Source organism: Salmo trutta, chromosome 9, assembly GCF_901001165.1.
Source record: "Salmo trutta chromosome 9, fSalTru1.1, whole genome shotgun sequence".
In the NCBI taxonomy this organism is placed as follows: Eukaryota; Metazoa; Chordata; class Actinopteri; order Salmoniformes; family Salmonidae; genus Salmo; species Salmo trutta.
The window spans coordinates 18512929-18585017 of NC_042965.1; the positions used below are offsets into that span (position 1 = coordinate 18512929).

Below are 72089 nucleotides of genomic sequence, written 5' to 3' on the forward strand. Positions count from 1 at the left end.
CCTAGGGAGTTTTTCCCAGCCACCGTGCTTCTTTCACATGCATTGCTTGCTGTTTGGGGTTTTAGGCTGGGTTTCTGTACAGCACTTTGAGATTTCAGCTGATGTACGAAGGGCTATATAAATAAATTTGATTTGATTTGATTTGATTTGAAAGAAGTTGTAAACAGACATGATCTGGGCACCATGAGACTATTCAAGATGTTTTGAGAGGAACAAACAGGGGTTGTTACTGTAAATATTGCTTACATACATAAAAATACTTACATTCAAAATACTTACATTCTGATACAAAATGCAATGATGTGTACTGAACCTATCGCCCGTAATAAAGTGCAATGCGATTTTCCTATATAAAAAATAACTAGCCTAGTTCAAGTGATCTCTGAGCAGTAGAGTAAAAGACAAACATTGTTACAATTGCCCCTAGTCTCCACTACACGTTTATATTGTGTAAAAACATTTGATGACTAATTCTTTCCACAAATGAGTGATTATGACTGTGAAAGAGGAGGACTGGAGTGGACACTGTGGCAAGAAGCAACTTGATTCAAGCATTGATGGAGTCTGTCTGGTAGTGTGGGTGTGGTTGGGGAAGAGGAGATGGAGGACAGTGGTTTTGTGTAGGTAGGTGTAAAGCTACCAGTGGATGGATGTGTCTGGTTGACAAGGTGTGTTGCCCTTCCTCCTCACAAAAGTGTTGCTTGCAGGCATGGCCCCTCCTCGTTCCCACCGGATCAACTTTCTTCTGCGTTGGATTGAGAGTCAGACACTTCCTCCAGGCTGAGACACATAACCTGGTCTTGCCAGGGCCTTTATCAAACAGGATCAACTTGTGTGCCAAGCCATTGCTCCCCTGTCCCCACGGGCAGGAGGATACCTGCACATGCATTCCTCCAACACATCCCACTCCCAAGAGGCATATCACCTATCTTTTATGACTGCTCCGCTCAAATGGGGAGATGGTTGCTCTGCGTAGTACTGCATGATAGCAAGCTATGATAAAGATATGCTTGGTTGTTGGAGATTTCTGAGCTCTCATGGTAATTCTCAAAATATCAACATCGAAATGCTGCTCAACAGACATCCCAGGTGGGAATTGATATTTGGACCGTCAAGAGGCTTATCAAGGTTGTCTGCTTAGAACAGTGGTATATGAAAATAGTCATCTGTTTTCCCAGTAATGTATAAAGGATGAAGACACCAGTTATTAATGGTGTGACAGATTGGTGTGGCTAGTGTCACGTGTTCCCCGGAGGATACTCTAGCCTACCCCAGAGCTTTTCTCAACTTGGTTCTATTTCCCGGCTGGCTGCAGCGAGCATTCTGAGTGTTCCCTCTGCTAGTCAAAGTGAGTGACGAGATAGGGGAGGGAATGAATCACAGCAGGGTCATTCTCCTCAGGACTACCTGACTGACATACCATCCTGTGTGTAATTCTGAGCCCCAGCATGACAACATGGGGAACACATACAACATATTATACTTGTGCTTTTTATGGTTGTTTTGTATTTTAGATGATGTCTTGTCACAAAACAAACAGTAACATATCATATCGCCTTTGTGCAGAGCAGCAGATAACATTTCAGCCCACCTGCTACACCCTTAAAATGTAATCTGCTCTGCAGCAAGTAGCCTAGGTAAAAAGGTTTTATCCTCCGTTTTTTATTGACTAATATGAAATAATCAGAAGCTTTATTGGTATGTTTGTGACATTTGGATTGTCTGTAAAAGACAGAGTCATCAAACGTGACAGAATTGTGTTGGTTGGGACCTGTTGTGACAAACACCTTATTGGATTTTGGTCAAATGGTTTATGAATGTAGTTGGATGTGTTTGAGCCTGGATCACTGGGCATACTGCTGGCTCCTCCAGGACTTTGATGTCACCATATCCCTTTGAGCTCTTTTGGCTCTTAGTGACGTCTAAGGTTGCTGAGTGTTCAAGTTGCGTCGGGGGTAACTTTAGCATTTTAGCTAACCCTTCCCCTTATTCTAAACTTAACTCAATTCACCTACCTTTGTAGTTTTAGTTCCCCTAACCTTTCACATAAATTATCCCAACCTTTGTCGTTAGTTCACCTAACCAACAACGTAAATTCTCCCCGAAATTATCCTTTGTTGTTGCAACAAGCAACCTGGTCTCAGAGAAAGAGGTATAATGAAATTCGTCCACAAGATACATTTTAAATTAATTCTTCCAATTCGTATGCTATTGTATGACGAGTTAAAACAAATTATACTATAGTCCTCTAATTCCTATGATATTGTATGACTGCTATTTCATTCATAATATAAACTAACGTAATGTAACATATCATACTAACTGAGTGTCACAGATATACTGACAGAATAATATTAATATTAAACTAACCCTTGTCATTAGTTCACCTAAAAACCAACATAAATTCACCCAATAATTCTCCTTTGTTGTTATGAAGCAACAAGCAAACTGGTCTCAGAAAGAAGCATAATACTATAAGTCCTCCAAGACTTATGATAACTTACATTCAAAAACTCAATCATGGACACTCTTACTGACAGTTGTGACTGCTTTGCGTGATGTATTGTTGTCTCTACCTTCTTGCCCTTTGTGCTGTTGTCTGTGCCCAATAATGTTTGTACCCTGTTTTGTGCTGTTACCATGTTGTGCTGCTGCCATGTTGTGTTACTATCATGTTGTGTTGCTACCATGCTGTGTTGTCATGTGTTGCTGCCATGCTATGTTGTTGTCTTAGGTCTCTCGTTATGTAGTGTTGTGTTGTCTCGCTTGTCGTGATGTGTGTTTTGTCCTATAATTTTATTGAATGTATTTTTATTTTTAACCCCATCCCCCGCCTCCGCAGGCCGCCTTTTGCCTTTTGGTAGGCCATCAGGGTACATAAGAATTTGTCCTTAACTGACTTGCCTAGTTAAATAAAGGTTAAATAATTAAATAAATAAAAATACATATTCCAATTCGTATGCTGTTCTACTACCAGTTAAGACGTATAATACTATACATCCTCTAATTTGTATGATTTTGTACAAATGCTATTCCATTCATATAATATTATAACTCATCCAAGACTTATGATAACTTACATTATCCAATTCATCCAATTCGTAATGTAACGTAACATATCATACGTTACATGGAGTGTCACAGATTTACCTACAGAATAATATGAATATTATCCTGACCTTTGTCGTTAGTTCGCCTAACCATCAATGTACAGTTGAAGTCGGAAGTTTACATACACTTAGGTTGGAGTCATTAAAACTCATTTTTCAACCATTCCACAAATTTGCTGGTGTTGCTTTTGTCCAGGTGACAAAGGGCAGTGTGGAGTGCGATTGAGATTGAGATTGCGTCATCTGTGGATCTGTTGGGCCGGTATGCGAATTGGAGTGGGTCTAGGGTGTCCGGGAGGATGCTGTTGATGTGAGCCATGACCAGCATTTCAAAGTACTTCATGGCTACCGACATGAGTGCCATGGGGCGGTAATAATTTAGGCAGGTAACCTTCGCTTCCTTGGGCACAGGGACTATGGTGGTCTGCTTGAAACATGTAGGTATTACAGACTCGGTCAGGGAGAAGTTGAAAATGTCAGTGAAGACACTTAACAGTTGGTCCGCGCATGCTTTGAGTACATGTCCTGGTAATCCGTCTTGCCCAGCGGCTTTGTGAATGTTGACCTGTTTAGGTTTTGTTCACATCGGCTACCGAGAGCGTTATCACACAGTCATCCAGAACAGCTGGTGCTCTCGTGCATGCTTCAGTGTTGCTTACCTCAATCGAGCATAAAAGTACTTCATCCAGTTAGTATGCTATTGTATGACCAGGTAAGATGTATGATACCGTATGTCCTCTAATTTGTATGAATTTGTACGACCTCTATTTCATTCATAATGTAACCTAACATAACGTAACATATCATACTAAATGGAGTGTAATAGATTTACGTAAAGAATAATACGAATTGCCCTGAGAACACATAGGCCAAACAGAGAGCTCCCTTTTCAGGCTGCTTGACCCTGGCTCAGGATATGGGATGTGGGTTAGAATCAGAATTTAAAAAGTAAATGTTGTGAACACTGTAAGAGTCATGCCAGTGACGCACAGTAGCAGTTATCCAAACATGTCGGATCGCCACAGGTAACAGGCCGGGGCAATGAGGAAACTGAAAAGGCTCCAATATAGAGGTGACTAGCTTTAATTCAGAATACACATGTGACACACAGGAGAGGGAATAGTGGGTGGAGGAGCACAGGCTGGTAGAGGAGAAAAGAGGGCTTTACACAGTCAACTGCTTCTAATCCAAAGTTTTTCAAATGGGTGGAGGGGGTTGCTACTTTTTGGCTTGGATCTCATTTGCAGGAAAGCTGAAATGTTGAAATGAATCAAGTCCATTCCAAAAGCACAGCTGTTTATGCTATACCTGTGGGAGACATGCTGACTGGACAGAGGAAGCTGCTGTGCTAATCTCCAAGTTTTCTCCTCACTTCTGTTGCTGTGCTCTACAGCAGGCAGCCCCTTGTTTTGTCTAAAGTATTGCACTATTTACACTCAAATGAGTAGAGCACATCCTCTTTGGTTGAAAAGTAATAGCTGCTTATAGAGTAAGACTCCAACAAAATGTTATTAGAAAGTTCTCAAAGAGTTCATTCTTTTAAGTCTTGTTTATACCTGGAATTAACATGGATCCTTTGTCCTGATCTTGTCCACATTCTTATTGTGCCCATTTTTTTCAGACATGCGTCTGAAACATGTATTAAAGTATGATATTCTTTCAAAATAATATGATTTATTTATTTTAACACATATTGATGCCATAAGTCCATAGTGCCAGCTGTCAATGATTTTAGAAGGTGGGATAGTTATGATTGAAATAGTTTCACTATCCAGATCTGCATACAGTGCGTACCTGACTACCTCCTGAGGTGGTCAGGAAGATCTGATCACAATCAGATCATTTTTTTATCGTCCTGTCTAAAAATGTGTGCACAGTCAGAATGTGGACAAGATCAGGACAAAGGATGCATGTTAACGTCAGGTATAAACGGGACTTTAGACAACATAAACTGTGTTATAAATGAAAGTATGAGGTATAGGGCAAGGGAGGCAGTAGTGAATGAAAACCCTGACAGAGAATGCCATTTTGTCAACTCTAAGGTATATGAATCTTCCAGGTAGACTTTAAAAGGGTAAAAAACGGTATTATTATTTTTTTTGTAATGCTATAATTGAGAACACACGTACAAACAATACCATTGAAAGCTAAGGTAGTATACTATCTTATGTACTGTATATAGATCAGTTGTTAATAATGGTTGCCGTTTTAGCTGCAGTTGTAGCTAGTTGACATGGTTGTGGTTCTCGTCTTTTTTTCTACCAATGTAAATGTTCCCTGATATGTACTCTGAATATTGATGCCCTTTAGTTATATTGTCCCTGGAGTGGGAAGGGGATAGAATGGAGCACTGTTGAGCACCACATGGAGTACCTCCCTCTATTATTGCCTGGAATTAATTGTCTGATAAATTACAGGAAAGAAATGTAGCTTGGGCTAAGGCTAGACTGACTGATTCTGTCTGATTGGCAGTCCTTCAGACATTCTAGAAATAGATGTCTATCCCTGGTTATAAAAGCAAAATCAACATACTGTATTTCTTGAAGTGTGTGGTCATCCAACCAATTTCTGGAAAGTGGTCAAATCTTTGAAACAAAACTCCACCCCCAGGTTGACCTCGCAGGTTTTCACAGCCTCTGGTTACATAGTAGACAAAATTGATGAGGGCACAAGGTGAGACCCAGACCCGAACCAGGTGGTAGGCATTCCGAAGGTCCAGCTTGGAAAAAATGGTGGCCCCCTGGAGAAGTTCAAAACCCGAGGAGAGGAGTGGTAGGGGGTAACGATTCTTAATCGTAATATCATTAAGACCTCGGTAGTCAATGCACGGATGCAGGGTCTTGTCCTTCTTCTCCACAAAGAAAAACATTGCGCCGGCAGGAGAAGCAGACGGCCAGAGACTCCTCTATGTACTCCTCCAAGGCCTTGGTCTCGGGCCCAGACAGAGAATATAACCTACCACGAGGTGGTGGGGTGCCTGGTAGGAGATCAATGGCACAATCATAAGGACGATGCGGGGGAAGAGAAGTAGCCCGTGCCTTGCTGAAAACCTCCAGGAGGTCGTGGTACTCTGTGGGGAAGGTAGAGAAATCCGAGACTTGACTTGAGCCCTGAGCAGGCTGTCTCGGGGAAGGCTGCGCTGCTTTGAGGCAATGGGAATGACAAAACAGACTCCAACCCAGGGAGTGCTCTAGCGTCCATGGGAACAGAGAGAAGTTGAGTGGGAATACCTAACTCAGAAACTAGAGTTGCATCCATAAAACTCTCACCTGCCCCAGAGTCAATGAGTACCCGAAGAGATTTAGACTTGTGCCTACTATAGAGATAGGTCTCTTAACTGGACAGGTGGCTATATAATGTCCTGCAGCCCCACAGTACAGACAGCTGTTGGAACTCAGTCTATGTGAACTTTCCTTAGGCGATAATCTAGCTCTGCCCAGTTGCATAGGTTCCGGAGTATCTGACTCACCTGTCGCTGATGATTCTCAATGGAGCTCAGGTGGCTTCGGATTCTCTCGGTAAAATAGCCATCGGGGACTTCCGGATTCCTTCGAAGGTGAGCGAGCCACTGCAGATGAACGAGTGTGACCCAGGCCAGACCTCCTCTCACTCTTGCGTTCCCATAGCCGCCCATCAATTTGAATGGTGAGGGCGATGAGGGAATCGAGGTCCACCAGCAGTTCCAGGTAGGCTACCTCATCCTTTATCACCTCAGATAGTCCGTGAAGGAAGGTATCAAAAAGGGACTTCGGATTCCAGGCACTCTCGGCGGCCAGCATGCGAAAGTCAACAGCGTAGTCTGCCACACTATGAGAATTTTGACGTAAATCCAGCAGTTAATGGGCCGCTTCTCTCCTGGATACCGGAGAATCGAAAACCTTTCTCACCTCGGCCATAAAATCCTCCAGATGACGACAAATGGTGGTTTCTCCCAAACAGCCATCGCCCAGGAGAGCGCCCTTCCCGACATTAGCGTAATAATATATGCTATCTTAGATCGGTCCGAAGGAAACGAAGATGGTTGTAGCTCAAAAATAAGGGAGCATTGAGAAAGAAAACCCCGGCATGTACCAGGATCCCCAGAGTATCGCTCCGGAGGAGGTAAGCAGGGTTCTTAGGGAGCCGGGGTAGGCTGTACAACCTCACCACTCACAGGAAAAAGTTTCTGAGTGGTTGGGGGTTCTCAGAGGTGGTAGGCTGCCTATGAGCTAACTTCCTGATTTACTCCATAATAGCCTTAAACCCCTGGTCGTGGCGTTCCATCAGGGAACAAAGCCCTTCCAGAAGGTCCTGAAGTAGCTCCTCATGCTCCCTGCAGGGAGACAGCGTGGCAGAGCTGGTCCAGGTCTGCTGGGTCTGTCATGGCCAATTCGTACTATAAGGGCACAAGGCGAGACCCAGATGCAGACACAGGAGGCAAATGGTTAGAGTCCAAGATGTTTATTAACAATCCAAAAGGGGTAGGCAAGAGAATGGTCGTGGACAGGCAAAAGGTCAAAACCAGTTCAGAGTTCCAGAGGTACAGAATGGCAGGCAGGCTCAAGGTCAGGGCAGGCAGAATGGTCAGGCAGGCGGGAATGGAGTACAGAAAAACAGGCAAAGGTCAAAACCGGGAGAACTAGTAAAAGAGAATAGAAAAGCAGAAGCACGGGAAAACATGCTGGTTGACTTGAACATACAAGACGAACTAGCACAGAGAGACAGGACACACAGGGATAAATACACCAGGGATAATAAGCGACACCTGGATGGGGTGGAGACAATCACAAGGACAGGTGAAACAGTTCAGGGCGTGACAAAATTAACATTTGTAGTGCTTTTAAATAACCATTTTGCTTCAGGTGGCCACCTGTTCGAAAGGATAGTCTCTGAAAATTAATCTCATTCCACTAGAGGGAGTCCTTTAGTCACCTCCGAACAGATTGTAGAGAATGATGCACTAGCAGACTCACATACTTTATTTTCATTTCAACCATTTGATGTCTATGATGTACCAAGTGCTTTGCTAAAGAATAATGTAAACAAATCCATAGGGGCTGATTCATTTGATCCCTTCTTATTGCAGCTCTCTGCCCCACTTATTGTAGAACCATATACCTATATGTTTTACTTGACAATCGTTTCTGGTGTTATCCCTAATATCTGGAAAGTGGCATGCCTTCCCCCTACATAAAGTAGGAGATCCCTCTGATTTAGATAACTACTGTTCAATTTCCAAATGATCTTGCCTTTCCAAAGTTTTAGAATCTCTGACCAACTTTCAGAAAATAATATTGCTCACTCTGTTCTTAATGTGCTTCACTCCAGTTTTAGACCTGGACATAGGACTGTTTCAGCTGCTATACTTGTTTTAGATGATTTGTTAAATTGTTAGATCATAAAATCATTGTGCTGTCTTATTTATAGACCTTTCCAAGGCCTTCGATACTGTTGACCATCACATTCAAAGGTTGACTGAAATAGGCCTGGATCAGGCTTCTTGCAAGTAGTTTGAGAATTATTTGTCAGACAGGACGCAATGTGTGATTTCTCATGGTTAAGCCTTGTTTCCTGGATATTACAAAAGGTGTACCGCAGTGGTCAGTATTGGGACCTGTTCTCTTTGCTATTTATATAAATAATATTAGTCTATCTGTTAAAACTTGTCTCCCAGGAGGGCTATGGCATGTCCCATTGCTCTACTCCAATCAATGTAGTCTAATTTGTACTTAATGTTAATCTGCATGCAGACGACACTGTTATGTATGCCCTTGCCCAACTGTTGACCAAGCTATCTTAGAGCTGCAATCTGACCTTGTTGCCTTACTTGGTTTAAAACTTGTACTTAATGTAGGCAAGACTAAATACTTGTCGTTCTCTAATTATTGCAAGTCCATTCAGATGGACTACATATTTATTCATTGGATCATTCTCCCAATCTATCGGGTTCCCGCCTATAAATATTTGGGCATTTTGATTCAATGTAAAAAAATATATATATGGATGAGCTAGTTAAAAAGCTAAGATTTACAGTGGGCTTCTTTTTTAGAAATAGATCTTGTCTCTCCCTAAATAGCAGGAAGCAGATTGTATAGTCAACTTTCTTACCAGTTCTTGACTATTGTGACACCATTGACCAGATTGCAGCAGCCACTAGTCATACATCTTTGGATGCCGTCTACCATAGCACCATTCGTTTTATCACAGGTGACAGTTTTAAAACTCACCACTGCATTCTGTATCAAAAGGTTGGCTGGTCCTCATTAAAGTCATTACTCCCTTTTTGTTTACAAAACTTTACTACACAAGCTTCCAGGTATAAAAACATGATACAAACCCTTTCACAGGGTTGGCGAACTCTTGAGGTTCCTCGGGTCTACACTGAACTAGGTAAATCCGCTTTTAGTTTTAATGCACCTCATTGCTGGAACCAACTACAAAATACATTTGAGTTGGATTTTCTGGTGCTGCTCTGGCAATTTCAAATATTGATTGGGGACCTTCGTACTGAGGAATGTAACTGTTTTTCTTGAATATTTGTGTTGTGCTGTATTTTAGTTAGTTTCACAATTGTTCTGATTTTGATTCGATTTTGTCTCATGAATTGTATATGCAAGGCTCTCTTGTGAAAGAGACCCTGCACTCAATGGTGACTCCTTGTTTAAATAAAGGTAAACTATAATTTTTTAGTAAAACAGTGTTGGGACCTAGGCTACATGATAATGGTAGACAGTAGGCAGCAGACTGAAAGTGCTTGCTATCTGCTCATGACAACATTGTTGTTGTGTGGGAAAGCTGTCTGTGCCTGGCACTGCAGCTCTACTCTTGTCATGTCCCCTCCTCTGGCTGCCATCAGACTACTGTCTTCTGGATCCTCACAGCTCCACTATATGGCCAACAGCTCCTCCTTGTGGGGATTCGACTCAGTCTTCCATATTTTTATTTCCATATCCTATAGATTACAGTGCCTTCGGAAATAGGTTTTACTATTCTAAAATGTATGAAATAGTTTTTCCCCTCATCAATCTACACACAATACCCCATAATGACAAAGCAAAAACAGGTTTATAGAAATGTTATATGAAATGAAATATCCCATTTACATAAGTATTCAGACCCTTACTCAGTACTTCGTTGAAGCACCTTTGGCAGCAATTGCAGCCTCGAGTCTTCTTGGGTATGACGCTACAAAATTGTCACACCTGTATTTGGGGAGTTTATCCCATTCTTCTCTGCAGATCCTCTCAAGCTCTGTCAGGTTGAGTGGGGAGCGTTGCTGCACAGATATTTTCAGGTCTCTCCAGAGATGTTCGAATCAGGTTCAAGTCCGGGCTCTGGCTGGACCACTCAAGGACATTCAGAGACTTGTCCCGAAGCCACTCCTGCATTGTCTTGACTGTGTGCTTAGGGTCATTGTCCTGTAGGAAGGTGAACCTTTGCCCCCAGTCTGAGGTCCTGAGCGCTCTGGAGTAGGTTTTCATCAAGAATCTCTTTGTACTTTGCTCTGTTCATCTTTCCCTCGATCCTGACTAATCTCCCAGGCCCTGCCGCTGAAAAACATCCCACAGCATGATGCTGCCACCACCATGCTTCACCGTAGGGATGGTGCCAGGTTTCCTCCAGACGTGACTCTTGGAATTCAGGCCAAAGAGTTCAATCTTGGTTTCATCAGACCAGAAAATCTTGTTTCTCATGGTCTCAGAGTCTTTAGGTGCCTTTTGGCAAACTCCAAGCGGGCTGTCATGTGCCTTTTACTGAGGAGTGGCTTCCGTCTGGCCACTTTAAAATCTAAGGCCTGATTGGTGGAGTGCTGCAGAGATGGTTGTCCTTCTGGAAGGTTTTCCCATCTTCTCCCCTGATTGCTCAGCGGCCAGCTCTAGGAAGACTCTTGGTGGTTCCAAACTTCTTCCATTTAAGAATGATGGAAGCCACTGTGTTCTTGGGGACCTTCAATGTTGCAGACATTTTTTGATACCTTTCCCCAGATCTGTGCCTCGACACAATCATGTCTCGGAGCTCTACTGACAATTCCTTCGAACTCATGGTTTGGTTTTTGCTCTGACATGTACTGTCAACTGTGGGAACTTATATAGACAGTTTTGTGCCTTTCCAAATCATTTACTTTCAATTGAATTTACCACAGGTGGACTCCAATCAAGTTGTAGAAACATATTGAGGATGATCAATAGAAACAGGATGCACCTGAGCTCAATTTCGATTATCATAGCAAAGGGTCTGAATACTTATGTAAATAAGTATTTTTTTATTTTTCATAATTTAGCAAACATTTCTGAATACCTGTTCTCACTTTGTCATTATGGGGTATTGTGTGTAGATTGCTGAGGATAAAAAATATATATATTTTAGAATAAGACTGTAACGTAACAAAATGTGGAAAAAGTCAAGGGGTCTGAATACTTTATGAAGGCACTGTATATAGGATTCAATGGAATTCTATAGGTTCTAATATGGGTTGTTCATGTTCTGAATCAGCCTCCAGATCTGTCTATGTGTACACCATTGACCTACATGTAAATAAAAAAGAAGAGGTAATATATGTTGTTACTGGCAATTACTGATTCATGGGATATGTAGTACATTACTTATACAAATGCAATGTTTAATATAAAAATCCAACTTGGTATATTATTGTTTCAAAAAGGGTATTACTATTACTAGTTGAGTACCAGAACATATTGATACATTGGTGTCTGTATACTGTAAAGTTTGAAATGAGGCCAGCAGCTTAGCTCTGATATGCGGTAGCTACTGCAGTGATTCTCAGTACGCTTCCATCCTTGTGGATGTTATCTAAGAGATTGTTCTCTTCTCTTCTCTCCTATCCTAATATCTATTATCCTTTCCTATGCCTCCTCTTTCCTTTATTATTTTGTGAGGCTTTCTTCCTTGCCTATCTCCTCTCATTTAAATGTTAAAAGTGGTATTTCTCTCATTGTCTCCATAACTCCACTCCCGATAACAGGATGATAACAGGCTCAGAGAGAGAGAGAGAGAGAGAGAGAGAGAGAGAGAGAGAGAGAGAGAGAGAGAGAGAGAGAGAGAGGGAGAATTAAGACAATATCCACTAATAATAAAAACTCAAAAAAGAGCAATTAAGTTTTGGAAACATCTAAAATACAGTGACCCCCTCTCATATCATTACCAAGCCCTGCAATGCCAAGAGCTGAGCAAAGAAAAGAGTCCCCTCATCCAGCTGGTCCTGGGGCTGAGTTCACAAAGCTGTTCTACTAACACACTGAAGCCTCAGGACCAGAACATCCAATCAATCAGAATAAAACAAATTACAACACAGTCAAAACAAAACTACATTGCTTATTGGGAAACACAAACACAAAGCAAAATGCAGTGCTATCTGGCCCTAAATCGACAGTACACCGTGGCTAAATATTTGACCATGGTTACATATCAAAACCTTAGAAAAACCTTGACAAAGTACAGGCTCAGTCAGCACAGCCTTGCCATTGAGAAGGGTAGACACAGGAAAACCTGTCTCCCTGTAGAGGAAAGGCTGTGCAACCACTGCACAACAGAACCTGAGACGGAGCTGCATTATCTGACAAAATGTCAAAAATATAAAAAAATTAGAGAGTGTCATTTTCCCAAATTTGAAACCCTTATTCAAGGTTTCAAAGACCTCTCTGATGAGGATAGGCTACCCGTCCTGTTGGGGGAGAACGCAGAGAGCTGTGGGTTGGCAGCACACTACATTGCTGTCTGCCATAAGTTGAGGGACAGTGTCTGACAGACCAATCAACCTGCACATGTACTCTACTGTATGCTTATTGTTATTGTTGAATGTATGATTATTTTGACCCTTGGTTATTGTTGTTACTGTTGTCCCGTTGACAATTTTGATTCTCATTTTTATTTATTTTTATATTGTAAATATCCCAAATAAGCTTTGGCAATATGTACATTGTTACGTCATGCCAATAAAGCGAATTGAATTGAGAGAGAGAGAGAGAGAGAGAGAGAGAGAGAGAGAGAGAGTCTGAGGCAGTGTGAAGACCCCAGAACCCCCTCACCCTTCCATTCCCTCCCAGCCTGCCAGGCCTGACACTGCCTTGTTCCTCCTCTCCCCTCCCCCTGCCTGGCTGCCTCCCTGGTCATATTTAAGTATATTTATAAGTCTTCTGTGTACGATAGTAAATAATTCTGTGTACGATAGTAAATAATTCAGAGTCAGTGGCCCTGCGTACAGGTCCTAGTGCGGGGAATTGCAGCCTCGCTCCCGCAGTCTGCACTCTGACAGCAGCTCTAGGGAGAACACACACATCCAGGGCAGCTGCAGAGCACACACACACATTCAGTGAAGATACCATCCGACTGCGCTCTCTCTCTCTCTCTCTCTCGCTCTCGCTCTCGCTCTCTCTCTCTCTCTCTCTCTCTCTCTCTCTCTCTCTCACTCTCTCTCCCCAACTCTTCACAGTCTTTCGATAGCTCAGCAACATCATTTCTACTGCTGCGGCTGCTGCTGCTACAAGGTAAACAGAGATTTTGTCTTGTTCTTCTTTGAAGGGAAAATAACAACTACTTGAGGCTCAGCAGTCTTTGTCACCAGTCCCTTTGCCTCTGTCCATCCGTAGAAATATGCTGAATGCCGGATCGAGAAGGGTCCCGGGATGGCTAAAGCTGTTGTCCGGCCTATGTCTGCTTCTCTGCCTGGTGGGGGAGACAGGGGCCAAGAGGGTCCCCAAAATCCCCCGCTGTCCTACCACCTGCTCCTGCACCAAAGACAGTGCCTTCTGTGTAGATACCAAGACTATTCCCAAGAGCTTTCCCCCTGGGATCATCTCCCTGTGAGTACAACACGGATCACTCTGTGTGTGTCTGTTCATGTATACTCTTTCTGATTTTTGGTCTATTCCTTACATTTCATTCCAAAATGATAAAACCAGCTGTTGATAATGTACATGAAGACTGTGATGTCATGCATGGTTTTTACGGATGACATTACATCACTCAAACATGGGATATACTTTTACAATATATTCTGCAGTGTCTACTCTGGTTACCAAAGCTTATACTTCATGTCTACAACATTTTTAAATCGGTTTCAGATTATTTTATATTATACTAAGTTTCTCAAGAGAGAAAGACAGTGTTTGTGCTCCTCAAGAACATGTGTCTGATAGATTTTAAAGAGACATTATGAGAAAGAAAATATGATGTTCACAAATGCTAATAAAAGATAACAAATGGGCACTGTGCCTCAGTCTCTCCTCATTCTTGGACAGAAGCCAGGGGGAGCTGGCAGAAAGGAGACTACATTGATTGGAGTAGAGCAATGGGATGTGCCATAGCCCTCCTGGGAGAGACACTTACAATAGATTCACATCTCACAGCAAAAGACCTGCGTGTCCTCCAAGGAATAGTAACCTTACGAAGGTTAGATAGATAGTGCGCACTTAGTAAATGGAAAGCCAATAATGTAGTAGATAGCATACTCTATCTGCATACATTTTACTTATACAGGAATGTTGGGTTTACTTAGATTTTTGTCTATATTGACTCTGACTGTATTATCTTTCTGTAATTGAGCATTATGTTCTTGTATTTAAAGAGTTTGGGGAATTGAAGAGCACAGGCACTGCAAGGTGGAGGTGGCCTCATTTTAAAGTGATGAAGACATGAACCTGTGAATAAGGAAACTGTGTCCTAGTTTTAAAAGATTTTGCCCTTCTTGAAATTCAAATAGTAAGACAGATTGAGCCACAGGAGCTCTTGGTAGAACATCCCATGCTGCATGTTCAGTTCTGTCAATAGATTGACATGCCTGGGGACTGAGGAGAACATTCCCATGCAGGCCCAATCCCCTTATATTGATTATGTGTGATGCAGTACCACCATCCATCAGGGCCTAACAATTCCTATTTTTCCCTTTCAACTTTTAACCAACAGTTATGCTAATAAACATTCAGAATTCACGAACCTCTGTGGCTGACTGGCAACATACGTCCACTTTAAGCATGGAGCAACAAGCCCTTTCGCACAACAGGGGTTGGATTAGGATTATGAAATTGACTCACTGTTAATTGATGGAGCCTGAATGATGATAAGTTGATTGTCTGTACTCCTCAGGACGATGGTGAATGCAGCCTTCACTACAATCCCAGAGGGAGCCTTCTCTCACCTGCACCTTCTGCAGTTTCTGTGAGTATTCATGCATATCCCATCATCCTATTCTCTCCCTTCCTGGAATTAGAGCAAACAGTCTCAACTTTACTTCTGTGGTTTGGGTTAAAATGAAAATGCTAAACATGTTCTCTCCAAGACACCATCTTCTATACAACAACAAAAAATCATCTAGACCAATCTGGCCTGTTGTTTTGGAGACCAAAATCAAGATAATACATGTAGTAAGTTTGAGGGCTAAACATACACATACAGATAACTAGATAAAAATCACAAGTCGTGAAGTAACGTTTGTTAGACAATACAAGCACTATAAATCTCTTGAAATAAACTGTTATTGAAAACAGTGGTGACATGGCAGTAGTGAAAGTAAAGTGGCTCTGTATCAGTGTCATCGCCAATGACTGACTCCCTTCAGTTCTCTTCTATTTAAACAATGGCTTATCTGTCTACGCAGATTCAATGGAGTGTGTGTGTTTGTGTGTTTGTGTGTGTGTGTTTTCACATTTTGTGGTTTTGAGCTCATATTAAAAGGCCCAATGCAGCTGTTTTTATCTCAATATCAAATCATTTCTGGGTAACAATAAAGTACCTTACTGTGATTGTTTTCAATTAAAATGGTAAATAAGGAAACAAAAATAGCTTCTTAGTAATGAGCAATTTTCTCAAGCAAGAATTTCACTAGGACTGTCTGGGAATGGTCTGAGTGGGGAGGGCAGAGAGGTTTGTAACTCTCTTTCTTATTGGTCTATTAACTAATTAATCACCTGGTGATGTCACCAGGCATGACAAAACTCCATCCCACCAAAACAGGCTGAAATTTCAGGAGGTATTTTCAAATAGCTCTTACTGTAAAATGGCATTATCATCATTTTAAAAATGTCACAGTATTATTCCAACCACATAGCGTTTAAATATATATAAAACACAGGAAAATGACATTTTTGACTGCACTGGGCCTTAAAGCTGACCTATACTATATTGAATATTGAATAGTTGAATAGTTGTTCCTTGAAATTGAATAGCTCTTCCTATTTCCACTCCACAACCATTCAGGTGATTTATTTGTTACTGGAGGAGATGTTTCATACACTACTTGTGTCCATGTGTAATCCTGTGTAAATAAATACACATTTACAGTACCGGTATTGATTAGCATGTTCTTTACCTCTCCAGCAGTATTTTTCTGGAGATCAAACATTTGAAATGGAAAGTGAAACAGATTTCCTTCCAGTGTGTTATAAACCTTCTCTCTCTTTCTCTCCCTCTCTGCAGTCTGCTGAACTCCAACACCTTCACTGTTGTGGCTGATGATGCCTTTGCAGGTCTGTCACACCTGCAGTACTTGTAAGTGTTATACTTTGTGCCCTTATTCAACCACAGATACACCTGAGAGGATGAGGTAGTGGTGTTACAATGAAAGATCCAGTTCTCAGCCAGACAAGGATCGCTTAAATAACATTGGATATTGATTCTCCTCCTACCGTAGAGCCTTACTGCCTTTGTGGGGCCTGATGAAGCTGAGCATACCATTTTGTTAATTGATGGGAAGTTGGGCCCCAGGAAATATGAGGTTGCTGATACAATCACATTTGCTGCATTCCACGGAAACAATGCATTAGGCTCCATAAAATGATTGTGTGGATCTGGCTGCAGCTTAGCCCCAGTGCTTTGCATCGCCCTGCCAGCTCTACCCAAGGTGGCTCCTCACTGTGAATGCTAATGAACTCATATCTTCATATTCAGTGGTGCTCAATATAGGAGACAGAATGCAGGCTGGCTGAGCTCACACTGTGTAGCCCTGGGATGCTTCACAGATCAAGAATGAATACAGAGAATGCACTTGTAGTCAATTGTCACCTGAACTTTGATACAGGGCTCAGGCAATATTTATATTCATTACTGAACCCATGTAGAGGCACCCTACTAAGTATCTGATGACGGGGCTCTTTTGCCAACTGTCAATTCTCAATTCTAAGTATATCCAAAACATACACCTGCTACGATAACTTCATTTGAAAAATGTGAGTGGGGGATGATGACTTGCTTGTTTTGAACACTTTTCACCGCAGCCAGTAAGTGGCTGTTCCTAGATCCCCTCCCCCCTCTTCTTCAACACTTGGCTTATCCTCAAGGTCAGTGCTGCTCTTACTGCAGACATTCCAGCCAACAGCCAGGCCCAGGTCCATTCCTATTATTGCTGCTTAAGATTCAGGAAGCAGGACATGGTCCCCTTGGTAACAAGCCTTTTAATTAAATAAATAAATGAGGGACAGACAGAGACACAATTATGATAAAAGGTTCAGTAAGACCAATGTTACACTCTGAATATGGGAAAGAAGGCTGTGTACTATTGACATGGATTGACATGGCAATGTATTCAAATTACCTTGATTGTATTATATTGGCAAATGACCCCGAGTTCTACCAGAAAGCATGTTTTTATCATAAGAATACACATTCATTGAGATGCCACTATTAATATAAAGCTGTCTGTCTGAATCATTCATTCACTGGGTTGATCTTGATTGTCATGATTACTTGCATTTTTTCAGAAGTCTACTTACTACACTGAGTATACAAAACATTAAGAACACCTGCTCTTTCCATGACATAGACTGACCAGGTGAATCCAGGTGAAAGCTATGATCCCTTATTGATGTCACTTGTTAAATCCACTTCAATAAGTGTAGATGAAGGGGAGGAGACAAGTTAAAGAAGGATTTTTAAGCCTTGAGACAATTGAGACATGAATTGTGTGTGTGTGCCATTCAGAGGACAAAACACAATATTTAAATGCCTTTGAACCGGTTGAAGGTGCCAGGCACACCGGCTTTGTCAAGAACTGCAACGCTGCTGTTTTTTCCACGTTCAACAGTTTCCCGTGTGTGTCAAAAATGGTCCACCACCCAAATGACATCCAACCAACTTGGCAACTGTGGGACATTGGCGTCAACATCGGCCCACATCCCTGTGGAATGCATTCGACACCTTGTAGAGTCCATGCCCAGACAAATCGAGTCTGTTCTGAGGGCAAAAGGGAGGAGTGTTCTTAATGTTTGGAATACTCCGTGTATGTGGGTCACAGTATAATGAGTGAGCCTCTCTCTCTGTATGCCCATCAGATTTATAGAGAACAATGACATCCAAGCCTTGTCAAAGCACACCTTCAGAGGGCTTAAATCCTTGACTCACCTGTGAGTATATCTTCTGCCTATTTCTCTGTAAATATCAATGGAAGAATACTAGTTATGAATTGCATGGACATGTTATGACATTATTAACTTTCTTTAAAATTAATATCTGTTTTTTGTAGTTCTCTGTCAAATAATAACCTGCAGCTCCTTCCACGAGAACTCTTCAAATATTTTGACATTCTGACAGACTTGTAAGTACATATATTTTTAAAAGGGAACATGGTATCCTTATCATCATTGGTTTCATCTTGTTATTTTATGTTTTTAAAACAAGTAACTATAACTTACTATTACCATGTTATTACCCACGTTATGAAGTGCTGTAATTTAAAGTGCTACAGAGAATCCTTACTACAGATAGTTTTCTAAGAACTGTGTCATGGGTGGACAATAATTCTATTTTTCTATGTGTTACACAGAGACCTGCGGGGTAACTCTTTCCGCTGTGACTGTAAAATCAAGTGGCTTGTGGACTGGATGGAGAAGACCAACACCTCTGTCCCTGCAATCTATTGTGCCAGCCCATTTGAGTTCCAAGGCCGCAGAATCCATGATCTCACCCCACGAGATTTCAACTGTATCAGCGCAGGTTTGTCCCCAATTATTTCAAAAATTATTCATTTCGCAGGACATCAGTGCACTTAATTTACAGGTTGATAATCTTCATCTCTCTCTTCCCCTGTAGACTTTGCAGTTTACGAGACTTTTCCCTTCCAGTCTGTGTCAGTGGAGTCCTATGAATTCAACGACGATCAGTTTGTGGCCTTCGCCCAGCCTGATACTGGGTTCTGTACACTGTTTGTATGGGATCATGTGGAAATGGTCTTCCGGAGGTACCATAATATAACAGGTACGTTTCTTCCAAGACTCGTGCCTTCTAAAAATAAGCATTCATGCCAGAAGACAATCAGTGCATTCAACTGTTATCACTTAATTATAGACCAAGGGAATTTACATTGTATCTTGGAGCAAACTACTTCTTTAAGTACACAGAGGATACTGAAGTCAGCTAAACCTGCTACTTTCTGCTTCTGTGTTTCTCCTAGCTCGCTCCGCTGTCTACTGCAAGCCAGTGGTAATAAACAACACTCTTTACATGGTTGTGGCTCAACTTTTTGGAGGATCCCACATCTACAAGTGAGACTTATTCCAATTCCTATAAGCAATACAGTGTCATTGACTTGTTCATTTTCTTAGCCACAAATTGTGTTAAACGGATACTTCGAGATTTTGGCAATGAGGCCCTTTATCTACTTTCTCAGAGTCAGATGAACTCGTGGATACCATTTTCATGTTTCTATGTCCAGTATGGAAGTTAGAGGTAGTTTCACGAGCCAATGCTAACTAGCGTTAGCTCAATGACTGTGAGTCTGTGGATATCTACTTAAGGTTAGATTTCATGATTTAGGGATGGCTGACCTGATTGACACCTTCTTTTCAGGTGGGAAGAGGACCCACAGCGATTTGTGAAGATCCAGGACATTGACACCACACGTGTGAGGAAACCCAACTTTGTTGAGACCTTCCAGCTGGATGATGAGTGGTACTTTGTAGTGGCAGACAGTTCCAAGGCAGGCTCTACGAGCATATACCGCTGGAACAGCAACGGTTTCTACTCCCACCAATCCCTTCATCCCTGGCATCGTGACACCCATGTGGAGTTCTTAGATGTGGAGGGGAAGCAGCGTCTCATTCTCTCCAGTGCCTCCCAGCCCCCAGTGGTTTACCAGTGGAACCGCAGCCTGCGCCAGTTTGCCTTTCATTCCCAAATCACTGAGACTGCTGACGTGCAGATGGTCAAGCATTTCTGGGTGCGCAAAGTTCTCTACCTCTGCCTTACACGCTTCATTGGCGACTCCAAGATTCTCCGCTGGGAGGGGCAGCGCTATGTTGAGATTCAGACCCTGCCTTCACGTGGCTCCATGGCTGTGTATCCATTCACAGTGGGCCCCCGCCAGTATCTCCTCTTAGGGAGTGATTTCTCCTTCTCTCGAGTTTATTTGTGGGACGACCTTACCCAGCGCTTCCAGCCCTTCCAGGAGCTCAACATGAGAGCACCCCGGGCCTTCAGCTTGGTGTCAGTGGACAACAAAGACATCCTGCTGGCAGCCAGCTTCAAAGGCAACACCCTGGCCTACCAGCACCTAATAGTGGATCTCAGTGCCAAATAGACCAATCCTGTCAGAATCTCTGAGACCATTCATGAGTCTGTTCTGTTCTTATGGGGCCCGATTCCAACTTAGGAATTGACGCCTTTCCTACACACGTCTTTCCGACGCATTTCTTAGTATTTTGTATTCAGACTTACCTTATTTCGTCGCATAATGCGCTCTGCAGGTGTGGCTACCTTGCACACTGAATAAATTTCATTCAACCTCTGAAAACCCTCCCACTTGCTAGCCAACAGATTTTCTCATGGAATCTTCATTCAATATTGTTTTCAGCACATTTATCTTAAGCCATCCCTTTAAATACGGTGTACCTTTTAGTTAGAATTTTGTCAACAGACTCGAGAGAACGGGTTCAAAATATTAGGGATCAATGAAAGAAAACACCAATTGGTAGATGGTAGATATAAAAATACTCTGATCTTGCAGATTATTTGGGTTTAGGAAAGTATTTATGAATCATAAAAAACTGGTTTAGAGAAACTTTACGCACGAAAGAAAGAAGACGGTGATTTAATTAATTCTGAAAATTGCCACATTCAGTTCTTCAACCTATGGTAATGTTGGAAGATTAGTGTACATAGAATTATAACAGGGAGAATAGTGTACAACAGTGTTCTATCCTCTCGTCTATTGCCTGCACCAACCATGGAACTGTGTGATGACACGGCCAAGTATTGCGCCATGCATGCTGTTCAAACTATTACAGCTTGGTCTGCGCTCCGCTCCATAATGATTGAATTATGTATTTTTATATTATCAACTGTTACTAATGATCCTCAGCAACAACCACACAGTCGTGACGGCATTTACAGAGGAAGCAAATGAAGGTAAACAAAACAATGTAAGTAAATGGAATGATAATGAAGGCTATACCAACTAAAGGGAACTAAAAGTAAATTGTTAGTTGAATATGTGTTGTTATTAGGCCTACAGTACTGATGGTCGATACTGATAGTGGCTAATATTTAACATGATAGAAATAGGAAACAGAGAAAGTCACGGTAGTCAAGACATTCGAGAGTGCCCATCCCTGCAAGTTAAAAAAGACAGTACAATTTAAATTCAGCATAATGGCACAGTATTTCATAAACTTTACTGTGGGAAAGTTGATATGTTCATATGCTTCAGTTTGCTGCCATATGACTGGTTTCACGTCTCCAGCGATTATAAGGTAAAATAGACCTAACACAAGTGTCATTTATATTTACAATTCCCTTATCAAAAACGGATTACTCATTTACCTAGCTGTTATCAATAGCTCTCATCAAGTTGCAAATTACAGTGCATGGCGAATGCTGTTATTTCTATCAGAAAAAATAAAGTAGATGCTTTTTCCTCTTGGAACCGGAAGGTTCACTCGACCTTATTCATGGTTTCCTCGTGCGTAAAGGTGGTGGAATTATGAAGGAATTAAGTCAAGATCAGAATATGGCATATCTGTAGACACATCTCTGCCACACCTTAATTTCTTAGATCTCCACCACAATGAATTGCAGGTGAATAGCATGCTATTCTCATGCTTAAGTTTAAGGTCAGAATACGCATAGAGGGAAAAGTGCATAAAAAGGGAATTATGTTCAATTTAAGCAAGGTTAACTCGGGTCGGAATCGGGCCCATGGAGAAAAGCAAATCATCTAAGCCATGTGACTAAATGCCTGTTAGGTTAGCTAACCACTTTTGAAGAGTGAGTACTAACAAACAGGAAATGCATGATATCTTCTGATGTCTCTGATTGAATCAATTAATGTGTAATGACAAAACATATCACCATGATTAATACGTGTCAAATCACTTTGCAACATCACTACTTACTCTATTTGCCATGAATTTATGCTACATGGAAAATATAATGGGAGGTGCAGATATAGTACAAATAAAAACATATAAGTAACATCAGATTATATGAAAAGCATGTGCATCTACTGAACGGTTTTCTATTGACTGTTATAAAATCATTTTATTTATGCAATAGGGAGAAGACGAGTAGGCGGCCAGTACGTTGCAGTAAACTTTAGTGAACTATTAACAGAATATATTCTGTTAATAGTTCACTAAAGTTTATTGCAATTTACTGGCTGCCTACTCGTCTTCTTTCTTGAATTACCTGTCATTAGGGGCCTGCCCTAATCTCATTCATGCAATAGGAAAATAACTGTTCACATCAAATAGAGTTTGATATGGAAATTCTATGAAATGCCAGTTAATATATTTTGTTCAAAGCAATATAAACTGTAATCTGCATGCCATAATGGTCTCTTTACAGTAAATTATATTTTATAAAATAATGATTATTCTGTATAAGTTTTATAATGTTTCACAGGTAATAAGAGCTATCAATGTTTTTGTCATAAATAACATGTATCTCTCTATGTTGTTGATCATGATTGATACCAATATATTTTCATTAAACTAGAATGTAGCTAGGCTACACAGATTTCCCTAAATTAATGTTAACTGAATAGTACTGGAAGGTTATGTCAAGCTCCTGTCATATATGTGAAAATATGCATGAATATGTACACTTTGTATGTTGTGGCTAAACTACACAGGCAGTCAATTCCCCAAACATTTTTATTCCCAATTTGAATGCCTAACAATTGAGAATCAGTTCAAATCCAGGCTTGACTCCTCATGTCTGTATTTGCTAAATGTTCAACATTTTGGCTAGAGAATGTGTCAACATCCAAATTCTGGCCAAATCCCTGTGCACTTTGATTATACATAACTTATAGCTTGTCTTCAGACATTTTATGTTATTCTCCTCTGTGCATTTTATGTAGCTTTACACTGTATGTAATGTAATGTATCCATGCATCTACTGTAATAGTGCACCCATATTAACCAAAAAACTTGCAATAAATACTCAATTTAAACATCCTCATTTACACAGTTGACATTGAACACATTTTTCTGTGATTGGCCTTTACTGCATTTGTATGGAGAAAAGTTACTCTCTTTATGTCAAATATAAAATAACTAGGTTCAACATTATTCTTTATATGGTCTACCATGTCTACACATAGTATGTGGGTTATTATTAGTATAGTGATTGTATGGTGCACTAAAGTGTAGCTACTTCACCCTTACCACCATGGAAGTGAATATAGTGTGAGAGCAAAATATTTTCCCTGAAAATTGTTGCCACTTGTATGTATCTGAAGTAATAAATGTCCTATTAAAAATGCTGCATCTAAGCTTTACTATTCTGAACTTTATTTCTCTGGACTTTAGTTTTCCTTGATCAGCCAATGAAGTTGGAAGTGGCGCTACTCATGCTAATACGGGCTTTTGGCCACTAGAGGCCTCTGTCATTTTCTATGGGTGCTTCCTACTGCAGCTATCTAGCCAATATGGGTGACAGTCACAGTAAGCACATGCATACAACTAATGAAGCAACAGTACAACCCTCATTAGTACTTTTTATAAAAAATAAATAATAATAAATTTTCAACCAGATCTTTTTTTCTAAGACGACCAGTGAAATTGTTATTGCTATTTGGTATCCTTAGGATGTCCCTACCCTAAACCCTAAATCTTAACCCATACCCTAACCTTAACCTTTTAAAATGTTTAACTTCAATGGGGTAACGTCAGAGTTTGGACATCCCAAGGAGCCCGGATAGCAAGGACCACATTGAAATAAGATTCAGTTTTGTGAGCGATGGTCACGTTACCACCTTTCAAAGTTTGTTGCATTATGGGGTAAAAAATTGTTTGACTTGCATGAACTTTACAACAATCATGTGATCAAAAGTCATGAAGTTTTGACTGCAAGTTTCAGCAGTTGGTCTTTACGAACGTCATCCTGCAGCCATCATCTGCATTGTGGTAGGCTCTATCGCCAACCAATCATTAGGGTGTTTTTGTTTGACACACACGAATGTGTCCAAAGGCATGACTAAAACAGGAACCAACTTTGCCATGATTCACGTATACAGTGGATGTATTGAGAGTACACAAGTATGATTTCAGTTTGTGAGCCAGTGATATGGGAGTTGGAGCCATGTTAATTTCGACATTATAAAGAAAACTTTTAGAAACACTGGCAACACTGCCATGTTGATCTTATTGAGCCTTGCTGTTGGAAAACCACATTAGTGTCCGACATTCGGCTGTCACAGATGCACATCCCCCTACTTCAACTCCTTGACTTTCATCTACAGTTGGTTGCTTTCGCCTTACCACTCAAACACGCCCCTTGTCCACCCACACCAGACATGTATGTATACATTTATTTTGCAATAGCATGTATATGTAAATGTATTTTGCGACGCTCGTGCACGCGACTCGAGCGGTATGGTCAGCGCTTGTGTTGTGTGAGTGAGCGATGCAAAATAAATTGACACATACATGTTATTCGATCATTGCTCACGCGCGTCAACAAGTGTCTGTGTAGCCAAGTGATAAAATAGAACTTGGTAATATTTGTGACGCTTAACGTGCTGAAAGTCTCGCCTCTCCCATCTCTTCATTTGTTTTTAGGAGCATATACCCATGTGCCATCTCCTCATTGGTTTTTTTGGAGCATATACCCACGTGGGTGATTGAAAGATGAACTGAAGTCCACACTCCAGTCGGTAGTGCTAATGCACCTTAAAGTTGGTTGCCAACTGCCATATGAAGTCCAAAGAAGAAGAAGAAGCCTGAAGGAGGAGCGATTACTAGAAAACAAACTGTTACCTTTTTATTTTTCCTTTATTTAACTAGGCAAGTCAGTTAAAAACTCATTTTTATTTACAATGATGGCCTTCCGCGGCCAACCCCTAACCCGGAAAATGCTGGGCCAATTGTGCGCCACCCTATGGGACTCCCAATCATGGCCGGTTGTGATACAGTCTGGAATCAAACCAGGTCTGTAGTGACAGCTCTAGCACTGAGATGCAGTGCCTTAGACCGCTGCGCCACTCAGGAGCCCTGGATTAATTGTCGGACTATAACAACCCAATGTTTATATCCCAGGACAAATTAGCTAGCAACAGCAAGCTAACTAGCTAAATTGCCATAAATGTTTAATGCTTTTCGACCTATCCCCAAATTAATATAGTTGGTTCAGAGTTCGTTTTGATATTTCAACCTGCGTATCCTGTTCGCGTCTGGTGTGGGAGGACAAAATCAACATACGCGCGAGAGGTCTGGTCAGCATGTAATGAAGCCGACTATAGATGAAAATCGGTGGGTGAAGTCGGAGAGGTGCATCTGCAACAGCAAAAAGTTGGACACTAGTTGTTTTCCAACAGCAAGGCTTAATTAATAGGATCAACATGGCAGTGATGCAATTGTTTATAAAAAAATGTCTTTATAATGTCGAAATGAACATGGCTCCAACTCCCATATCACTGACTCATAAACTGAAATCATACGTGTGTACATTTTACAATTGTACAATGTCATACTCTTTTTTTCTTGGTAAATAAATACACGCCACAGCTCGCTTCACCTCTTCCTCTCTGCTGAAACTCTCTCACTGGAGCCTGCAGAGGCCAATGAGTGAGCAAAACAGCGCCCCTCTGTCTTACTAAATGGAGCCCATGTATCTGATGTTGTATGGTCAGAAATAGTATGACATGCCATACTGTATTGGTCCAGACAGAATCAGATACATGGTCTACACATACGGAAACGGTTTCGCTCGCTCGGATGCTTTATCTTAGATTGGTGCGTCTTTCTGTCGGCCGTGTCTCGGTCAAATAAATGATCAACATTTCAATATTTGATTTGGACGGGCAAGGAGGTATAGTAGGGCGGGCCAGGCCCCATAAGCCCCACCCATAATGCCGGCCTTGCTCTGTAGCTTTAGAATCAAGGCAAAGTTGGTTCCTGTTTCAGTCCCGCCTCAGAATGGAACTTCAATGTGATTCTTGAATGGGAAGCATTGTTCAAGTGAAATTTCGGAACTAGGAGCTTTTGATAACTCCGATAGGACGTGATCGCGGCATATGCGCCAGCAATACTAGCCTGGGGACGAGGTTAGCATGGGTCAAACAAAAACACCCTAATGATAGGTTAACAAATAGTGCCTTCCACAATGCCGCCTTTACGAGAAAAAAAAGATTGCAGTCAGAGTGCAGTATAACTGCAGTATGCTGCAAATACTGCGTCCAAAATATATATTAATTAATTTTGCAATGTAACTGCACTTAGAGTGCAGTATAACTGTAGTACACTGCAGTTATTCTGCAATTACCGCATCCAAAATACAACAGTCAACTGCAGTTACTGCACTTTTACTGCAGTTTCAAAACCGCAATCTTTTTTTGTAAGGCAGGTGATGGCTGTATGGTGCAGTTGGTGAGAAGCAACTGCAGTGACTTGAAGGCGACTAAATCAAAAACTGCATGACCTTTGATCACATGAGTCTGAAGTCGGACAATTTTTATAACCATAATGGCAATGCAACCTACCTTTTTGGTTACCGACTTGACAAAAGTGATCCGCTCGAACACACCCTCTGATTCCGACCATCGTGAACATGCACAGAAACAGCACAAATCTGACGTTGAGGAAGTGAGCTGGCAGCTGCTAGCGAGAGTTGGTTGCATTCCGCAAGGTGATTGTAAGTGGGAAGATGGCGGAAGTGGATGCTGAGTTCAAATCAAGCAGCGCGTCAAGCTAATTTGGTGAAGACGAATACTCTGAATAGACTACAGTAGTATCAAAAACTGGAACAAAAAGGGAATGGTCTAAAATTGGAGTGGAGGATACGTGTGTGAATGATAATGAATCACTTCTTGTTGGGATGCGTTTGTTGAGTAAGGATGCATATATGTGGAAAACTAGTTTGACGTGTCGGAAATGGGGAAGTATGCGCTTGGAAAGGTGGAGTCTGTCAGAGTGACCAGGAGAAGTCTTATTTTGATTCACTGTATTTCTGAAGAGCAGAGGAAGATTGCAGTGGGCCTCAAAAGAATCCGGACAACATAAGTTTTGTGTTTTGAACTTCGGAGTAGAGCACCTGTCAAAGAAGTCATCTCAGGGGTGATGACGAATGTTCAGGTTGAACACCTGAAGAGAATTCCTGGTGTGGTTAGTGCCCGGCGTCTGACCTGCTGGGTGAATGTGGAAAAAGAAGAAAGTCGGTCCTATTGTTTTTATGATAAAGAGCAAATACATACACATGTGAAGCTTGGTTATGTAAGATACGCCATAAAAGCTTTCATCCCCAAACCACTGCAGTGTAAGGATTGCAAAGGATTTGACCATGTTTCAATTGTGTGCAGACGAACAGCGTATACTAAGGAACGGTGTATAGAAGGACGACGAGGTATTGCAATTGTGGTGGGGATCATGATCCTGAGTTCCTGGAGTGCCCTGTAAGGGTGAAGGAGATTGAGGTGGCAAGAGTTAGAATGGTCAATAGAATCTCCTATGCAGAGGCGATTTAAAAGCATTGAGAAAACACGTGATGCTAGTGAAGATACTGTATAGTAGTGGATACTCCACAGCCTGTAGTAAATGTTTTCTGCCAGACAAAAAATACTGTGTATGTTAAAAAGGTGGATTTTGTTGCATTCATTGCCACCGTTATAAACTGTACAGTGCAAATCTCAAAGAAGTCTAAGAAACTGAACATTATTGTGGCTGCGGCAGAAAAGTTTTTGGGACTTAAGGATTTTACATCTGAAGACTTGCAAGGGGTACTGGCGCCAAAAGACCCACCCTCCACGGTTTCCCTTGAGCCTGTGTAGGGATCAGATCTGTTTTATTTTTTTTTACAGAAAAGTTGTTTGATTTAGTTTTATCTTATTTCTTTAAAAAAATATTTTTTGTTGTATTTGGTAGATTGTTCAGTTTTTGGGGGGAATCCTGTTTCCATCCCACATAAGATGCAGATTAAACTGTGTGATTGCCAATATACCGAAGAAGAAGAATAACAAGAAGAAGCTGCTAGCAAGCGAACTTCAAGGACAAAGATGCGAATTGTTTTGCTCTCAAGAAAATGGCGCCATTGAAAGGAGTGATTACTGGGGTAGTGGTAAATGGAAAAGTTGACCAACTGAAGGGGAAGATTCCCGGTGTTTGTGATGCTCCTCGTTTCGTGTGACGCAGACAGGGTGGTGTGACTGGTGGAACAAGAATTGTCAAATCAAATCAAAGTTTATTTGTCACGTGCGCCGAATACAGTGAAATGCTTACTTACAAGCTCTAACCAATAGTGCAAAAAAGATGTTAGGGGAACAATAGGTAAATAAAGAAATAAAACAACAGTAAAAAGACAGGCTATATACAGTAGCGAGGCTATAAAAGTAGCGAGGCTACATACAGTCACCGGTTAGTCAGGCTGATTGAGGTAGTATGTACATGTAGATATGGTTAAAGTGACTATGCATATATGATGAACAGAGATTAGCAGTAGCGTAAAAGACGGGTTGGCGGGTGGCGGGACACAATGCAGATAGCCCGGTTAGCCAATGTGCGGGAGCACTGGTTGGTCGGCCCAATTGAGGTAGTATGTACATGAATGTATAGTTAAAGTGACTATGCACATGTGATAAACAGAGAGTAGCAGCAGCGAAAAAGAGGGTTTGGGGGGGGGTTGGGGGGGCACACAATGCAAATAGTCCGGGTAGCCATTTGATTACCTGTTCAGGAGTCTTATGGCTTGGGGGTAAAAACTGTTGAGAAGCCTTTTTGTCCTAGACTTGGCACTCCGCTACCGCTTGCCATGCGGTAGTAGAGAGAACAGTCTATGACTGGGGTGGCTGGGGTCTTTGACAATTTTTAGGGCCTTCCTCTGACACCGCCTGGTGTAGAGGTCCTGGATGGCGGGCAGCTTAGCCCCAGTGATGTACTGGGCCATACGCACTACCCTCTGTAGTGCCTTGCGGTCAGAGGCTGACCAATTGCCATACCAGCTGTCTGTTCTCTTTTAGTTTTGACGTTGAGTTTTGCCTGACAAAGTGATGTTAGGATATATAAATTATCCCATACAAGCATTTGTGCTGAATGTATTACATTGTTACAGGTGTCAAGCTTCTGGGCATGTGGCAGCAGTATGTAGGAGGGAGGTTACTAGGTGTGAGAGGTGTGGAGAAGGGCATGAGACAAAGGAATGTGTAGCATTGGGGAAGTAGTGGTATGTGTCAATTGCAGGGGTGCCCATGGGCCTGGGGTTCAGAAATGTCTGGTGTGAGAGAGGCAGGTTGAGGTTTCCAGGGTTAGAGTAGAGCAGAAGTTGTCATATGCCGAGGCAGTGAAGAAAGTAGAGGAAGATGGGTCAAGGGGGAGGGATCCTGAGAGGAGTGGTGTGAGTAGTAGATCTGTACCAGTACAGAGGGATAGGCCAACAAGTGATATATGCTTCAGTAAGATTGTATTTTTAGCAATTTATGCAATGGTTATCAACTGTACTGCAGGGATGGAACATAAGTCACAGAAAATTGAGGTTTTGGTGGCAGCTGCAGAGGGGTATTTTGGTGTACGAGACTTGAAGTCTGAAGAGTTACAGGGTGTGTTGAGTGGTGGTGTCTCGTCCTTTCAGGCAGTTGGCCTGAGGTTGGACTAGGTAGATTGAAATAGTGGAGTAGGGTGGTGGGTTTTTAGTGAGTGTAGGGTATTTGTAGATTGTATGTTTTATTTTCAAGCAAAGTATGAGGGAGTTATACTCCAGTCTAGTAGGTGGCGGTAATGCAACATCTATCGGATGCCAACCGCCGTTAAACCTCATTGAAGAAGAAGAAGCAGCAGCATCAGCTGCAGCAGAAGAAGAAGCTAACTTCAAAACAATACGTTGTGGAGCACACAGGCAGTAGGTATTGGTTAGATGGTTGCTTGCTGATCATCTGGGTGAAATTATATCATAGAATATTCTAGTGAAACAGCTCAGTTTGATATAACCTTGGTCACTTAATATTTGTTATTCTGTCTGCTAGCATAGCTAACGTTAGCGTTTCACTGTCATTTGCTGTACAGAAATGGTTCCATCAAATCTTGGGGAAGAAATGTCTACTGACGTAGCGTTACCACCTGAGTGGGAGGACGATGAACGGATGAATTTCCTGTTCTCTGACTTTAAAGAAAACCGGGATGTCAGCGCAACAGATTGGGACAGTAAAATGGATTTCTGGACATCACTCATTCTTAACATCTGCAGGAGTCGCGGAACCGTCTGTGTTAATTTGCAGGAGCTGAACAAGGTTTTTCAGAGAAAAGGAATTATGCCTTTGGGTTTGGCTACTGTCATTCAGTGCATGGCCAGGTATAATATCAATGAAATTCAATCTGCTAAAGTGTGAGCAAAATTTTGCCTACCTAAAAGTGCCATAGTCCCACTTTCCTTACCTGACTGTACTTGTTTGTATTTCTGGCAGGTGTGGCAAGATACAAAGGGAGTCAGAGTTTGCCGCAAATGTAGACTGTGGGTGGGTGTCTTGGGGTGTTGGCCTGTTGCTGGTGAAGCCTTTAAAATGGACCTTTTCAACTCTTCTTGGTAGCAGTGGGGTTACTTTGAAGGAGTTGTTTGTTGTTATCGAACTGGTAAAGGTGTGTATTATAATTAGTTAATTTAAAACATGTTAAGGGGCAACTAGCATTTAACACTAACCTCTTACTTATGTACTGTATGTTTCCTTTAGGAGAAGGCAGCAGAATTGCTTGGTGTCTACCGGAGCTCCCCAGTGGCCAACCACTCTCTCCTGTCCTTCCAGGAGCTCCGTACATTGTCGTCCCATGTCTGTGTTGACGAGAGTACCTTGTGTATGGCTCTGCTACAGCTGCAGAGGGAGAAGCAGGTGACAGTATCACTGCATGGAAGCGAGAAGGTGAGGATAATAGAATCATTCATTTAAGTGAGTATATTATTACATGTCCGGTAACTCATATCATTATCTATGAGCTTTCACACAGATTTTTTTGAGGATAATGTCACTGTATCAGTGTTGCATTGAGCCAATGTATATATTTTTTGTCTGTACAGATTGTGAAGTTTTCTCAGCCAGGACAGAATCATGTGTCTCCTGTCAGTGACGTAGACCTAGGCATCTACCAGCTCCAGCGAAGTGAGAGACTGCTTGAAGAGAGGGTGGAGGCATTGGGACTAGAGGCAGAGAAGTGCGTCCCTGACACCATTAAGCGTTGTCTCGTGCAATGTGACCCATCATATAATGTTGTCAAATATGTGATGTTACAAGATTGTGTGTGATTTGTGCTGTGTTATGTCTGTAGGTACAAAGAAGAAGCTAGGGTGTTGCTGCGGGAAGGGAAGAAATCTCAGGTTGATTTACAATCCTCAGATCCTGTGTTGACTTTTTGTCTTTCACCAACTCAAATGCTGTCGGGGAAACCTCAATTAATTTCTCTCCCCCAGGCTCTAAGGTGTTTGAGAAGCCGAAAGAGAGTTGAGAAGAAAGCAGACCACTTATATGCCCAGCTGGAAAATGTGAAGGGAATCCTAGACAAGATAGCAAACTCACAGACCGACAAACTGGTGAATATGCGCTTGATACATTAACATTCAAAAATCTAACCAAAATAGAGCAAGCTTATGTGGGTAATTTGTGTCCAATGTCCCACATACAGGAACTAAGGTCTTGTGATCTCTTTATATAAATCTTTCTGCATGCCTCTAGGTGATACAGGCGTATCAGGCTGGAGTGTCAGCCCTGCGACTCTCTTTGAAGGATGTGACAGTAGAAGGAGCTGAGAGCCTTGTGGATCAAATCCAAGAGGTCAGACTCTTCTTCACTGGGACTGCATTTAGATGCTATTATTGAACTGTTGCATGTCCACACCAGTCTAAATTGTATTTTCTCACTGTTTGATATTACAGTTGTGTGACACTCAGGATGAAGTGAACCAAATTCTGGCTGGTGGAGCACTCAACTCAAGTATGTCCTATTCCGTATTATACAGCGATTTAGCTGTAGTGTTGAAACAATTTCATAATTAAATGGCCAATGTCCAGAGAGTCTGGCAAATGATCAATGATCCTATTCCTATTTGTTTAGTGGATGCAGACACAGACGGGCTGGAGGATGAGCTAAGCTTTTTATTGGAGAACTCTAGTCTGGATGAGCCTTCTACACTCCCTGAAGTACCGTCACACCCTCTTTCACCTGTCAGGGAATCTGGTTCCCTTTGTGATGATCTGCTGAGCGCTTTGCCCTCAGTCCCTCAAAGCCACTTCAATATCACAGATGATGAACTGGACAAAGAGTGTAGTCGCATAACGCTTGCAGATACAGGTATGCCTCGATCTTGTTCCTTTATCTTTTAAATGCTACCACAAAAGAGGCTACTGAAGTAACCTTTGTTTACTCATCACTCCCTATAGGTCTTCAACATAAATATCCTACCTCTCCAGTGAAGAGGGCTGAGCCTGCACAGTGACAACAGTAATAAAATAAGTCAGCTGCACTAACGATCCCTGACCCTCAAAGAGTGTCTGGGCATGGTGATCAAAAATAATTGCATGATATGTCTTTTGTAACATAGGTCTGTGATCACTTTTTTTTTTTAAAGGGGGTAGATCAGCTTTAATATTGCAGATTGTAGCTTCCATCAATGTAATTGTCAGCATCACTTCCAATCCGCCATATATGTTTCTGTGATTTTTTTTTATTTATATAGATACATATACACACACTACCGTTCAACAGTTTGGGGTCACTTAGAAATGTCCTTGTTTTTGAAAGCAAGAAAATGGTCCATTTAAAATAACCTCAAATTGATCAGAAATATAGTGTAGACATTGTTAATGTTGTAAATGACTATTGTAGCTGGAAACGGCAGATTACATTTTTATTTTTTAAATGGAATATCTAGAGGTCCATTATCAGCAACCATCACGCCTGTGTTCCAATGGCACGTTGTGTTAGCTAATCCAAGTTTATCATTTTAAAAGGCTATTTGATCATTAGAAAACCCTTTTGCAATTATGAATAAAATAAAAAAATCTGCCGTTTCCAGCTATGGTAGTCATTTACAACATTAACAATGTTTACACTGTATTTCTGATCAATTGAGTTATTTTAATGGATAACAAAAATTTGCTTTTCTTTCAAAAACAAGGACATTTCTAAGTGACCCCAAACTGTTGAACGGTAGTGTGTGTGTATATATCTCTATATCTATCTTATAAAAAAAATCTAGATCTATCTTATAAAAAAAAAATATATATATCTTATAAAAAAATATTTTCCTTTATTGCTTTCTAACCCTATCACCCCTCCCCTAATTGGAGTAAACTAGTGAACAAGAACGCTTAGGCTTCTACTTCCAGCTTATACATACTATATATATTTTATGGACACAGTCTATTTTCCAATAGTTCTATTTTTTTTTTTTTTTTTACTCATGGCCTTCCTCAACCTCACCCATCTATTTCTGATGTCCATCTGGTTTGATTTCTACTTGCCATGTCTTTCAAACTGTGCTCTTTCACAAAAGTTCTGAACCTATGTACATTTTACAGACAAAGTATGTTTTACATTAGTTATCTCCATTCAACCCCTCCCATCTATCTCTTAACACCACCATATTGGATTTCTATTTGCCATGCATTTTTCAACTGAACTGTTTCACAAAAGTTCAGAACCTTTTTTTCTCATTGTTTCTACAGATTGAAAATAAACATTTTTGCTAAAAGTATATTATTGATTGATTGACTATGACTTTTCAGATCACCCAGTAGTGCTATCTGCAGAGTTAGCTCTAGGTAAATGTTGCAATTCTTCAGCCATTCCTGGACCTGTCGCCAAAAACAAGCTACATATGGACAGTACCAAAACAAATGATCTAATGACTCTGCCTCCTCGCAGGAAAATCTGCAGAGCTGGGAAGATTGTATCCCCCATATAAATACATTGTATTTGTTGCAAGAATTTTGTATAATAATTTAAATTGAAAAAGGAGTTTTGTGTATCAGTTCATAAACCATGTGCCATGGAATCGGTACGTCAAAAATCTCTTCCCAACTATTTTGCAATCTATATGGCACACAGGGTTGGGGTAACGGATTACAAAAAACGGTAAATAATCCGTTACGTTACAAGCATTGTACTCAGATTACTGATACTTTTGAAAAACTAGATTACTTCGAGGATTACTTTTAAATTCAGAAAGGATGTTTCCGGAAAAAAATATCTCAATGACGTTCAAATCAGCATTTGAAAAAATGCGTACATTTTTACGTTTGTTCCACCTGAGCGAGTCTGATCACAAATCAAAGACCACTATGATGACACACAAAATGTGTTTGATCAATCGCGGGAAAAGAGCAAGACTAGGCTTTTGTAGGCTACAGTCCAAGCTATGTCTTCCAATAGTGCGACTGCTGTCGGCATCCAAATTTTATACAATTTGAATAAACGCTTGGAGGTAAGGATGACCGCAGTGGTGTAGTCTACGGCGATACATATCACTTATTGCTATCTACGTAGCGCATTGATATGAATCATTTTGCTGCTCTCTCATGTAGCTATTTGAGCCTTATGGATTGTGGATGACTGTTCACAAATCTGTATTTGAACCCATAATGGTTCAATTCAAGAAGTTTAAACGGCCTATTAATCATTGTTTTTGAAACCAGTGGACAGCCAGCGAAAAATGCTCTCTTGCAACAGATTCATAGTCCGGGTCCCAACCTATGGAATAAAAGTGGGGCTTTTATTGCTCAATCTAATTCATGTTGATAAAATAAATCCATAAGCCTAATGAACACATGCTCAAACTCGCACACTTTTGATAAATGTAAAGGGCCAATCTGTACTTGTATTTATAAATGTTGTATATATATCCATTGATTCTTGAAGAATATAAGTTATAAATGCCTCATGAGCTTAGTTCAACTATCACACTCCATTAGAACCCAAAATACAAGTTGTTTTTCTCTGTAAACATTGTAAATGTAAACACACACTATAGCCTAATAACATGGTTAAAACAATCATTTTGATATCATGGATGGCCAGTCCTTGTATCCATAGCTCTGTCTAGTAATCTGAGAGTGGTGGCATTTCTCCAGGCCCATCCCTCAGCTTTTTACCAAAACAGGCGGGGTGGCATTTTGTTATTGTTTCATCTGTGGATTTGCCCTTTAACATTTGCCCTTTAACAAGATATCAAAGTGTCACCAACAAAAAGGTAAACAATAGGCCTATAGCAAATGCAGCATATGGCATTCATTTTTCACATGTAAATAGCACTTTTCATTAGTGCTCAAAGCATGCCATTCCATGAGCCAGCATTTATTTTTCAACTCGAATCAATGGGCCCAATCAATTCTCCATGACAACAATCATAAACAACTGAGTAGGGCTGGCTAACAAGTCCTTAGTTTTGGGGTTATGCTCAGGTAAAACAAGTTGGCTAATCTATATTTCCATATTTCAAAGTCCTATTCTTGAAGATCAAGGGGTTTAACATTTATTGGAATGACTGGAATTCTGATAGTCTTTGGTTTTTAATGTAAATATATTATTATTATATGTAGTAGAAAGTGATGGGTTAGAAGAAGCCTACATAACCAACCCAGAAAGTAAAATTTAACATCTATATATGGCCAGATATGTAAACTTTAACATTGATTTATCCATAAATAGATGTCTTTTAATTGGTAATATACATTTTTGTCTTCTTCTAATGCCTCTTAAGGGGAAAGTAATCTAAAAGTAAATAAATGTAATCGGATTACGTTACTGAGTTTGGGGTAATCCAAAAGTCACGTTACTGATTACAATATTGGACAGGTAATTTGTAACTAACGGATTACATTTAGAACGTAACCTATCCAACCCTGATGTCACCGCTGTCATTTTTGTTGGTCCTTAAGAAACTGGTGTACTTTTTATTTATCACAATTTTCTTTAAGCAATTATGGTATTTTAATGCAGGCCGACAGACAAGTTTCTTACTTTTCCCCCTTCCATTTTTGCGGTAATTCTGCAATTAGTTGGTTGTAATTTTGGGTGGAGCAGAACATTCCTTATGTTTTTGTTTGTTGCATGTGTGACAACTCCACCAGTCCTATTTTTGATATCATTTATGAAGATTATACATTTTTTAAATATTTTTATTTAAAAATAATATATTTTTATAAATTGGTATATTTGAGTTTAACCACAATATTTGTTGTATTATTTGTTCTGTCTTTTCTGGTGGATTAAATTGAAATTGCAACCAACTTTCTATGGCTTGTTTTAAAAATAGCGATATTTGGGAGATGATTTCCTTTTCAAATAACGGAAAGAGAGAGGTTGTAATCTGAATAAAAGGAAAAGGCCATTCTTGAACATAGGGTGAGCCATTCTTACAAATTTTCTAGAGAACCAGTTCGGATTTAAGTATAACTTTTGTATGACTGAAGCCTTTAGTGAGAGGTCTAATGCCTTAATATGTAATACTTTCTGCCCTCCGAAATCATATTAATTATATAGATAGGCCTGTTTAATTTTGTCTGGCTTGCTGTTCCAAATATAATTGTATCTTTTTTCTCATAGTTTAAAAACTGTTCACTAGGTGTAGGCAAGACCATAAGCAAATAGGTAAACTGCGATGTGACTAAAGAGTTAATCAGGGTGATCTTTCCACAAATAGACATGGTAGCAAGATCTTTTTATGTATTTTGCTGACTTTCTATTCAAATTCATTGGAGTGAGATCATGTATTTATTTCGGGATATGTATACGGAGTATATCCACTTCACCATCAGACCTTTTTATTGGTAAACTACACGGTAATGTAAAAGTTGTATTTTTGTGTGATCCAATACGTAATATAGTACATTTACCATAATTTGGTTGTAATCTAGATCCTCTATGAGGCTGTGGATTTAAAAGAAAGCATGATTCATCAGCGTACAATGACACCTTTGTTGTAAAACCCTGGATTAAAAGGGACTTCCTTTTTAAATGCATTTATACAGGGGCGTCAAACTCATTCCATGGAGGGCCTAGTGTCAGCTGGTTTTGTTTATTTCCTTTCAATTAAGACCTAGACAACCAGGTGACGGGCGTTCCATACTAATTAGTGACCTTAATTCAATCAATCAAGTGCAAAGGAGGAGCGAAAACCCGCAGACACTCGGCGGAATAAGTTTGACAAGTGCATTTATAGATTATATAAAGCCACTTTCAGATCGACTAATGGGTTGGGTGTTATGATAACAATATCAGTGTATATACCAAATATGTATTGCAGTCATGTCTACACTGTTCAGTTTTGTTTCTGTTTCCAATGAACTTGCAAATGTTTCTTCAATTGTGGCAATATGGGAGTTGTACTATCACAGTTGCCTTGGACCCGTGAAAGCTATCAGAATACTCAGGAACCAATTAGCCTCTTGAGACATTGAAATTATGTGGCAAAAGTGGTGCATGCGCTGGTGGCCAAATGTCACCGTTTAGTATGGGTTGGTTTCAGTAATAATGACAGCATATCTTGTAGCTCAAGTGTTTTATATTCTTTTACCAAGACCATGTGCAGGTGGGACAATGTTGGTGACGGTCCGAAGCCAACACATCCGGTCTTCAGTGGCCCATTGGATTTTCATCCAGTGAACTAGTAACACAGTTCACGTCATGGGAAGGTAGGCTCGGCCGACTGAGTAGAAGACCAATACATGTTTTGGCAAAATGTAGCAACTCACATCTTGCTCAACCTTTTAATTACTATGCCGTGGTCGTCAGTCATGCAATATCGCTATTATATAGACTAGTCAGTGTATTTAAACATACTGAGGTTTCTCTTCTTACAGGATCAGCTTATCATGCCTCCCAGCCTCCTGGCACTTCAGCCTGTCACCCCTGGTTCTACCCCGTGTACCACTACCTTCATTCAGGCAGCTGCTCTTCTTTGGTCTGCTGGTGGGACTGATTTACCTGTTGCTGGTAACGGGAAAGGGCCAGGACAGCTGGAACAGAAAGGACAACTATTTCCACAGGTGAGATTCTTGTACCACATTAGAAGATATACGTTTGTCCCACAGTTGTTTGTAGAAGACACATGCTGTGTATGCCTTTTTATTTATCTTTATGTATTCCTGTAAAAACATTGAAGTACATTTTTGCCTGACTTTGGCCTTAAATGTTCAACTATTCACCAAGACACTTGGCGAGGGTCACAGATGTGGAGCCCACAGACACCAGTAATCACAACCTAAACTATGGTCTGGTGGTGGACTGCGGCAGCAGTGGTTCCAGGGTGTTTGTGTACTGTTGGCCCAGGCACAATGGTAATCCCCATGACCTGCTTGACATCCGACAGATGAGAGATCAGCACAGGAAGCCAGTGGTCATGAAGATCAAACCAGGTGAGGCATACCTGGTTGCTGATGACTAGTGTGCTGCTGGGAATAACCACATGCACACATTCTCACTGTTCTTTCATAATGTAGAAGACATTGGCTTCTAGTTGACATTGGGCTCCTGAGTTGAGTAGCGGTCTAAGGCAGTGCATCTCAGTGCAAAAGGCGACACTTCAGTCCCTGGTTTGAATCCAGGCTGAATCACATACGGACATGATTGGGAGTCCCATAGGGTGGCGCACAATTAGCCCAGCGTCATCCGGGTGTGGCTGGGTAGGCCATCATTGTAAATAAGAATTTGTATTTAACTTGCCTAGTTAAATTGAATTTAAAATATACATGTTTTTTTAAATAGTTTAAAGAACTCATCCATTCCATCCAAGAAAGACTGAGCCATGGTCATGACTTTCTGGTGTTATTTTTTTAAGGTATCTCGACACTAGCAAAAACACCAGAGAAGGCCAGTGATTACATCCACCCCCTGCTGAGCTTTGCTGCCTGGCACATTCCTAAACACAAGCACCAGGAGACCCCTCTGTACATCTTGTGCACAGCTGGAATGAGGGTGCTGCCTGATGGGTACAGTTACCCACCACATCTGAGAGTATTTCTCATCTTGAGATGGAAGTTATAAAGTAATTTTTTCTTACACCACTGTGACCATGCTGAAATTGGCTTGTATACTTTTTTTCAGTCAACAGGAGGCACTTCTTGAGGATCTACGGACTGACTTCCCTGTCCGTTTCAACTTCCTCTTCTCTGATTCCCATGTGGAGGTCATTTCTGGCAAGCAGGAAGGTGAGCTAACCCGTTTTATAGAAGCTGGCAAGCTAAACACTGACCATTCTGATGGAGAATGTCATCATGCTCAGTGTTGAACATTTGTAACTTAACAGTAGAAATTCTGGAATATATGACCGGGCTCTACAGTGTGACCATTTTACTCTCATATGCGGCAAAATATTTTGCTGTGTGACCTAGAATTGTAATTTAGGAGCACCAGTGCGTCTAGAAAAATGTAAGAATTCTAGCTTTATTAGCGCAAATATTTTTCATTGTGCCCCTACATTTCTTTGTTTTTCAACTGAGGGGTACACATGCTCCTTTTTAAGTCAGCATAGAGCTCTGTATGAATTGTCCTTTCTTGTGTTTGGACAGGTGTGTATGCATGGATTGGAATCAACTTCGTCCTTGGAAAGTTTAATCATGTGGGTAGTGGTAAGTATCTAAAGAACTTTCCTTAAGAGACCTGCATATATTCACATTGAAGACTTTAATTTCCTCTTTCCCTTGTTTTACTTACCTCTGACACTCCTCTTTGTCTCCCTTCTTCAATGGGACCTTCTGCTCTTCTATCCTTCCTATAGAGAGGGATGCAGTAGTAGAGGTGCAGGTCCCAGGAGGTGACCAGCAGGAGGCGCTGGTGAGGACACGGACCGCCGGTGTTCTGGACATGGGTGGCGTCTCCACACAGATAGCGTACGAAGTGCCCAAAACTGTAAGCTTGCTTTTCCACAACAGGTGGTAAACAACAATTTCACTTTTTTGTGCTCTCTTTTTGGGGTTTTGTCACTCACCCATTTTCTCTTCAGCCCCACCACTCATTCCCTGGTTAAACCTGTAAACATCATGTTTGTCCTCTGGAGATGAAGTCCTCTCCATTCAGGGTGGACTATTGCAGGTCTGCTGTAAAGATAAGCCTGCTGCATGGCTTCATAACAGGATTTGGGCTTTAGCAATAGAATACTAGCCACAATGTGTTACTTTGAAACTTGAATGAAGATAATGCATTGAGAGCCATCATGCATAACATCCATGACTGGTTTGTCTATGGTTTTTAATTTACTCTTTGACAATTTGCATGCTTACCATCTCTTCTCATTGTTTTTGCCCTACACTGAACGTAATTCACCTGGAGCTTTTGCTATATGCGGAATGGTCTTGGTCCAAGTTTCTTTAAGTAAATGGTTTTTAAAGTGCATTCTGAAAGTGTTCAGACCCCTAAAATGTTCCCACATTTTATGTTAGTCTTATTCTAAAATTGATTAAATTGTTCTTTTCCCTCATCAATCTACACACAATCCCCCATAATGACAAAGCAGAAACAGGTTTAGACATTTTAGCAAATGTATTAAATAAACTGAAATATCACATTTACCTAAGTAATTCAGACCCTTTACTCAGTACTTTGTTGAAGCACATTTAGGAGCAATTACAGCCTCGAGTTGGGTATGATGCTACAAGCTTGGCACACCTGTATTTGGGGAGTTTCTACCATTCTTCTCTGCAGATCCCCTCAAGCTCTGTCAGGTTGGATGGGGAGCGTCACTGCTATTTTCAGGTCTCTCCAGAGATGTTCGATCGGCTTCAAGTCCTGGCTCTGGCTGGGCCATTCAAGGACAGTCAGACTTGTCCTGAAGCCACTCCCGCATTGTCTTGGCTGTGTGCTTAGGATTGTTGTCCTGTTGGAAGGTGAACCTTCATCCCAGTCTGAGCTCCTGAGCGCTCTGGAGCAGGTTTTCATCCAGGATCTCTTTGTACTTTTGCTCTGTTCATCTTTCACTCGATCCTGACTAGTCTACCAGTCCCTGCTGCTGAAAAATATCCCCAAGCATGATGCTGCCACCACCTTTCTTCACCGTAGGGGAGGTGCCAGGTTTCCTCCAGACATGATGCTTGGCATTCAGGCCAAGAGTTCAATCTTGGTTTCATCAGACCAGGAAATCATGTTTCTCAATGTCTGAGTGTCCTTTAGGTGCCTTTTGGCAAACTCCAAGTGGGCTGTCACCTGCCTTCTACTGAAGAGTTGATTCATTCTGACCACTCTAGCATAAAGGCCTGATTGGTGGAGTGCTGCAGAAATGGTTGTCCTTCTGGAACTCTGGAGCTCTGTTAGAGTAACCATCGGTTCTTGGTCACCTCCCTGACCAAGGCCCTTCTCTCCTGATTGCTCAGTTTGGCCTGGGCTGCCAGCTCTAGTAAGTGTCTTGGTGCTTCTCAACTTCCATTATAAGAATAGTGGAGGCCACTGTCTTCTTGGGGACCTTCAATGCTGTAGAAATGTTTTGTGACCCTTACCCAGACCTGTGCCTCGACACAATCCTGTCTCGGAGCTCTATGGACAATTCTTTCAACCTCATGGATTGGTTTTTGCTCTGATATGCACTGTCAACTGTGGGACAAGTGTGTGCCTTTCCAAGTCATGTCCAATCAATTGAGTTTACCAGAGGTGGACTCCAATCAGGTTGTAGAATCATCTCAAGGGTGGTCAATGGAAACAGGATGCACCTGAGCTAAATTTCAAGTCTCATAGCAAAGGGTCTGAATACTTAAGAAAATAAGGTATTTCTGTTTTTTATTTTGATAAATTTGCTAAAATTTCAAAATGTTTTTGCTTTGTCATTTATGGGGAATTGTGTGTAGATTGAGGACCACATTTTACTTAATCCATTTTAGAATAAGGCTGTAACGTAGCAAAATGTGGAAATGTCAAGGGGTCTGAATACTTTTCGAATGCACTGTATATATGTAGCATTAATCAATTAATATGTTTGATATTAGTGTAGACTTAGTCTTAGATAATAGAGAACCATTTCCTGGCTGATATTGAATGTTATTATTTTATGTAGGAGGAAGTGGCCAAAAATTTGCTTGCCGAGTTCAACCTGGGTTGCGATGTTCACCGGACAGAGCATGTCTACCGGGTCTATGTGTACCTTCCTGGGCTAAAAACAAGTACGAACCTTCAACACTTGCTAATTATGATACCGGTAAAGAGTGTACTAGTTTGACATTGTTCAGTGCTGCTGTTGCTTGTCTTTATGGAGAGCTCATTTGAGTTTGTTTGTCTAGGCTCCTGGGTCAGCATGTAGGTGAGACAGGAGAGTCCCCCCTCCTGGACCCATGTGTACCCTCAGACCTGCAGGATGAGGTGGGGCCAGCCACACGGAAACTCCACCTGCTTGGCACGGGGGATTTTGATAACTGTAGACAGCTGCTTCAGCCCTTCCTCAACCACACCAATAAGACTCACTCTTCCCTCAATGGCATCTACCAGCCTCCCATTGATTACCCCAACAGCCAGTTCTATGGGTTCTCTGAGTTCTACTACTGCACAGAGGATGTGTTGCGCATGGGCGGGGATTTTAACTCCTCAAAGTATGCCAGTGCTGCCAAGGTGTGCCCTTACCACAGCAAAGCAGCATCTCTTCATTGTAGATGGCAGTCCTCTAACTGCATGTAAAATGCATGTATTTCACTAAAGATTAGGCTAATTGCTGTTAGTGTGGCTGTTTACATATTTACTTTGCGCTTCATCTGCAGTGTTACTGCGCCACCCAGTGGAGAACTCTGAAAAAGCGATTTGACTCAGGCTTGTATGCCTCTCACGCTGATGTTCACAGGCTCAAGTAAGTCCCACCACTGGCTCTGGCTATTTTAGTAAGACTTGAGTCCAGTAATGGTAAAGGGTTGTCAAGGAGATTTCATGTTAACATTGATGTATTGTGTGCAGGTACCAGTGTTTTAAATCAGCCTGGATGTATGAGGTATTCCACACAGGCTTTTCCTTCCCTACGGACTACAAAAACCTGAGGACTGCCTTTTTGGTCTATGATAGAGGTACAATGGACTCTTGGAGCCATCCTTTACAGAACCTGTTTTATGCCTTTGAGGTAAGAGAACTCTTGCTCTGTCACACTTCATTATGCTTGTACGTTGTGATAGCCAATATATTTTAGCTGATTAGGTTATGGAGACGTTGAAAAATAGTTAATCTCCTTCACTCACACTTTTACCTTCCTCTCCAAGGGATATTCAGCAGGAGAGCCTGAAAGGAGTCCACTCCCACTGGCGTCACAGCTTCTCTTTTGCCAACAACCACTACTTGTTCTTGGCCTGCTTCCTGGTTGTCCTCCTATCCATCCTGCTCTACTTGCTGCGCCTCCGACGTATCCACAGCTGTACCACACTACGCTGCACCCCCTCTGTTGAGTGGCTAGAGGAGGGTCTCAGATCCCACCCACTCCCTATCACCCTGTAGACTTCACATCTGTCACTCCTAAACCATCCTTTTCTTCCACAGCTGGAATCCATTTACCTGCATCTTTGTTAAGGTCTTCATTTCTCAGCTGGAAATGAGACTAAAACTTAGTTGGATTTTGAATGAGTCCAATGAACAGACGTCAGACAGCATTGGGGTGAACTGGTGTGGGAGATATTGCATGTTGAGTTTGCACCATCCATGAAATTCTTTGTTAATGTATTTTTTATGATATCAATATAAGCCTTTTTTATGTTTCTGGACATGTGAACGAGGTACAAAGAGCATAACTATCCTTGCCTGAAGTTTGTAGGTCCCATCCGTACTTGGTCCAGTTAGGCAGGCTTGTTCAAGCTTCCTGTAAGGTTCAAATGGCAGCTGCCTCACAACTTACCCTAATTAGTCATTCCTAAAACGGCATATTGTGAAAGAACACCCCTAAACTGCTGTTTTTTTTCCAATGGAGGTGGACAGCATTGAATGGAGGTGGACAGCATTGAATGGAGGTGGACAGCATTGAATGGAGGTGGACAGCATTGAATGGAGGTGGACAGCATTGAATGAATTTGACAAGACAATAGAAGGTTTATGAGGACGATGATGGAACAGTTGCTGTTTTACAGTACATATTTATAGATTCACTGTTCTTGAGTAGAGTTTCACTTCACTTATCTTTCACATTATCCTGATGCAATTTAATTTCGGTGTCATTGTTTCTAGTGTCTCTGTTTGCATTTTGGGTGCATGATCAGTGAATGTTTATTGGTTGTGGGGAGGAATGTTGTGTGCACCTCTGTTCACCCTCAAAGTTTACTGCTCTGACGGGCACCTGTCATACTTTGATTGACAGCTTATTTTTTACTTAGATTGCTGCGTCACAGAAGAACTAAAACTATGCATCTCAGTGCAAGAGGCGTCACAATAGTACCTGGTTCGAATTCAGGCTTTATCACATCCGGCTGTGATTGGGAGTCCCATAGGGCGGCGCACAATTGGCCCAGCGACGTCCGGGTTTGGCTTGTTTGGTTTGTCCGGGTTTGGCTTGTTTGGCCTTCATGGTAAATAAGAATTTGTTCTTAGCCGACTTGCCTAGTTAAATAAAAATATGCAGGTAACTACTTCCAGCTCTTCAGAAACCACTGTTCTAAGTTTGTTTTGATCTATTGTAGACTTTTGTTGCACTAAGTCCTTTTTTTTCCCTCACTTCCCACCAACCCTATTGCCGAACAGGTAGCGTTTATCAGAGCTGCAATGGCGCAATATTTATTAATGTATTATCACTGGAGAGACGCTCCAGTCCACATCAGCTGAATTCGCATTGAGGGCTCAGAGCTACAGTAGAGTAAAACTTTGTATCCTCAGTTCAATGAAGTGACAGTGTGCAGATAACAATTTAATTTGGGAATCTCTTCATATACTGTCAAACTCACTGGGCTTTGTTTTTAGAAGCTGTTATTTTACTGCTGTAAAGGGGATAGTTTATCAAAGCACACAACACATTTCACCCCATGCTTCCTGAAGCATCTCCCACAAGTTGGATTGGCTTGATGAGCACTTCTTACGTACCATACGGTCAAGCTGCTCAGTAGGGTTGAGATCCGGCTCAGTAGGGTTGAGATCCGGTGACTGTGCTGGCCACACCATTATAGACAGAATACCAGCTGACTGCTTCATCCCTAAATGGTTCTTGCATATTTTGGAGCTGTGCTTTGGGTCATTGTCCTGTTGTAGGAGGACATTGGCTCCAATTAAGCGCCGTCCACAGGGTATGGCATCGTGTTGCAAAATGGAGTGATAGCCTTCCTTTTTCATGATCCCTTTTACCCTGTACAAATCTCCCACCTTTCCACCATAGCACCCCCAGACCATCACATTGCCTCCACCATGATGACAGATGGCGTCAAGCATTCCTCCAGCATCTATACATTTTTTTCTGCATCTCACGAATGTTCTTTGTGATCCGAACACCTCAAACTTAGATTTGTCTGTCCATAACTTTTTTCCCAATCTTCCTCTGTCCAGTGTCTGTGTTCTTTCGACCATCTTAATATTTTCTTTGCAACTCTGCCTAGAAGGCCAGCATCCCGGAGTCGCCTCTTCATTGTTGATGTTGAGATTGGTGTTTTAGCGGGTACTATTTAATGAAGCTGCCACTTGAGGACTTGTGAGGCGTCTGCTTCTCAAACTACACACTCTAATGTACTTGTTCTCTTGCTCAGTTGTGCACCGGGGCCTCCCACTCCTCTTTCTATTCTGGTTAGAGCCAGTGTGCGCTGTTCTGTGAAGGGAGTAGTACACAGCGTTGTACGAAATCTTCCGTTTCTTAGAATTACTCGCATAGAATAGCCTTCATTTCTCAGAACAAGAATAAACTGACGCGTCTCAGAAGAAAGTACTTTGTTTCTGGCCATTTTGAGCCTGTAATCGAACCCACAAATGCTGATGCTCTAGATACTCAACTAGTCTAAAGAAGGCCAGTTTTATTGCTTCTTTAATCAGAACAACAGTTTTCAGCTGTGCTAACATAATTGCTAAAGGGTTTTCTAATGATCAATTAGCCTTTTAAAATTATAAACTTGGATTAGCTAACACAATGTGCCACTGGAACACAGGAGTGATGGTTGCTGATAATGGGCCTCTACGCCTATGTAGATATTCCATACAAAATCTGCCGCTTCCAGCTACAATAGTCATTTACAACTTTGACAATGTCTACACTATTTCTGACCAATTTGATATTTTAATGGACAAAAAAATAGAAATGTCCTTGTTTTTGAAAGAAAAGCTAAGTGACCCCCAAGTTTGGACACAACTACTCATTCCAGGGTTTCTTTATTTTACTATTTTCTACATTGTCTGAAATAACACATGGAATCGTGTGGTAACCAAAAAAGTGATGGAACAAATTCTTCAAATAACCACCCTTTGCCTTGATGACAGCTTTGCACACTTGGCATTCTCTCAACCAGCTTCAACTGGAATGCTTTTCCAACAGTCTTGAAGGAGTTCCCACATGCTGAGCACTTGTTGGTTGTTTTTCCTTCATTCTGCTGTCCAACTTATCCCAAACCATCTCAATTGGTTTGAGGTTGGGTGATTGTGGAGGCCAGGTCATCTGATGCAGTACTCCATCACTCTCCTTCTTGGTCAAATAGCCCTTACACAGACTGGAGGTGTGTTGGGTCATTGTCCTGTTGAAAAACAAATGATAGTCCCACTAAGCGCAAACCAGATGTGGTGGCGTATCGCTGCAGAATGCTGTGGTAGCCATGCTGCTAAAGTGTGCCTTGAATTCTAAATAAATCACTGACATTGTCACCAGCAAAGCACCATCACACCTCCATGCTTCACGGTGGGAACCACACATGCAGAGATCATCCATTCACCTACTCTGCATCTCATAAAGAAACAGCGGTTGGAACCAGAAATCTAAAATTTGGACTCATCAGACCAAAGGACAGATTTCCACCGGTTTAATGTCACTTGCTCGTGTTTAATTGGCCCAAGCAAGTCTCTTCTTATTGGTGTCTTTCAGTAGTGATTTTCTTTGCAGCAATTCGACCATGAAGGCCTGATTCACACAGTCTCCTCTGAGCAGTTGATGTTGAGATGTCTGTTACTTGAACTGTGTGAAGCATTTATTTGGGTTGCAATTTCTAAGGCTGGTAACTAATGAATGTATCCTCTGCAGCAGAGGTAACTCTGGGTCTTCCTTTCCTGTGGCAGTCCTCCTGAGAGCCAGTTTCATCGTAGCGCTTGATGGTTTTTGCGACTGCACTTGAAGAAACTTTTAAAGTTCTTGAAATGTTCTGTATTGACTGACCTTCATTTCTTTATGTAACGATGGACTGTCGTTTCTCTGTTTATTTGAGCTGTTCTTGCCATAATATGGCTATTTTCTGTATACCACCCCTACCTTGTCACAACACAACTGATTGGCTCAAATGCATTAAGAAGGAAAGAAATTCCATACATTAACATTTAAGAAGGCACACCAGTTAATTGGAATGCATTCCAGGTGACTACCTCATGAAGCTGGTAGAGAATACCAAGAGTGTGCAAAGCTGTCATCAAGGCAAAGGGTGGATACTTTGAAGAATCTCAAATATCATTTTTATTTTATTTGTTTAACACTTTTTTGGTTACTACATGATTCCATGTGTGTTATGTCATAGTTGTGTTATTTTCAATGTAGAAAATAGTAAAAATAAAGAAAAACCCTTGAATGAGTAGGTGTGTCCAAACTTTTGACGTGTGTGTGTGTGTGTATTAAAGGGTGTACAGAGATCAATGTACGGTTTGCGCAGGAAACAAATGTTATCAACAATCCATTTGTTGAATAATAAAAATATACAATCTGTTGATTATCTCTTGTATTGTCATGTGGAGTATATTGTGTGCCCCCAGAGTCGCACTAGGTGACAAGGGTTTGAGTAAACAAACTACTGCATATACAGTCAGAGTCAGGGTTTACAAGTCCCCAGTAGCATGGGAAGAGCAGGAGTGTAGCACAAGGATATCAATCAAGACTACTAACCTGCAGACAGCCACTAATGACCCCCTCACCCAAGCACAAGTTGACCATTAGAGGCCATGTTGTTGTAGCCGGCCTGTCTGAGTCTCTGGGTGGCCTGGTTTGAGACACTGCACTGTGGGGGTTTGTTTTCACTCCTCTCCCCTGTGTTACATCTCAGGTCTGCCCCAGCTGGTGATGGATGAGTCTGAAGAGGAGTTAGGTTAAGCCAGGTTGGCCATTTAAAATGGGTAATGTAAACACTGGATTGAACAGATTATATGCAATACATTTTACAGATTTTACCATTGAATTGTCCTTATCTCTTTGGTCACTTGACTTTTGTTATTGTCTTGTGATCGCAATCAAGTGTGCGATTGCTGGGCTGGAATAGATATCTAATCACCCAGTAGATAAATCAGGGATCAGTGGAGCAAGGTTGAGTTTTTCTGTTTGCCTGAAATGATACTTTAGTAATAATAGCCTACGAAGGAAATGTTCATTTGAGAAAACAACATTGACACTAGTTCATTTTGAATAACAATTAAACACTTAACTTCAAAGAATCAACACTTCACTCACTTCAAAATGTACACATAAGCTAACTCGTATGTAAAGATTAGAAATCTTAGTCTAAACAACATAATCTGGGTGGTTTGAGTCCTGAATGCTGATTGGCTGTATACCACAGCTAAGGGCTGTTCTTAAGCATGACACAATGCAGAGTGCCTGAATACAGCCCTTAGCCGTGGTATATTGGCCATATACCACAAACCCCCAAGGTGCCTTATTTCTATTATAAACTGTTACCAACGTAATTATAGCAGTAAAAATAAACGTTTTGTCATACCTGTGGTATACAGTCTGATATACCACGGCTGTCAGCCAATCAGCATTCAGGACTCGAACCACCCAGATTATGTTGTTTAGACTAAGATAGATGTCTAATCTTTACATACGAGTTATCTTATTTGTACATTTTGAAGTGAGTGAAGTGTTGATTCTTTGAAGTTAAGTGTTTAATTGTTATTCAAAATGAACTAGTGTCAATGTTGTATTCTCAAATGAACATTTCCTTTTTGTAAGATCTCCAATCTGTTTTATTTTATTATCACTCTCTCTCTCAGTATATCAGCTATGTGAATCTATTTTGCAGCTTATATGGCATTCATGGCCAATGCTGCCATAGGATAACAGTACGATGACGTTACTGGCCTTATGGGCATCTGTCATCTGAAGCAGAAAATACCTAACTCACACATTGTTTACATGTTGAGCTATATGTTCTTAATTTAAAATGATAGCAGTAGACAATGTATATGAGGTAAACAATATACCAGATTGTGTACTTGCCTTTTAAGTGGTGACATAAAACATTTAGTGCAAATCCAACCCTTGTAATTTAAGTACAGTATGAAAATAACGAGATGACAATTAGGTACAGGAGATGAGCATTACAGGTTACATTTTATGAAGTACATTTTATTTTAGTTCAGTCATTTTAGCAATGCTGATTGCAGTTGTAGTTACATCTGCCACGCTGATCCTCAACACGGGTGCGTGCTCAGTCCCCTCCTGTACTCCCTGTTCACTCATGACTGCACGGCCAGGCACGACTCCCACACCATCATTAAGTTTGCTGATGACACAACAGTGGTAGGCCTGATCACCAGCAACGATGAGACAGCCTATAGGGATGAGGTCAGAGACATGACCGTGTGGTGCAAGGACAACAACTTCTCCCTCAACATGATCAAGACAAAGGAGATGATTGTGGACTACAGGAAAAGGAGGACTGAGCACGCCCCCTCATCAACGGGGCTGTAGTGGAGCAGGTTGAGAGTTTCAAGTTCCTGACAGGTTGCCTCACTGCCTGGTATGGCAAATGCTCGGCCTCCGACCGCAAGGCACTACAGAGGGTAGTGCGTACGGCCCAGTACATCACTGGGGCCAAGCTTCCTGCCATCCAGGACCTCTATACCAGGCGGTGTCAGAGGAAGGCCCTAAAAATTGTCAAAGACTCCCGCCACCCTAGTCATAGACTATTCTCTCTGCTACCGCACGGCAAGTGGTACTGGAACGCCAAGTCTAGGTCCAAGATGCTTCTAAACAGCTTCTACCCCCAAGCCATAAGACTCCTGAACAGCTAATCAAATGGCTACCCAGACTATTTGCATTGCCCCCCCCCCCACCACCACTAACGCTGCTGCTACTCTCTGTTGTTATCTATGCATAGTCACTTTAATTCTACCTACATGTACATAATTACCTCAATTACCTCGACACCGGTGCCCCCTGCACATTGACACATTGACTCTGTACCAGTACCCCCTGTATATAGCCCCGCTATTGTTATTTACTGCTGCTCTTTAATTATTTGTTATTCTTATCTCTTACTTTTTTGGGGGGGGGGGATTTTTCTTAACTGCATTGTTGGTTAAAGGCTTGTAAGTAAGCATTTCACTTTAAGGTCTGCATCTGTTGTATTGGGTGCATGTGACAAATAACATTGTATTTTATTTGTTCCCATATATGGACAGTACACGGTAGCTCTATGTATGATACGCTTGATAAGCTAGACACTGGGCTAACACAGATAACCTTTTTGGTCAATAATATGCTGTTTTATTAGCATTTTGTTGTATTTATAATTGTGAGAGAAATTTAACGAGCTAGTAGCTAGCTAGTTAGTTATACCTAGGTAGCTTACGAGGTTAGCTGACTTTTCTCAAAACTAACCTCGTAGTGGCTAGCTAGCTAGCTAGGTACTGCTTGTCCCTCATGCTAGCCTTTACAGACAAATATCACTTCAGAAACGTCAAAATTAAAATATTCTGTCAGCACCATAGAGTAACACTTTCAGTTCGCATTTGGTAGACTGCGACAGCAGGATAAATACACCATTATTAAAGTCGTAATTGTACCCGAATGACAATTCTATTCAATTTTGTGTGATTAGGAAACATCTGATTTAGGAAACTATTTCTGAATTCAGTCAAATAACAGTACAAAACTACAAGAAAAAATGAACAGCATACAGTACTACAAGGAACAGAGCCCTGCCTAACCTAAGTACAGGTGGTCCCTTTCGTAAACTGGATCTCTTTCCACCATTGGAAAAGGCTATAACACTGTCACACTTTTGCTACTCCATGCTGGCCTACTTTAGCTAGCTGCAGTATGGTCAGTAAAACAATTACTGCATTACAAAATGCAAACATGATATTGGTAATATTGTGTATTTTTATGCACCAGTACATAGTATGTACATTTACATCACAATAAAAAAAAAACTTAATACAATATTCACAGTGCATTATTTATGACAGTTTTATAACCTTTAACATCAAAACAGGAAAAAAAGCTATGTCACTGATCTTACCATGTGTTTCGCGGGATGAGCTTCCTGTTTGAAGCTTTCTATGCCCCCCTCTATAATGTCACACCAATGAAGTGATGCGATTTTTATCATGTGGTTTCTCTGCAAGGGCTTAGTTTTGATTTTCTCTTGTCAGACCAGTAAATACATTTTTAATTTTTTACATTTTAGTAATTTAGCAGACGCTCTTATCCAGAGCGACTTACAGTAGTGAATGCATACATTTCATTTTCATTTCATACATTTTTTTTTCTTTGTACTTGGCCCCCCGTGGGAATCGAACCCACAACCCTGGCGTTGCAAACACCATGCTCTACCAACTGAGCTCAGGATTAAGCTATCCCCATTTATATGATGTCCCACTTTTTCTGAATTCACCCTATATGTAAATCTTTAATACCTAGATTGTAAAAATCAAGGCAACAGTAAACATGTTGTCCCCCACGAATGCAGCACATTACATGTTGTCCCCCATGCATTATTCACTCAATTTTAGTCAAAATCGGTCCAGTGGTGTCTGAGAAAGATAAATAGCCCCCATCCAATTTCATTGTGGGGGACAATAACGTTTTAGTTAAATTTACTTAAAAAAGAGCTACAAATATTAAAATTGATTGAAAAACTTAAAATAAATAGTTTCAACAGTATTGACGGTATTGAAAAACGGTATGCCGCCCAAGCCTATCACTAACCATTATTTAAAAAAAGGCTACAGTAAACATGTAGTCCACCACGTACTATTCTTCCTTCAGACAAGCATGCTTCAAAACTTTGTTCATTTGCACAATGTCTCTCGTTCACATTCACTTCTAAATGTCCAAACTCACCAAAAATTGCATTCAGTAACTCCTATATATAATATATATATATATATATATATATATATATATATATATATATATATATATATATATATATATATATAACTTTATGAGCTGGATTGCCTGTGATTGCAATTTGTTTATTTTCATTTGTGCTCGTTAGCATATTTAGCTTGTGGCTTCCATGGAAATTCGCTATTGCTTGTGCTAATCAGTGTAATTGAGTAAATACCGGATCTCTATGGCAAGACGCCAGTAGTCAAAATCAGGCCAGTGGTGTCTGCGATATCACGTGGGTTAGCGAGACTCATATCCTTGAGCATGTGTGCCAAATTTCATCACTCCAAGTCAAACAGATCAGGAGATATAAACATGTGTCCACCGTATGTTCTTGCATATGTTGAGTCTTGACTGTGTTTGCAACATGTGTACCAAATTGTGTTAAATTATGAATATCCTTGACTGATTTATTTGCATTTATGTGCCAGACCACGTTCATGTGAATGTGTTTTGTGTTGAGAGCTTTGTCCATAGATGCCACATATCAAGTTTCATGCAGATCGGTCATTCGGTGCCAGAAGAGTAGCGATTTAAGGATTTTTCACAAAATTGTAAATCCATCATGGCAGACTTTATGGGTCCGTGGGGCAAATTTGTTCCTTGTGAGGAGAGCAACCTATGTACTAAATTTGATGACTTTAGGTCAAACGGGGTGATGGGTGTGACCTTTTAAAGCTAACATTTTCAATCTGTTATGGCGCCACCATCTGGCTAACCAGTATAATTGTGTAAATCCCGTATCTCCTTGGCAAGACACCAGTGAGTGCTGTCTGAGATATTTCATGTGACCACCGAACGTACAAACAAACGTACAAAGGGACATAATGACGGAGACATCCACGGTCTCCTCCCCGATTTCATCATGGGGGACAAAAATACAATAAGAAATGAAATCTACTTTCACCCCTGATCCTAACCCTTACCTCACCCTAACCCTAAATGGTGTGCAATCTTTTTGTAAATGTCTTATAAATGGTTTATAATGTACCGTTTAAATATAGTGTAACCCCATAGAGCATTTTAAACCCCTGAAAACAGCAAGTTCTCAGCAGCCGAAGATGTTAATTCCAGTAGGTGGCATCGTGTTACTGCCCAAATGCTCACACAATTTTTGTCTCGTATATTACAAAACGATATAAAAGTTTTGGTTGCCTATTACACAGTTACCATTCATAAATTACTGTATGTCATACATAATTCAAATGTATGTATAAAAACAAGTAGAAATTGTACAAATCAGTAACAGTCATGTAATAGCCAAAGTGTTTGTGAATGAGATATTGTCCAATCTTTGCTTAAAAATTCCCTATCAGATCAATGTTGAAAGTAGGCATACTTTCAGAGACTGCTCTCCTTGTGCTGAGTCATCCTCCATCAACACATGGGTCATAACACTTCAGCTTCCGCACTTGCCTCTGAGTGGCACTGCAGTCCGTTAAAAGTTGCAAGGGGATGTTTGAGGAGCTTATGTTACAAACTGTAAGGTGGTGATGGTAGTAGTGTGAGGGGGGATCCCCATCTGATTCTGCCTCTGCTTCTCTTCATTCACTGTTTTGAAAACAAGAGTACGCCTAATAAACCATAAACTAATGAGGTAATTCATTATTTCCACAGCTTTACCACTTGGATTAGATTGGGAAACATTTGTAGTGACAGAATATTACATTTTAATTTACATATGGGACATACGGTTACAAGTATCTTGTATTTGGACAGGTGACTTTAGACGAGGGTGAACTGCTGATCATTTAAGTAACCTAATCTTAAATGTTTTCTGATTGATAATGAGTGGATTATTATTATTTTTTTGAGACTGTGGCGTTCTTTTCAAGTGCCTTCAGAAAGTATTAACACCTTTTGACTTGTTCCACATTTTGTGTTACAGCCTGAAATCAATGTCAAAGTAGAATTATGTTTTTAGAGATTTTTACAAATTAATAAAAAATGAAAAGCTTCAGTCAATAATTATGGCAAGCCTAAATAAATTCAGAAGTAAAATGTGCTTAACAAATAGTTTTTAACATTACTGTTGAATGATTACTTAATCTCTGTACCCCACACATACAATAATCTGTAAGGTCCCTCAGTCAAGCAGGGAATTTCAAACACAGATTCAACCACAAAGACCAAGGTTTTCCAATGCCTCGCAAAGAAGGGCACCTACAGTATTATTGGTAGATGGGTAAAAATGAAAAAAGCAGACAGTGAATATCCCTTTGAACATGGTGAAGTTATTTATTACACTTTGGATGTTGTATCAATACACCCAGTCACTACAAAGATACAAGCGTCCCTTCCTAACTCAGTTGCCGGAGAGAAAGGAAACCTCTCAGGGGTTTCACCATGAGGCCAATGGCGACTTTAAAACAGTTACAGAGTTTAATGGTTGAAATAAGAAAACTGAGGATGGATCAACAGCATTGTAGTTACTCCACAATACTAACTTAAATGACAGAGTGAAGAGAAGGAAGCCTGTACAGAATAAAACTATTCCAAAACATGTTTTAAAAAAAAGGCACTAAAGTAAAACTGCAAAAAATGTGGCAAAGAAATACACTTCATGTCCTGAATACAAACATTATGTTTGGGGCAAATCCAACACAACACATCACTGAGTACCACTCTTCATATTTTCAAGCATGGTGATGGCTGCATCATGTTATGGGTATGCTTGTCATCAGCAAGGACAGGGAGTTTTGGGGGAGATTAAAATAAACATAATGGCTAAGCACAGGCAAAATCCTAGAGGGAAACCTGGTTCAGTCTGCTTTCCAACAGACACTGGGAGACAAATTCACCTTTCAGCAGTACAATAACCTAAAACACAAGGCTAAATATAGACTGGAGTTGCTTTTTAGTTTTGTATATTTTGGAGGGCCTAGTTACAGTTTTGACTTAAATTGGCATTAAAATCAATGCCAATGCCTGTCTAGCAATGATCCACAACCAACTTCACAGAGCTTGAAGAATTATTAAACTAATAATGTGCAAATATTTAACAATCCAGGTGTGCAAAGCTCTTAGAGACTTACCCAGAAAGACTCAGAGATGTAATCGCTGACAAAGGTGATTCTAACACGTATTTACTCAGGGGTATGAATTATATATTTCTGTATTTAGTTTTCAATAAATTTGCAAAGATTTAAAAAATCTTTTCACTTTTTAATTATGGGGTATTGTGTGTAGATGGTCGAGATTTTTTTCTATTATTTTTCCATTTTGAATTCAGTCTGTAACACAACCAAATGTGGAATAAGTCAAGAGCTATGAATGCTTTCTGAAGGCACTGTATATATGTACTGTATATACACAGTACATGGTCTGATGGTCTGCAACAAGAGTCAGTGGATAGCAGAATGCCAGATTATGAATTGTTGAGAGATGTAACGTAAAAAATGTGAGAATGGTTCTTGAACACACATCACAAATTTACTATTTCCATAGTTACAGTTTGAGAGCAGTAAACCTCCCATTGAAAGTTCCCAGACCAACTGTGACTGATAATTTCCTATGATGGTATTTTAGAGTATCTGAAACTAAAGGATTGGTATGCTGCTCCTCCTTGTAAAAATGCTGTACATTGTTAAGGGCTTGTATTCAGCCGAGGCTAATTCATATTACTACCACTCACATGGCCAGCAGTGGGGCTGAACGTCTGTTGGTCAGGGGAGTGAGATGGGGTTGATTATACTCAGGAACTTTTACAGTGGCACCATTGAGAGCATCCTGACTGGTTGTATCATAGTCTGGTATGGCAACTGAGAAAGGACCAAAACATTTCCAAAAACTCCAGCCACCCGATACATGGACTGTTCTCCATGCTCCCATCCGACAGGCGGTACCTGTGCATCAAGGCTCAGACAGACTCCTAAACAGCTTCTACAAGACTATTAAATGGCTAACAACCACTGCTCTCCCGCAGACTATCCACACTGACTCTATGCCTATTCATAGGTCTCTACCCACTCAGATACAACCTACGCTGCTGCTAAAATGATTATTGATTAGATGTATTACTCCATTACACTGCTGTTCATTGATTATTGATTGCCATTACCATTAATATTTATCTATTTATCCTGCTACTGGTCACTATTACTCCTGTTTACATGTATATAAACTCAGCAAAAAAAGAATCGTCCTCTCACTGTCAACTGCGTTTATTTTCAGCAAACTTAACATGTGTAAATATTTGTATGAACATAAGATTCAACAACTGAGACATAAACTGAACAAGTTCAACAGACATGTGACTAACAGAAATTGAATAATGTGTCCCTGAACAAAGGGGGTTCAAAATCAAAAGTAACAGTCAGTATCTGGTGTGGCCACCGGCTGCATTAAGTACTGCAGTGCATCTCCTCCTCATGGACTGCACCAGATTTGCCAGTTCCTGCTGTGAGATGTTACCCCACTCTTCCACCAAGGCACCTGCAAGTTCCCAGACATTTCTGTGGGGAATGGCCCTAGCCCTCACCCTCCGATCCAACAGGTCCCAGATGTGCTCAGTGGTATTGAGATCCGGGCTCTTCGCTGGCCATGGAAGAACACTGACATTCCTATCTTGTAGGAAATCACGCACAGAACAAGCAGTATGGCTGGTGGCATTGTCTTGCTGGAGGGTCATGTCAGGATGAGCCTGCAGGAAGGATATCGCATGAGGGAGGAGGATGTCTTCCCTGTAACGCACAGCGTTGAGATTGCCTGCAATGACAACAACCTCAGTCCGATGATGCTGTGACACACCACCCCAGACCATGATGGACCTGACGGACCCTCTACCTACAAATCGATCCCGCTCCAGAGTACAGGCCTTGGTGTAACTCTCATTCCTTCAACGATAAACGCAAATCCGATCATCACCCCTGGTGAGACAAAACCGCGACTCATCAATGAAGAGCACTTATTGCCAGTCCTGTCTGATCCAGCTACGGTGGGTTTGTGCCCATACGTAACGTTGTTGCCGGCGATGTCTGGTGAGGACCTGCCTTACAACAGGCCTACAAGCCCTCAGTCCAGCCTCTCTCAGCCTATTGTGGACAGTCTGAGCACTGATGGAGGGATTATGCATTCTTGGTGTAACTCGGGCAGTTGTTGTTGCCATCCTGTACCTGTCCCGCAGGTGTGATGTTCAGATGTACCGATCCTGTGCAGGTGTTGTTACATGTGGTCTGCCACTGCGAGGACGATCAGCTGTCCATCCTGTCTCGCTGTCTTAGGTGTCTCACAGTACGGACATTGCAATTTATTGCCCTGGCCACATCTGCAGTCCCCATGCCTCCTTGCAGCATGCCTAAGGCACGTTCATGCAGATGAGCAGGGACCCTGGGTATCTTTCTTTTGGTGTTTTTCAGAGTCAGTAGAAAGGCCTCTTTAGTGTCCTGGGTTTTCATAACTGTGACCTTAATTGCCTACTGTCTGTAAGCTGTTAGTGTCTTAACGACCGTTTCACAGGTGCATGATCATTAATGGTTCATTGAACAAGAATGGAAACCAGTATTTAAACCCTTTACAGTGAAGATCTGTGAAGTTATTTGGATTTTTACAAATTATCTTTGAAAGACAGGGTCCTGAAAAAGGGACATTTCTTTTTTTGCTGAGTTTATTACCATTAGTATATTATCATAACTATTTATATATTCTGGTTACCAGTCACTTTTCAGCCCTGTTTACATGTACCTCCTACTTCCAGTCACTTTTTAATTTTTTATTTATTTTAACTAGGCAAGTCAGTTAAGAACAAATTCTTATTTACAATGACAGCCTTGTTCAGGGGAAGAACAACAGGTTTTTACCTTGTCAGCTCAGGTACTTGATCTAGCAACCTTTCGGTTACTGGACCAATGCTCTAACCACTAGGCTACCTACCGCCCCCATATAAACACATCTCAACCACTCCAGTACCCCTGCACATTGAATAAGGTACTGGCACTGACCTGTATATACAACCACTCCAGTACCCCTGCACATTGAATAAGGTACTGGGACTGACCTGTATATACAACCACTCCAGTACCCCTGCACATTGAATAAGGTACTGGCACTGACCTGTATATACAACCACTCCAGTACCCCTGCCCATTGAATAAGGTACTGGCACTGACCTGTATATACAACCACTCCAGTACCCCTGCACATTGAATAAGGTACTGGGACTGACCTGTATATACAACCACTCCAGTACCCCTGCACATTGAATAAGGTACTGGGACTGACCTGTATATACAACCACTCCAGTACCCCTGCACATTGAATAAGGTACTGGCACTGACCTGTATATACAACCACTCCAGTACCCCTGCACATTGAATAAGGTACTGGCACTGACCTGTATATACAACCACTCCAGTACCCCTGCACATTGAATAAGGTACTGGGACTGACCTGTATATACAACCACTCCAGTACCCCTGCACATTGAATAAGGTACTGGGACTGACCTGTATATACAACCACTCCAGTACCCCTGCCCATTGAATAAGGTACTGGCACTGACCTGTATATACAACCACTCCAGTACCCCTGCACATTGAATAAGGTACTGGCACTGACCTGTATATACAACCACTCCAGTACCCCTGCACATTGAATAAGGTACTGGGACTGACCTGTATATACAACCACTCCAGTACCCCTGCCCATTGAATAAGGTACTGGCACTGACCTGTATATACAACCACTCCAGTACCCTGCACATTGAATAAGGTACTGGCACTGACCTGTATATACAACCACTCCAGTACCCCTGCACATTGAATAAGGTACTGGCACTAACCTGTATATACAACCACTCCAGTACCCCTGCACATTGAATAAGGTACTGGCACTAACCTGTATATACAACCACTCCAGTACCCCTGCACATTGAATAAGGTACTGGCACTAACCTGTATATACTTGCATTCTTGTGTTCTTTAACTCTCATCGTACTTCATGTGTTGTTTCTATTCGTACTTTTATTTTTTATTCTATTTTCTATTATTATCTACACTATTATCACTGGATTGTTGGGAAAGAGCTCTCAAGGAAATCATTTTACTGTACTCTTTATACCTGTTGTATGCTGTGCCCGTGGCGAATAAACATTGAAACTTGAAACAATCTGCTCACTTGAATAACTAAAAATAATTTGTATATACTTTTAAATGTTGAAAAAAAATACTTCCACTACAGTAAGCATGACTGATTATGTTGCTTGGTACTTAATCTACATGTATTCTTCATGGCCTTCATGTCTGCCATAACTGTGCATTTACTTATAGTTAAGTAAAGCTGTAGGATTTTAATTTGATCGCCTTGTTGCAGGAGAACTTTCGTGCAATGCAGGACATTTAAAACTTATAGTGAATTTGATCCTGGACATCCTGACGGGCCGCCCCCAAGTGGTGAGGGTAGGCAACAATGCATCCTCCACGCTGATCCTCAACACAGGGGCCCATCAGGGGTGCATGCTTAGTCCCCTCCTGTGCTCCCTGCTCACCCATGACTGCGTGGCCATGCACGACTCCAACACCATCATTAAGTTTGCCGACGACACAACAGTGATAGGCCTGATCACCGACAACAATGAGACAGCCTATAGTGAGGAGGTCAGAGACCTGGCAGTGTGGCAATACAGAGCATTTCAAAGTTCTTGAAATGTTCTGTATTGACTGACCTTCATGTCTTAAAGTAATGATGGACTGTCGTTTCTCTTTGCTTATTTTATCTGTTCTTGCCATAATATGGACTTGGTCTTTTACCAAATAGGGCTATCTTCTGTATACCACTCTACCTTGTCACAACACAACTGATTGGCTCAAACGCATGAAGAAGGAAAAAAAGGATCCACAAATTAACATTTAAGAAGGCACACCTGGTCATTGAAATGCATTACAGGTGACTACCTCATGAAGCTGGTTCAGAGAATGCCAAAAGTGTGCAAAGCTGTCATCAAGGCAAAGGGTGGCTATTTGAAGAATCTCAAATCTCAAATCTATTTTGATTTGTTTAACACTTTTTTGGTTACTACATGATTCCATATGTGTTATTTCATAGTTTTGATTTCTACACTATTATTCTACAATGTAGAAAATAGTACAAATAAAGTCTCAAACCACAAACTTAACCCCCCCCCAACACACACACATGCATATTGACGCCACACACACACCATTCCCATTCCTTCACATTCTTCAAATATGCAGCTGCTACTTTCTGTTTATTATCTATGCATAGTCACTTTTACCCCTACCTACATGTACATATTACCTCAATTACCTTGACTAATCCGTACCACTGCGCATTGACTCGGTACTGGTACCCTTGTATATAGCCTAATTATTGTTATTTTAATGTGATACTATTTCTCCATTAGTTTAGCAAATCTTTCTTACTAACTTTTTAAAAACTCTGCATTATTAGTTAAGGGCTCGTAAGTAAGCATTTAACGTAAATGTCTACACTTGTTGTATTCGGCACATGTGACAAATGCACATTTATCTTATTTTAATTTGAGGTTTAAAAAGGCTTGATTTTCCTTTTCAAAAAATGTATCAACCCCTACCAAAATTTCCATAAATTATACTCCACATAATAATTCATATTTTCTGTTGCTGCAGCCTGCAGGATTATTTTCCTGCTGTAGCAAACTGGCTCAAAATAAGTTCCTATATCTGTAACTTCAAAGCAACAAGTCTCAAGTCTCAATCATACAGGCTTGTTGGTCTGGGAAAACCACTTAGGAAACCACAAATGGGGTAGACACACTTCTACTAAAAAGGGTGAGGTTGAACATTGTCTGCTTCAGATTGCTTTACTACCATGTACTGAACAGATGGTGTGTGATAAGGGGACCACAACCTTGCTAATCTACACACCCACCCTCGGTGAAGAATACACCCTACTTTACTATTTGATGGGATTACAGCACTATGGCCCAGCCCAGTAAAAATCTACATTTACTACCAAACACTGGTATTGAATAGCACCACATACCACCAAAACAAATGATTTTTTTTTAAATCGAACAAACCAGAGCGGGGTAAATCTGTTTACTTTGTTAATTCAGTTTACCTCATGCAATATGGCATACAGTATGCAGTGTCATATGCATTTAACATCATAAGTAGGATTACCATTGACAAATAAAACTCATAGAAAAAAGGCTTGGAAAAGAAAGTGCTACATAACTATCCTCATGACATACATCAGCAGGAGTTTTAATGTGCATCAGCCTAGCCTGTTTCCACTCCTTGTAGGCTTCTCCATGTTAGCAGCACTCAGCTCATGTTGATGATATTTTGAGTGATTTCTCATGCCACATGCTGTATTATATTGGCAATCTAGGTTGTTTTAATAAGGGTAAACATGTATTACTTTTGAAATAGACAGGAATCAATGACCTTTGTGACCCCTTTGTCCATATTATGATCAATGAGGTTGTTATTTAAGTTGCCCAGGGTTGAACCGGTCAATGGCCCATCACTGCATTGGGTGAAAGGAGGGAGGAGCGCCTTTCTCAAAATTAACAGTAATCTGCTGGGCTCGGTCACGTTGTCAACAAAGCAGCAGCATGATGCATCTTCCAGAAACACAACTTTTCCATAAAACAAATGTTATAAGTTCTACTGGGAATGCAGATAACGCGTTTTTTCCCTAAAGCAATCACCTTTGCATAGGAAAACACAGAAACATACTAATTCCACGTGTTTAACTAAGTCATTTTTGTTTTGAGCAGACTTCGCCGTTTGACAGAGCGGCGTACCTGGCTCACGTCTGGGAGGTAGCCCGGTTCCAAATCGAATGCGATCAAATTTCCGCCGGTGCAACACGAGCGCCCGGACGAGATTAATCGAGCCCCCTCATTGAAAAGCACTGTCAATTCTGTAAACAGGCTAGCACTAGTGGGCTACTTTTCATTGGACAATTCCGGCTGTTGGTTCCGCCTCATTTTCGATTTTCTGGATGTTCATTGCTCAAAATTGACAGCTATCGTGTATTCTTCTGACGTCATGTAGGCGCTGGAACTCGTTTATAATGTTGTGGTTGTCCATGCCGCCGATTCAGTGCTTGTTTGTAAAGATCTCCTTTTGATCAGTCTTCCCCGCATGGAGTTGCGTGCCGACCCGGTGGTGGCAACCTTGGACATGTCGGAGATTAAAGGTAAAGATGGGGAGCCTTCGGAAGGCGACGGTGACTACGAGAGTTTGCCAGCTCATGCCTCATTGACAATCCACATGACAGCAGGAGCCGTGGCTGGAATCCTGGAGCACACGGTGATGTACCCCGTGGACTCTGTTAAGGTAGGCTTGCTAGCCCATCAGCCATGTGATGTGCTCAATAACCATTTTCATTCGTGTCATTATGCATTTCTGCTTTCCAACTCATCAGCACGCAGGGGAGGAAATAACCTTACCAGTTTAAATGTGTGAACGCTAGGTAGTTGGCTAGCTAGCTAGACGCTAGCGCTAATTAGCCAGCTACTAGCCAGCCAACTTACGCGTTATGAGACATGCCTTTGCATAGCAAGACACTCGCTCGCATATGTGAAATCCTCCCTGAAAGTACTCACCCTGTTAAAGAAACATCATGCAATTGAACCTTTCCAGTATTTAGCCGCACACTTAGCTACAGCTGCTAACTAGCTAAGTTAGCTAGCTTGTTTGCTAAAACTTTTAAATCCAACAACCTTAAAGTTCAGAGTGAAGCATGGACTTGTAGACATAGCTATCTGACATTACCCACTCAGTGCCCATTTGTTCTATACAACTCTTTATCTTACCCACATCTGAACTTATTCAACTGGTTGTCAGACAATTGAGGCAAACAGGTGAAGGTCACATGGCTGTGTGCCAGGTTAGAGCAGTCCAAGATGCTCATATTTAGGTGACATTGTGGCCAACTGTAGCTAGTGGTTATTGTAAAATATACTAAACCAAATAATTTATTTCTGGACTAGTCAAAGTTTTTATAGCCTTCTAGGTAACCTATAGTATAAGAGGACATACAAGTAATGAGTAATTGGCTTTGAACTGTGTACCCCGCTATGCCCCTAATTGCATACCAGTAGTTGTTTCCCAGATCATTCAGTGAAGTTCATTCATACATTTTTATTTAAGTACATTGCATGTACATTGAAACATGTTTGACTTTCCACATCAATAGAGAACACTGACGACCTACAGAGAATAAAGCTTGTGGCAAAAAAAGGCATAGGCTACATGGTCCAACATTTTTAATCAGTCAGACCATCAGAATGAGATGATTGGACATGGAGCCAAATTAGCCTGTGTGTCAACAGGGTTACACAAGTCATTGTCGCCACTTCCTCCTATGTAACTGCAAGAATCTGTAGTTGGACCTTTCATGCTGTCCATCTTACAACTGAAGGTTTTAGAGCCAGACTTTACACGTCTAGTCAACACAGCCAAACCTAGCCACAGTGTTTCATTAACTCAGCTGCTGGGTTGTTCCACCAATTAGGTGCCTTTTTGAGCACTGTAACTTGGTGAGAAAAAGTTGTATTTCACCTAATTTTAACATTCTGTCATAAAGATCACATGTTCAATTAACAAAAAAAAAATGTTTTCCCCTCGAGGCAAAAAAATAAATGACTTAAGTGCAAAATAAAGGGACAGGGTTGAAAATCCCCTTGTGACAGGGGAATGGAAGCTGCTTGTGTGAGACAGGGAGGGGCAATTGAATGCAAGCTTCACAAAACATTTTACATTGTTAAAACATTTCTAGCCTGTCTATGGGTAATAGGGTTGATGTGTTATGCTCGACCCGCTCAGTGTTCCACCACAAAACACCAGAAAATGTAGTAAAAGAGTAGAAGCAGCTCACTATGATTTGGCTATTCAATGTTTCTTTTAGAATTTCATTTTTCAAAAGGAATAGTTTCACCATATTAAAATGTGTTAAGTTCACGTAACAGGATTGACCTTAAAATGGAGGACAGGTTTTTTTAACCTTAAAATGAATCACTAATCAAATGAACTAAGTAATATTCAGAAATCACTGTCAAAGCAACAAAATTAACGAGGGCTTTACAATAATGTTGAAGTGCGTTAATCTTCCTAGAAGTCAGAGGATGCACAGAGGGACATGTCAAAATGCTGCATTTTGGCACTTTAGCAAGTCTTATTCCTCTTAAAATTAAATATTGGTGCACAATTTCTACTTAACGTATCAAATGGATGCAAAAGGCACTCATTTCGTGGACGACCCTGCTATGAACTTATTTTTTTATGAAGGTAAGGTTTAGAGTTAAGATATACTATAGGCCTACTTCTAGTAACTATACGTCCATCTGTGCTACTAGTAGAAGTGTTATCTTCATGTCCCAATGGGCGTAAGCATTTGGAATCAGTCAGAAAAAGGGTGTGTGCACTGTCTTTCTCTTATACAGCTGATTAGCAAACTGCCATACAGCCTCTGCAAGCCATGGGATTAACTCCTGAAATGCATTTACACTCATGCCATGCACACACATTTAATCATTACTTTTCGTTTAAAAGAAACCCAGAATACACTGACGTCCACAGCCACCAGTAGGATCTGGTCTCCCAGTTCTATCACAGTAGGGTGACTTTAACCCCTACAGTGTGTGAGGTTTATCAGGCTTCTGAAGTTAGCTTGCTACTGATGAGTCACTCCCTGCTGAAGAGTTAAAGCAGTGGTGGCACACAGAAACAGAGATTCCCTGCCCCATGTCTACACTACAACATCCATTCATTGTCATGGAAGAGTGGGGAAAAAACAGTACTTCTTATGCTGGCCATAGAACCTTAATGAATTTTGCTGTCGCCAGCCCTGCTTTTCTCTCCAGCCCAAAACAAGCAGGATGAGCTGGTGTGATTTTTCCACTCCAGTGCCCAATGGGTCCCCTTCCTCCTCGCCAGTTGGAAGGGTGCCATTAATGTTAAAACTGAAAGAGTTTTTGAACCAAAATCTTCTGTAAGAAATACAGTTACTGAAACTATTTGAGTTGATCAGGTGGCTGTATTGGAGATGGGAGTTGGGGTATACTTGTGTTATAGTGGCTTCACAGAGTTAGCCTAGCCCTAGATCCTGGTAGCATATATTTACTCATAGTTTTATTAGTGTCGTCACCAAAATGTCTTATTTTTAGAAATCTACTGCTTCCTCTTATGAAGTTCTTCAAGGTCCAATGCAGCTGTTTTTTTTATCTCAATATCAAATCATTTCTAGTAAAAAAAGAAGTACCTTACTGCGATTTCTTTTCAATTAAAATGTTAGAACAACGCTTCTTTGTGAAGAGCAATTTCTCAAGCAAGAATTTATCTAGGACTGTGAGTGAGGTGCCTCATTGGACGAGACTAATGGGAGGGATATGTAACCTGAAGTAGCTCTTATTGGCAGAGAGGTTTGGAACCCACTTTGTTATTGGTCTATTAACTTATATTGTCAGGCAGGCCAAAACACCATCCCACCAAAGCAGGCTGAAATTTCCAGCGGCCTTTTCAAACCGCTCTTACACTTAAAGGGCGTTGTCATTTTCACAATTTCAGTATTATTCCAACCTGATAGTGTGGAAATATATTTAAAACACAGGAAAATCACGTCTTTGAATGCTCTGTGCCTTTAAGCCCATCAGGAATGCATTTCCTGGTAGTAAACTAAGATCAGTGGCAGTAGAACAACGCAAACAAATGACTCATTGTGTGCCATGCAGCAGATTTATTTCTCCTAATTATTACATTGTTGGAGATTTTACATTACTTAATTGTCGGACAAGGTGAGGAAATAAACCAAATGAAGTAAGGTCCCCAAGTTTGTCTAATATTCAATCAACAGGCTAGTTTCCTGGTTCTTTGGCACGGCACAGCCAGAAAGAGTAGCCATTTTAATGGCCAGAGGCGTTGTACCGTCACTGTGATAAACGCCAACTGGGATAAAGCTAGCTCTGTTTTGTCAAGTTGCCTAATGATTACAGACAGAGGCAGGCAAAGTCTCTCTCTGCAAGGCTGAGCCCAGAAGTACTTAATGAGCATAGAGTATCAAAAAATAGTAAGATGTTTGACAGCAGTCTCATTCTGTACTCTTCACCTCTTTGCTCAATTTCTTTTTTAGAAACATTTCGCTTCAGTGGTGCTTAAGAGGGACACTTGTCACTTAAAGTAGGATCTGACAGGGGGTGGCCAGAACCTGGGCAGAGGTCCAACATGTATCAGTATTACAGCTTTGAGCCCCCTTCCCACCTACCGTCTGCAGGTATATCTCATTCTCCACACATATCAACTGCTTGTGTGTTTTATTTTCTTCCCCTTAGAGCTCAACTGCTGTAGTACTCCTGCAGGAATGTGATTATATTATTATTATTAAAGTAAATAGTATTAAATATAAACCTTCAAAATTGTATATTTGTCTGTAATCCAGTACATCATGCACCCTAACTGATATCATGCAGAGATAATCCTGTGAAGCTGTCCTGTGTGGTGGTTTCTCTAGAGCAAAGCTGCTAAGTAGATGGAATTACTTGGATGAGATAATAACATAATGGGGAGGTAAGCTGCAGACATGCAGTAGGCTTGCTGCTGGTAACTAAGGGCTGAATCCTAACTCACTCAAGGATTAGGCCTACATTGTTAAATAGTGAGCCACTTTAGTGAGCCAGGTTTTCCCGAGTAGAGCCTTTTTTTGTTTACAAAAGTACGCTCACTAGGCTAACTCATTTGTCCCCTTGTGACAATATCTCTCTGTTCTCCCAGGCGTCGATCAGATGCGGAAAAAAGGTTAACACAAAAACCTTAACCATTAAGGACCAGAGCTGCCCACATATTGGAGTAGGATCAAAGTCCTTATACGGAATTGTTTGAGCAAATCTGCACGTACGCGTGTTTGATAAATGAATGAAGGTCGTTGTTTCCAGTTCAATTGTCTAATCTTGTCTCTGGCTAGTTGGTGTGCCTTGTTATGGTGGGTAGGCAAGCTTATTCCATACATTTTGCCTAAGTAATAACAGTACTATCTATATATATATCTCTCTCTCTCTCTCTCAAACATTAGGAACACCTTCCTAATATTGAGTTGCACCCTCTTTTGCCCTCTGAACAGCCTCAATTTGTCCGTGCATGACTCTACAAGGTGTCAAAAGCGTTCCACATGGATGCTGGCCCATGTTGACTCCAATGCTTCCCACAGTTGTCAAGTTGGCTGGATGTCATTTGGGTGGTGGACCATTCTTGATTCACACGGGCAACTGAGTGTGAAAAACCCAGCAGCATTGCAGTTCTTGACACAAACTGGTGCGCCTGGCACCTACTACCATACTCTGTTCAAAGGCACTTCAATATTTTGTCTTGCCCATTCACCCTCTGAATGGCAAACATACACAATCCATGTCTCAAGGCTGAAAAATCCTTCTTTAACCGGTCTCCTCCCCTTCATCTACACAGATTTGAAGTGGACTTAACAAGTGACATCAATAAGGGATCATAGCTTTCATCTAGATTCACCTGGTCAGTCTTTCATGGAAGAAGCAGGTGTTCATGTTTTGTATACTCAGTGTATAGTTGTATAGACTACAGATAAGACATTGGATTCACCCTTTCAAAGATGCGTTGAGAGATAAATGCGAGATAAGTAATGTCACCTAGAAGTAAAAGATGACTACAGAAGCAGTCTTGAAAGCACATGCAGAAATCATTGTCTCCTTGAGGTAGAGCTCAACAATGTCTGTGATTTGTATCGAGTTTTAGTTCAGTTTGACAAACTCAAAGTTGTATGAATCCCTCAAGCCTCCAGATGTATCTGAAGGAAATGTAATTGATATTTTATTGTTGGGGCGGTGGAAGGAAGCACAAGGCAATATGCAAAGAAAGATAAAAATGGCTTGTCTTTTGGGCTAAATAAAAACATTGTTTGTGCTGTCCAAATAACTTGGCGTGTCAGGGTATAACAAAACTGCCACAGCCCCCATCCTAGGCCTGGGACAGACACACATCACTCAGAAAGGACATGAGTTCTGCCAAGAACAGATATTATCAAAAACATGATGAGACATCAGATCACTGGAGAAACCATTACCTCAGAAACAGACAGCCCAGGTGAGTGTGTAGGTTTGACTACAGTCTGTAGTTTAGCAGGTTGTATAGCCTACTTCATGAGAAGCTAGGGTCTCTCACTTAAAATATCCCTCTTCTTTCTCTAGACCAGGATGCAAAGTTTGCAGCCAGACCCTAAGGCTCAGTACAGCAGCGTGTATGAGGGCCTAAGAAGGATCATCCGGACAGAGGGTCTCCTCAGACCCCTGAGGGGCCTCAACATCACAATGCTGGGGGCCGGCCCTGCCCACGCCCTCTACTTTGCCTGCTACGAACATGTCAAGCGTACACTCAGCGAGGTCATTCAGAATGGAGGAAACAGCCACATAGCCAATGGTGCAGTAAAGTTCTGTTTCCCTTGGAATTCTAACTTGCATTACATACTGACCACTGGAAGGTCAGGGAACATGGCACAGGAAGAAGTTAATTGTTTTGGTAGTTGTGCTGGCAGTTTTGATAAACTAACAGTATAAACAATTGGCTTGGTGAGAACTGATGTATTATTACGTGAGGTATTGAATGTTGATGGGTGGTAACATGCGGAGGCCTGACTGACTGTCTTTGTTCCAACTAGGACTGGCAGGCTGTGTGGCCACTGTGCTGCATGATGCAGTCATGAACCCAGCTGAAGGTAAGGCTTTCAAAGGGGGCTTTGTTTTTTTTGTGACTTTTTCAATTAGAAATCGAGATGGTAACAAGCCGTTCTAGCTGGAGGGGGGGGGGGTTGTACAGTATATTAACCCCCTTCTCTTTGTTCCCCTGTCTGTGGTGGTGCTGTCCTTCATGGTGTCTTAGTGGTGAAACAGCGGATGCAGATGTACAACTCTCCCTACCGGAACCTGTTGGACTGCGTTGGGACTATACAGCGCACTGAGGGGCTCACAGCCTTCTACCGCAGCTACAGCACACAGCTGGCCATGAACATTCCCTTTCAGGCTGTCCACTTCATGAGCTATGAGCTGATGCAGGAGCGGCTCAACCCCCACAGACAGTACCACCCCGGCAGCCACGTGCTGTCTGGGGCTGCGGCGGGTGCCGTGTCTGCAGCCATAACCACCCCGCTGGACGTGTGTAAGACCCTGCTCAACACACAGGAGAACGTAGCGCTCAGCTCCATACACATCAGTGGTCACCTCACAGGCATGGCCAACGCCTTCAGGACAGTGTATCGCCTTGGTGGCGCGGCTGCCTTCTTCAAAGGGATCCAGGCCCGGGTCATATACCAGATGCCCTCTACTGCCATCGCCTGGTCAGTCTATGAGTTCTTTAAGTACGTCCTGACCAAGCAGCAGATGGAGCGAGAGGCTGGGCCAGCTGGCCCAGTCTGAGGAAGGGCTGTGGAGACCACAATGTGACCACACCTGTACTAGAGGCTCCTGGTTCTCCTGTGGAATCAATGCAAAAAGCCTCATGGTGACATCGTGTTCATCATTTATATCTGTGTGCTTTTGTATAAGAACTCAAAGGGAAGTCACTGCAATGGAGGAAGTTTGAAAGACTTGCTGTGGTACACCGTGGCACTCCTTACCCTTCACTTTCCTACCCAGCAAGCCCTTCCATTGTGCACTGTCATTCATTAGAGGAGTGGAGGCTGTTACAGGAACTGCATAGAGATGTATACAGAGAAAAGGTAATCTTCATATGGCTATAGGCCCTTTTCCCAAATCACCCGTTCACTAAGCACACAACACTACCAACTTCGTCTATCACTATCTGGTGACAGTATTTTCATGATTATGTTGGGTTACATTCATACAGTATGTTTGTAGATCTGATATGGGAACTTTTTATTTATTTGATTTGCTTACCAGGGCTTGCATTTTATGGATTTGGAAGAGACACATAGCTGTTTGCTTGTTTTATTTCCTTGTGTATTTATAAAGGACTGATTTATTGAACACATTCCTGAGTTTCGCTGCACAGTAGACACAATTGCGCTTTCAAAGTGCCTCTTTAGCATTGAAGGCAGCCACAACTTCAAAGCTTTGTGTGTTGTCCAGGTCCTTAATAGAAACGGATTGGATCAGTCACCATTAACATAATCATTGTTTGCCATTGAAATGTAGATTAAATCATATGATCTTTATATATTACCTTTTCATCAATCATAGCAAGAAACCACTCGTCAACCAAATGTACTGAAATAGGACCATGTTATTTTTCCTTGGCCAGAAGGTTGGTATCATACAATGTGCCTATAATCTGAGCTAGCCTAAACCTTTCAAGATGAGGGCCTTTTTTCTATTCTGTGTTGGAAGTGCAGTTCTGAGAGTTACATTTCCTTTTGGCTGAACCCCTAAATGTTGTGCTGGGTTTTTTTCACTTTAGATAGCTCTTCATTCAAACCTCTGCGCCAGTCAAAGTCTGCAGTAGATTAGTAGTTCAGTTTCAGTAGTTTATTTTTGACCACACAGTGACGTGAGTATTGCCTCCCTTTCCTGAGAGGTTACTGGAATCCCTCTCAATAATAAAGGTGTATAGGCCATAACAGCCCAAATATTAGCCTTGTTTGAGCGCAGTAGTATGCTCTGGACTCTCACCAATGTGAGTGTTAGAGTATGTTATATAACAATCTGTTGCAGAGAAGAGGCAGCGTTTGTATATTTTAGTGAGTGATTGTTTCCCAGGAGGCATTTCATTATGCAGGTCCTCAGGTGAACCAAACCTCGGCACCAAACCTGTAAGAGGCTGGTGGCATGGACCGCCTCATCTCTGCATTCAGACACATCTGTGATGTTCATATTTAGCTTTTGAGTAAAATATCATGCTTGTAATAATGTACTTAGTTTAAATCTCTATTTAAAGGATTTTATGTGAGATGAGCAAATTTGACAGATTCTCAAAACTACTATTTAAAAAAATAAAAAAACATTCAATGTTCCAGACAGCAGAATTTGGAATGATTACCACTGCAGCCCAGGGCAGTTAATCGGGCGACTCCTTTAAGCATTGGGTACGGTCTGGGACAATGGGCCCATTACTAATGGGTTACCAGATCAGCTGGTTGGCACGCTCTATTTATTAGAATTGTTTTGGCCCATTTTAGTCACTTCCTGTGCTCTCCCTGCTCTCTTCCCAGCCTCTTGGCTCTGAGTTTTCCGCTCAGAAGGCAGACATTCCTCCACATATTGCTGTAATCCACAAAGCTGCAAGATTTGTTTGTTTGCTTTTAATTAAATGTTGTTGGGTTTTTTTCACCAGTGAAGTACAGATGGTTCTATGAGATCACCGAAGGTCACAATCCCTCAAATATAGGTTTATTCCTTGTTAAAAATCCCAAAGATATGCATTGTATTGTATGATTCCTATTTGCAAACCTGTAGTGGTGAACATACCTGTAAAATTAAGCACTCACTCTTGTCCTCGAACTTATT

The 72089-nt window shown here is 41.2% G+C and overlaps 3 protein-coding genes and 1 pseudogene across 4 annotated transcripts in view; all 4 read left to right on the forward strand.

Annotated features, from left to right (window-relative positions):
• The first annotated feature begins 13523 nt into the window (after nucleotides 1-13523).
• lgi3 (leucine-rich repeat LGI family, member 3) lies at nucleotides 13524-23808 on the forward strand. The gene is made up of 10 exons (XM_029762822.1): nucleotides 13524-13594; nucleotides 13697-13909; nucleotides 15192-15263; nucleotides 16521-16592; nucleotides 18371-18442; nucleotides 18562-18633; nucleotides 18862-19031; nucleotides 19128-19292; nucleotides 19489-19579; nucleotides 19884-23808. Exons 2-10 carry the CDS (start codon nucleotides 13701-13703, stop codon nucleotides 20611-20613), a joined length of 1653 nt encoding a protein of 550 aa, XP_029618682.1. The 5' UTR covers nucleotides 13524-13594; nucleotides 13697-13700; the 3' UTR covers nucleotides 20614-23808.
• A 6474-nt stretch (nucleotides 23809-30282) lies between these two features.
• On the forward strand, nucleotides 30283-32947 carry chmp7 (charged multivesicular body protein 7). Of its 2 annotated transcripts, none has more exons than XM_029762824.1 (11): nucleotides 30283-30363; nucleotides 30524-30809; nucleotides 30922-31093; nucleotides 31186-31371; nucleotides 31527-31660; nucleotides 31775-31823; nucleotides 31917-32036; nucleotides 32179-32277; nucleotides 32379-32436; nucleotides 32557-32793; nucleotides 32883-32947. In XM_029762824.1, exons 2-11 carry the CDS (start codon nucleotides 30526-30528, stop codon nucleotides 32936-32938), a joined length of 1395 nt encoding a protein of 464 aa, XP_029618684.1. In that variant the 5' UTR covers nucleotides 30283-30363; nucleotides 30524-30525; the 3' UTR covers nucleotides 32939-32947. The 2 variants fall into 2 exon arrangements, with proteins under 2 accessions (XP_029618684.1, XP_029618683.1); XM_029762823.1 differs by having other exon boundaries at nucleotides 30283-30359.
• A 5081-nt stretch (nucleotides 32948-38028) lies between these two features.
• Nucleotides 38029-43932, forward strand: LOC115200097 (ectonucleoside triphosphate diphosphohydrolase 4-like; annotated as a pseudogene).
• An 18675-nt stretch (nucleotides 43933-62607) lies between these two features.
• Nucleotides 62608-72089, forward strand: part of slc25a37 (solute carrier family 25 member 37) — a 10749-nt gene continuing 1267 nt past the window's right edge. Inside the window, exons 1-4 of the mRNA XM_029762825.1 lie at nucleotides 62608-62949; nucleotides 68823-69051; nucleotides 69290-69346; nucleotides 69511-72089. The exon at nucleotides 69511-72089 is cut by the window's right edge and continues 1267 nt beyond it. Coding sequence (XP_029618685.1) covers nucleotides 62755-62949; nucleotides 68823-69051; nucleotides 69290-69346; nucleotides 69511-70043 — 1014 coding nt within the window. The 5' untranslated portion in view covers nucleotides 62608-62754 and the 3' untranslated portion in view covers nucleotides 70044-72089. The remainder of the gene's footprint in view (nucleotides 62950-68822; nucleotides 69052-69289; nucleotides 69347-69510) is intronic.

Excerpts from the sequence above, each read along its gene's own strand:
- lgi3 (XM_029762822.1), top strand. The coding sequence starts at position 13,701 with ATGCTGAATGCCGGATCGAGAAGGGTCCCGGGATGGCTAAAGCTGTTG. Across the intron at positions 19,293-19,488 it reads GAGGTACCATAATATAACAG|CTCGCTCCGCTGTCTACTGC; the intron begins GTACGTTTCTTC and ends TGTTTCTCCTAG. Across the intron at positions 19,580-19,883 it reads GGAGGATCCCACATCTACAA|GTGGGAAGAGGACCCACAGC; the intron begins GTGAGACTTATT and ends CCTTCTTTTCAG.
- chmp7 (XM_029762824.1), top strand. The coding sequence starts at position 30,526 with ATGGTTCCATCAAATCTTGGGGAAGAAATGTCTACTGACGTAGCGTTA. Across the intron at positions 31,824-31,916 it reads GGGAAGGGAAGAAATCTCAG|GCTCTAAGGTGTTTGAGAAG; the intron begins GTTGATTTACAA and ends TCTCTCCCCCAG. Across the intron at positions 32,037-32,178 it reads ACTCACAGACCGACAAACTG|GTGATACAGGCGTATCAGGC; the intron begins GTGAATATGCGC and ends GCATGCCTCTAG.